Below are 60,948 nucleotides of genomic sequence, written 5' to 3'. Positions count from 1 at the left end.
CTACAGCAGAGCAAACCCAAAGCCAGACAATGACAGAAAGAAAGATACAAATAACCAAGAAAACCCTCATGGGAAAAATACACCACAGAGAGAAAACCATATAGAACACAGGAACAAAGTCTCCAGAAATTCACTATTACTAAACTCTACTGCAATAAATGGTACAAGAAGCCTTAGGTACGGACAAAAATAACTAAACAAGGTATTGAATAGAACCACAAAGCAATGACCCAAATGGCAGCAACAGACTTGCATGTATCAGTACTCCCCCTGACCGGGAATGGTCTAAACCAACACAAAGACGCCAAGTAGCACACTGGGCGAGAACACAGAATCCCACCCTCGGCTGCCCACAGCAATCACACCCAAGTTGCAAAAATAAACATAGCATGAAAGTAAAGGGTTGGAAAACAAGTCTTCCAGCCACTGGCAAGCAAAAGGTAGCAAGGGGCAGCCATATTTCTATCAGATAACATAGATTTCACGCTAAAAAAGGTGATGAGACACAGATGGATGCTGCAAAGTGATCAAGGGGACAATACACCAGGAAGGCAGAATCAGTATATACTCAACCAATGATGGAGCATCAAAATATATTCAACAACATCCATCACCTCTGAAAACAGACATTGGAGAAAATACACACCTGCTAGGAGACAGCAACACCCCACTCTCACCAGATCGATGAGACGGAAAATACACAAGGACACAACAGCTCTAAACAAAGATGTAGACACAGAGGCCACAGACATTGATAGGACATTGCACCCTCAAAAAATGAATACAGGGCCTCCCCCGGTGGCGCAGCGGTTGAGCGCTGGTTGCGAGCTGCCTGCAGCCTCCGCAGCACCAGTTCGATCCCCAGCCGCCAGGCAAGGGTCCCACTTGGCGCGCAGACCTCTCCTGCCGCCCGTTGCTCCCCTCAGCAGTGCATTTCGTCAGTCTGCCTGCTCTGCTCTCCCCTCTGGCTCTGGTGAATTCTCTCACCCTCCCACACTTCTGACTGTACCCAGTGCTTGTATAAATAAATAAATCTTTAAAAAAAAAAAAAAAAGGATACACAGGGCTTCGCTAGTGGTGCAAGGGGTTAAGACACACCCTATGAAGCTACCCGCAGCCACTGCAGCATGAGTTCAATCCCCGGACAGAGAGCTACCCACATGGCGCAGCAGACCTCTCCTGTCTCGTCTCCTGCTCCCCTCAGCAGTGTACTTCCATTCATCTGCCTGTTCTGTTCCCCACTGTCTCTGAATCCTCTTACTTCCACTCCCACAGACATATGCCTCTGGCCTGTACCCTAGCTCTTGGATGCATAAATAAATTGAAAAAAAAAAAATCCTCAAAATCTCAGCAAACCAAATTCAACAATGCATCAAAGGATTATACACCAAGACCAAGTGGGATTTATTCCAGGGGCACAAAGGACAGTTCAACACCCAAAAATCAATTAACATAATTAGCCAATCAACAAAAAGAAAATTAAAATCCGTATGATCCAGAAGAGATGCTGAGAAAGCATTTGATAAAAGTTCAACATCCACTTATGATGAAGACCCTTGAAACACCTGGGACAAAAGGAACACGTCTGAACATAATAAAAGCCATACATGACAAACCCACAGCGAACATCATTCTCAATGGTGACAACCGGAAAGCCTCCCCATTAAGATCTGGAACAAGACAGGATGTCCACGCTCACCACCACTTTTCTATATAACACTGGAAGTCCTGGCTAGAGTAATTAGACGAGTGAGATATAAAAGGAATACAAAATGGGAAAGACGTGAAACTATCATTATTGGCAGACGACATGAAGATAGATAACCCTAAAAAATGCACAGGAAAACTCAAACACTAAGCCCGTTCAGTAGAGTAGCAGGTTACAAACTTGAGATACAACACTGAGTAGCCTTCCTATATGTAACAATCAGGCTGAAGAGGAAGAAAATAAAATTATGACATTTACAATTTTACCAAAAAAAAAACCAAATACAACAAAGGAAGTAAAGACCTACACAAGGAAAACTGCAGAACATTGTTCAAAGAAATAGAAGATGACACAAGGAAATCAAAAGACATTCCCTGCCATGAGCTGGAAGAGGTATTATCAAAACGCCATCATACCAGGAGCAATGTTCGTATTCAGTGCGATTCCAAAAAAAAACTCACTGACATTCTTCAAAGAAATGGAAAAAATGCTGCAGAAATTGATATGAAATCACAAAAAACACCCCAAATTGGCAGACCCTCCTGACCGAAAAGGGGAAGAACGAACGTATGACACTCCCAGGCCTATACCTCAAAGACATTGCACAAAAAAAAGCCACACAGCATGGTGCTGGAGCAGACACAGAGACCCAGACTAACGCCTGGAGCGGGACGCCCAGCCACGGAGGCGCACGCCTGCGGCCCGCTAGCCTGAGACCACGCACGGGATGAACACTGGGGCCAGAAAGCCTCCTCAAGAAACGGTGCTGGGCAAACTGCACTGCCACATGCCGAACAGTGAAACCAGACTACTGTCTCACAGCGGATACAAAAATCTACTCAAATTACATAAAAGAGTTGATCTAAGACCTGGAGCCATAATATATTGGGTTGTCAGAAAAGTCATGACACATTTTTGCATAGAAAAATACGCCCTGCCTTTTCCAACAACCCAACATACAGAAGAAAACACAGGGAAAACAGTCCACGATAAACATCTTTGAGGACTCATCTCTGGAAGCAGTGAAAACACAGGAGCATATACACAGCTGTGGCTATAGCACTGTAAAACGCTCTATACAGCCAAAGAGACAGCAACCAAGATGAAGACACCCTACGGAAACAGAGAAAATACCCAGACGCCATACAACTGATAAAGGGCTGATAACAATCAATGAAAAGCTTCCACAACTCAACACAAAGGAAACAATCCAATGAAAAAAATGGCAGAAGAGCAAAAAAGACTACCAAAGAAATGCAAATGGCCAACAGGCATATGAAAAAACATGCAATATTTATTATGAGGGAAATGCAAAGCAAAACCCAATGAGATACCACCTCACACCTATGACAAGGCCCATATCTTAAAAAAAAAATTAGAAACAAGAAATGCTACTGGACCTCCCCTGGTGGCGCAGGCAGTTGAGTGTAGCACTGTGAAGCTGTCCACAGCCTCAGCGGGACAGGTTCAATCCCGGCAGGCTGGAAAGACACCCACATGGTGCAGAGGACCTCTCCTGTCGCGCCCACTGCTCCCCTCAGCAGTCTATTTCAGTCATTCTGCCTGTTCTGCTCCCCACTCTGTCTCTGGTGAATCCTTTCACCCTCCCGCACATCTGGTCTGTCCCCCGGTTCTTGTATGTATGAATAAATAAATCTTAAAAAAAAACAAACAAACAAAAAAAAAAACACCAGGGCCTTCACAGTGGCGATGGAATGCGAAAAATTTAGGTTTTTGATATTAATATTCGTATTTATAAACATAGGGGGAAAATATTAACTCTTTACATCCAAAAAGGGTTAATCACCAAAATTTACAAAGTTCTCACACAATCCAACAACGAACAACTGACCCCGCGTAAACATGGGCAGAGGTCCTCCACAGACGGTGTTCGGGAAAAAAGGCATTCGCATGGCTTCCATACATGTGAAAACATTTTCAACATCAATGGTAAGAGAAATGTAAATGAAAACCTGACACGCTAGCACACGGACACACTCCCTCACCCCTGTGAGAATGGCCCTTATGAAAAAGAAGAGAATCAACAAATACCGATGAGGTGGCGGGAAAAGGAACATCATGCACTGTCGCAGGGCATGCAAGCTGGCACAGCCCCCGGGGGAGACGCCATGGCCATCTCTCAAGACGACAAAATGCAAATCACATCTGACCCAGCAATAGCACTATTAGGTATTTATCCAAACAACACAAAAAAGCCAACAGGAAAAGATCTATCCTTAAACGCATAGCCGCACCATTCACAACTGCCAGAGCATGGCACCAACCCCGGTGCCCGTCAACCAATTAATGGAGAGACCCGTGGAGCATCTAGTCAACAGAGTATTACCCAGCTGTGAAGAAAGATGAGCCGGGGGCCTTTCAAACAAAATGGATGCGCCCTGAGGTGATTAAGCTGAGTGAAATCAGCCAAAAAGTCAAAGATTTTCGATGGTTTCACCCATTTGCTGAATATAAAATACGTAAAAAACAACTACACGGAAATGATAGAAGAAGTAAAAATCTGAAGTGGGGGAAAAATGATAATGGTTACCAGAGGGATAGAAGACAGGGCGGAGGGGGTTGGGGAGAGAGGCAGGTGGGGTGTGGGCTTGGCAGGGTTCAGTAGAGGGAAAAAAAGTATTTCATATTATGAACAAAAATAAATTCATTCATTTCATTAATGTTGACCTCCTGGAAACATACGGGAAGTTTTGGACCAGAGCTTCCCTGGGGGAAAAAAAAAAACCAAAAAACACATACGGGGGAAAATAGGTAGGAAGGGTATTACTCGCAGGTGGAAAGAGAAAAGTGCCTGCAAGTGGCAGACGTCATCACCCATCTTAACTGTCTGGCTTTGCAGTCACGGGGGAATTAGGAGATGAGTCATTTTCTCTTTTCCGTCTTTAACTTGATTGTCTCCGGATCTGAACTCACTGACTCGTGTCTGACCAGGGGCTGAGTGGATGGCACACGGCAGGAAGCCAGCAAGGTACAGTGGAGACAAGTGCCCACTGCTCGCCCAGGCCGCTGGGCAGTTCACAGCCACCTCCGGGGGAGGGGCCGAGGCACAGCCCGGCTTGCCTGCCCGCAGCACTCACCAGCAAGGTCTGAGTGCTCACCGGGGCTTTCAAAGCCCAGGAGGCCGCATCCGCACCACCATCCAACTCCCATGCCAGCGTCTGCACAGAAAGGGCCTGTGCCCACGCTGAGGTCCCCATATACTGGGGCTACTCCTCCTCGTAGCCTGGCCCCAGACGGAGGCCCGGCCCTTGTACTCTGCACAAGAGGGGCTATTCTCCCCTTGGCCGCTCCCCTGCGACTGCGGCTCTCGGGAGGGGCGCTGTCAGTGATCACCTGGGGTGCAGAGTGCCAGAGGCCCCACAGGGCTGGCAAGGCGGCCCCCAGATGGGATGCTCTGACCTTCAGGGCGCCCAGCATGTAGGCATTGCTCTAAACCACTCTCCCAACAAAAGACAACCACCAGCACACAGGAGACCCCCAAGAGCAACCAGAGGCGGAAGTGGCAAGAATGCTACCTGGCCCGAAAACCAACGCCGTGTCAGCTGCAGCTGCTGCGCCGAGACAGCGCCCGGGGTGGGGGGGGCTGCGGCTGAGGCCTCAGGCCAGGCTGCCAGTGGGTGGGTTTCTGCCTTCTACAGGGCCTTCAGGGTGCAGTTCTCTGCCACGGCCCCTCTCTGGCACCCCACTCGCGCCTGATGGGCCTGCAGCAACCCTGGAAGCAGCGTGCACCAGGGGACTGCAGTCGGGAGGGTTGGAGGCCAGCACAGCCGAGGGACACGAGGGTGGCTGCCCCATCCTCACCCTCCCCTGCAGCTGTGACACCGAGCCTCCGAGCACCCACCCGGAATCCCCTTCCCACAGAGCAAAGGCCCAAATCTGCAAAGCTCTCAGAGGCGTTTGGGCTCCACGCCCAGAAGCAGATGCCTTGGGCCAGGGTCTGAGCGCCCAGCACTGGGGTTGGGCCGTCTGTCTCCTGTCCTAGAAACCTGGTACTTCAGAGTCCAGTGACTGCTGAGAATGAAGCAGCAGCAGCGTTCTCATACCCGCTGGCCTACCCGCAGGCTGGCTTCCCCGGGGGGCATGCCCTTCACTGGCCTCAGAAGTGGCTCGACCCCTGCAGACACTGCGCCTCCAGTGCCTTCAGTGCCCAGAGGGCCCAGAGGCCACAGTTACCGAGTCTAAGGAGAACCCCAGGGATGTCCCCGCTACCCACTTGCTTTGCTGCAGGGGCTTTCGGCCCTCCTGTGTAGTGCCCGCAAAAAGACGGTGACTTACCTGAGGACCAGCTCAGCAGCTCCCCGAAACATGGTCGTCGGTCTGTCCTGCTCGGCTCTGGATGCCAGCTTGCAAGGGTGTCGCCCCTCTGGGCAAGCGCTGTGGGTGGAGGGGGCTGGCGCTGGCCCCACCAGCCAGCCCGCCTCTCTCAGGCAGTTCCCAGTGCTAGGCCCACTCCCCACAGGTGGGGAACATGCCGGCCTGGGTAGGCCTCCAGGCAGCCGGAGCTGTGAAGTCCAACATGGGCCACAGCATGGAGATGGGTCATGACTGACCTGTTATGCTGGGCAGGGCGCTCAGCACATCGTCTGGTGCCCAACAATCCCAGCATTTGCCCACCCACCAGGCACGGCCAGAAGACCAGCACCCGCAGGCTTCCAGGAGGGCGGGGAGCTGAGCGCGTGAGCCCGGCCGCGTTCGTCTCAGGCCCGGGTTTTTGTCATTTCCACTGATTAGGGCTGCAGTAGCCACAGAGGCTGCAAGCAGAACCCTGGCTAGACCTTAATTCAGTGATGGCTTTTTCTGCCCCTCGGAGGGAGGCTTCGTTCTGCCAGAAACCAGAATTTCACCTTAGAACTGACACAGCCACATGGGTTGAAAGTACAGTGGTGCATCCGCTGCAAAAGCGCTTGGGGGTTACTATTCACGCAGCATAGGGGCCACTTGACACAGAACTCAGTCCTGCCAAATCTGCCACACCTGGCACTTTTGGTCGATTTAATTAGTTGGTTACTTCCATTGAAAGGTCAAAGGGACCGGAATCCAGGCGGGACAAGACAAACTCTTGTTCCAGGGTGTGAGAAATCTAACTCGCCAACCAAGACAGAAGACGCCTCATCCTCCTGTGCTGTTGCTTAAGCCGTGCGCGTCAGTTCCCACCGAACTCCTGCAGTGGACACTAGTATGTTGGTGAACATCCTAGAGACACAAGCCGCTGTGGGACCGTCCGGTACCAGCATTCTTCACCCCAGCTGCTCAGTTTCTCTTCGTTCGGCACCACATCAGGCCCCTGTAATGCAACCATCCCATCTGCTGGTTCAAGCAGCCGAGCTGGCGTTTTAGCTGTTTTCATGTTCGCCGCCGCACTCCACTGTACTCCACACCACGCCACATCACACCGCCCTCTGCCGTCCTGGCTTTATATGCCCGGTCTCTTGGCGCAGGTGCGCCCACCTAGGCACGCCCACGCCCTACACCAGGTGTCCGCCATCAGGCAGGCATTTAATCTAATGGTGGGAGGGCAGAAATACCTGACACCTTTCACTGACCCTACACCCCCCAACGAAACAAAAGCTCCAAGGAAAGGCAGAGCAGCTAGCCCGCCATTTCCCTTAGATTATGTTAGTAACAGTGATTCTTGTGAACGCGAAAGGCCAGTTTGTTTTTCACAGACACCTCTGTGAGCACAGAAGAGGCCCCGAGCTGCTCAGCATGACCGAAGAGCAGGAGGTGGCGAGGCCCTACAGCAAGCCTGTCTTCGCCATCAATTGCATGATTTTCTTTTGATCCTCCAAATTTGTAGTTCTACTATGGGAATAAAAATACCACTAAGAGTTGGGAAGTCAGGACGGCCTCAAAGCTAGCAGTTACTTTTGAAAAGGCTCTGGCTGCTGTCTAGAGGAGCAGACAGCAGCTCTGGGGAGGTGGAAAGCCGCATCTGAGAGGCCAGGACACCCTCCAGTCCTGTCCTTCCCCGGAAGCAGAGGACTTTCTGAGGAGGCCCCTGCTCACCAGAATGCAGACATGGGTCCAGGCCCACAGGTAAGAGGGTGTTCAAAGTTCCCTCCTGGTGCCAGTGATAGATGGGAAAGTGTTTCTGGAAATTATGAAAGAATGTTCAGATGTCCGCATTGACACTTTGGTGGGCTCAATGTGCTTGAAAAGCCTCGGCCAAAAGCCTGACCCCACAGGATCCTGGCAGCCCCACGGTGACATGGCTGAGTTCTTCCTCTTTCCTGCAAGTCGATGGCCAAAGGAGACCCATGCCATTTCCAAGATAAAGGTTTCTCTTCTCTGGGGGGTTCTGGCCAGAACGGAATGAAATGAAGTTGCCGCTAACCCCAGGACTCGTGTTAAAGGTCAAGAGCTAGCCGGAGTGAACAGGGACCTTTAGCAACGGAACCACAGTGCCCTCACAGAGCATCCTCTTCATTACACTGTTTTATAAGGTGAATCTAGAAGTTCCCTAAATCAGGCTAACGTGTGGCAGAAATATGCACACATTATTTTCTCACTGTGCTATAGTCAGTCAAGTAAAAAACATTAATCACAATAAAATCATCAATCATGAATAGAGAGGGAAAAAGATCTACCACTCAGAGGGTGACCCAGAATGCCTATTTTGCAGACAGTCCTGTTTAGAGGCTTGAAGCTGACATTTTCAAATTTGCTATTGTATATTTAATCTTATCATCAAGACCCAGCTCTACTCCCAGCTCCGCTACAAAATTCCTGGCGACTGTGGGCTCATCCCGTCAGCTGTTACTGTGGTCGCTGGACCGCGGGGTTTCTGATGTCTTTCCAGCTTCAAAATTCTGTCTGGGGAGATAACTTTTCTCAAGCCAATGATTAAAAGAAGTTTATATTACACTATTTCTCTTTGTTGGCAAAGAAGAAACAGATGTGCCTTAAAAGCTGTTTTCTGTGCCCTGAGTATCGCTTTCCTGGTAAGAAACGTGGAGAGACAGAGACGACTGGGCCAGAACACACACGTGCTGGCTCCCACAGGCCCTGCCCACCAGGCCACGGGCCACACCCACTGCCAAGGACACCAGGAGACCTGCTCCTTGGCAAGCATCTGAGCACACGATGGTTTAAAATTTGTTTATTGCATTTGTTTATTTCAATTCAAATTTTCACAGATTGAAAGACTACATGTCATTAGAGTCAACTCTTGTAGGCAGTTCACAGCAAAGATTTCTCATGAAGACGAGAGACAGTGATCATTCAGACTGCAGACTCGACTGTGCCCTGCACACCAGGCCCACACAGACTCTGCCCCCAGGTGGCAGGGTGTCCAGATGAGTAAACACATGACACCTGACCTCGGCCCAGGCTGTCAGCGAGGCCTGAAGCTGCAGGGAGATGGCGCTCCTCGGGCAGAGGTAGGGGAGAGCCGCAGCCCCCAGGCGTGAGTGGACGGCTGTGGCACGCGTGGCGCTGAGGACATGGCTCACTCCCGGAGGAGGGGCGTTCCCCTTCACCAGGGAATGCACCCGAGCCATTCTTTAAGGAAATGACTCGGTTCAAACGTTTGCTCCAAGGCACCCAGGGTGTAAAGCCTTTTAGAAAATACACAGAAACAAGTAGACTTAAAAAAGGGAGTTAGTTCTCAATGGAGGAGTCTGCTACTACTGTACCTAGTGTAGATAATTCGCATAGATTACAAAAGCATGTGGAAGGGCTGCAGTGTGAGCACTGGCGTCCGGCACTTGGGGGAGCTGGTGGTACCTCCTGGCAGGCTCTGCCCGGCCCGCTGCTGCGTCACTTGTACTTATAGAAGCCTTCTCCACTTTTCTTGCCCAACTTCTTCTCTGCTACCAGCTTATTCAAGGATGGGCTGGGCTGAAACAAGGGGTTCTTGGAATCCATTTCATGCCAACCTGTGGAGAGCAGGGAGAGTGCTAATGGGGGGTGCAGGGTGTGCTGGGAGGCAAGGCTGTGGACAGAGCATGGGAGCGAGAGGCCTTCGGGAGTGACCACAAGGACGGGGCAGCTGTGGTGGCACCACCAACCCACTGTTCATCAAGCCCTTCCGGGCAATGGCGGATGCCAAGCTCCAAGGGCTCAAACAGAACCCAGTCATCGGCTGGGTAAACAACTTGCAGAACGTGTGAAAACTCTGATTTCACTACCACAGGGTTTTGCATCTTTCAACCAGAAACCTTGCTCCTTCCAGATACAAAAGCGTTCTCTGTGGGCCATCAGGGCATACTCTACATTCAGCCGGTCATCCAGGCTTAGCGATCACTCTGACCCTGTCTCTGCAGGCACTGCAGCCAAGTGGATACCATCTCTCTACTTGGTAGTGTGTCCTGACTGTGGTGGAGGCTACACAAATCAGCCTAAGATAACACGACAGTAGACCAGTGTCAACTGCTGCTTTTGACACTGGGCTGTGGTCACGGTACACAGAACGATCGATGCACATGCTGACTTTGTTCTTTCCCAGGACTCTACTCACTTCAACATGTAAAGTTAAAAAAAAAAGGTTACCCTTGAAGAGACATGAGATGGGCATGTGTTCCCTTCTGTCACCTATTAGTGCGAAGCTTTCGCTGGTGGGGTAGGCCTGGGCATGGCCCCCCGAAATCCCTGCTCATTTCTGCTTACAAAGGCATTGCACTTGGTAAGTGAGAGAGACGGCCTCCACTCCATTAAAGGCAGAAGACAGAGAATTCCAATCCTACCGTCCATGATGAACTTGGTGGTGTCCAGTCCAACGTAGTCAATAAGTTCAAAGGGGCCAATGGGGTAGCTGGCTCCCAGCTTCATGGCAGTGTCAATGTCCTCCTTGGACGCGTCACCTGTGGAGAATGGGCAGCGCTGGGTCACCACTTAATTTCCCTAAATTCTCCTTGTCATGCGGCCAGTCCCAGAATTACTGGATTTTCACAAGTTGGCACAATCAGAACGCATCTGGAGCCATACTACTTCCCACACGGGCGAGCTCGCATCTGAGAGGGACCTGGTGCCGGACAGGCCACACAATGTTAGGACCTGTCCCACCAAGCTACTCTGTGCGTGAGTCTGCTCTTTGCTCCTGGATGCATCACTGACCTTATAGCAGGCTGGGGCCTCCCAACTGGAGGAAGTTACTAGAACAGCATGTAAAACTACAGCTTACTTTTTAATAAACATGGGGGTTTTCTGATTGTTTTTAATAAAAGAACAAAGCTTTATGTTTTTGTATATGCTGCAGGTATTACATGTACATTCTTCCTTTCTGGTTTTCTTGATTTTATAACAATGAATATTCCCAGCAAATCACATTCATGTGAACCTTTCAGACCAGATGCTTAAAGAAAAGCTAAACCCTGATTTCAGAACTGTAGTGCGAATCTGAAAGTGTCTCAGGTGGATGAAGACAAGAGCTGATTTTCTTTTTCCTTCGAATTTTACCCTTAACACATTGTTGCAGGCCCAGGAAAGTTCTTAACAGACAGCAGCCTGTTCCTATTCTCAGAACTGGGACATTCTGTATTAAGGGGCTCTCTGTAGAATTTTGTTCTAAAATATAAAGAAAAGGTAACTCATGCAAAGCTACATAAAAGGAGAAAATGTTAAGATACTGAGAGAATTTCATACCTAAACATTTAAGATTTTAGGCATGTATGACATTAACCACTTGAATGTTTTTTACAAAAAAAAAACCAAAAAAACAAAAAACAAACACATGCGGTACCAGAGACAGGCCCAAGGACTTCAAGGCGATCCAGGCATTAAAATCCCAACTGGTTTTTCCAGCTGACGTTACTGGTGCTTCACCGACTGCTCACCCAGAAGACCTGGCAGCAGAGTTTCAAGCAGCAGGAAACCAAAGAGCAAAAATGACCTAGACCTGGACTGTCCAGGCAGCCTAACTCTTCCACTCACTTTTGTTTTCATCTGACACTGCGAACACCAGAGACTGGAAGGAGGCAAGGACAAGCGGGACCAGCACACGAGCACTGCGGTGACAGGAGGGCATCTGAACAGCCAGGACTGCCCGCAGAGCCAGCGCGGCAGGCCCAGGAAGACCCCAGCACCACCAGGGAGAGGACAGCTTGGCAGCTGATGAGTGGCGTCTATGCTCAGACAGACTCAGGACTCAAGGTCAGGAGCAGTCCGTTCCCTCCAGTGGTGTTCACAGTCTCACATATCCATGGCTTCCTCTGCTAAGGGACGCAGCACAATGGCTCCCGCTCGCCTCAGCTCCTCTAGCCACAGACGGCCAAGGACAGACAGTGGCCTTAGAGGCAAGGCTGTAACTGCAGATTCAGAGCGCCCTTGAGGACCCCTGGGTTTCAAAAATTAGTATGAAGAAATAATATGAAAAAAATGTAAATACTTCCATAGTCTACACAACTAAAATTTCTGTTGAGTCATTCAGAGCTGAAGAAGCAACGGGAGAGAGAAAACAGAGGCCAGTGTCCAAATGGGGGTCACTGGGGTGGCATCTCACCCATATCATCCCTACCCTTCTTTAGGGGAACACATCCTTGAGGAGCCAACACCCTCTCCAGAGAGGAGGGCACATGCACGGAACCCCACTTTGGCCTGGGAGTAAAAGCCCCATTGGCTAGACATGAAGGAAAGCTTCTTGGCCTGACCTGCTGCTCCCTGCTCCCCAGCACCCTCCTGTCTGTCTCTGTGGGACGTACCCCAGCTGCACCAGGCAGCCTGTAGCCCCAGCATGGCCTAACCCCCTGTGCTGTACCAGTACTCTGGTGGGGTGGGGTGAGATAGCCACAGACACAGAGAACAGAAGAAACTGGCTCTGTGCCAAGTGCCAGGAGCACCCAAGTCCAGAGAACGAGCCCCAGCTCTGCGCAGGCCCGAGGAGGGAGAAGGGGAGACACGGGTCAGAGCGCAGCGCGCCTGCGGGGCCACAGCCCTGGGTGCCTGCTGAGCGCAGTGAGGGACCCTGGTCATGGGGGAGCAAGCGCAAAGCGCCCTCAGCTCACGGTCAGATACAGGGCATGTGGGAAAACAGAGCCAAGCGGCTGATTCGGGGGAAGAGCGATCACCTCGTGCTCTGTCCCGAACATCACACCAAAACAACCTGCCTTTCAAGGTCGGGGAGACACTTCCCCTCCTGGGAGGTGTAACTAGGCATATTTGTTGACAGATAAACACAGAAGTGCCGGTTTGCTCTTGGAGCCACAGTAAGGCCAATGCCTCCATAGACCACAGAGACGCTTTCATATTTAAAGCAGATTGTGAGAAGGCAAATGTGCTTTCATCTCCGGGGAGGAGCGGGGAGAAACGTGCTGTTTCTAAAACAACAGCATCGGGAGCGAGCACTTGAGCAAGGAGTAACTGGAACAAGCAGGCCAGGTGCTCACCCTGTCCTCGGGAGGCCCATGCGCCTGTGGGGTGGCCCATGGCGACCCTCACAGAACAGGGGCCGGGAAGGCAGACGGAAAGGCAGACCCACCTTTTTCATGACCCAAGGTCTCGTTGCAGGTGCTGGGTCGTATGTTTCCACAAAAGGGGAAAGCACTTTGTTGACCAACAAATATTGAGGAGAACATTCTAGACCATTCTTACGGTGAAAAACATGGCACCTCCTTGTTACCCAGTAAGGCCGAAAGGGGTGTGAGGAAGGTCTTGCTCACACGTCACACAACCCTAAGGAACTTTAAAGGTTCCTTAGCCCATGATTTCTCCATTACTGTTATTGTAATGGGACCCACGATATAAATTGATGCCCATGCCATCGCTCTGGCTGGCCTGTGGGAAGTGGGTTCCCAGGGTCCGGGCCCGGAGGCCTCACGGGACCCAGGACATACCCTCTCTGAGCTGCAACGCTGTTCCTGAGCTGGGTGAAGCTGTGGGCCAAGCTTGGGCTCCTACCTCGCTCGTACAGCCTGATGGCCTCCATGAGGTACGGCACCAGCAGACGGTTCACGATAAACCCAGGAGTATCCTGTTTGAGAGAGAAACACAGAAGCAGGCCAAGTTTCACTGAATTTCTCCTGTCTGCACTACATGACAAGGCTATGCTACTCTCTGTCATCAAGCGATGCATTTTCAAAATTTGTTTAGAGTTCCTGCACAGCCTCATCGCCCTCCTGCACGGCGATGCTGGCTCATCCAGCAATTATAGGACTTCAACAAAAAAATCAAACTCAGTGTCCTCAGGGCGGCATCCTGAATTAAAGACATATCAAGGTAGTGGTGTCACGGGAAGGGATTGGCCTCGGGGTGGCACAGTGGGCCCCATTCCAGTACCTTCTGGCTGCTACATGGAGCCCAGGCTCCTCACCCAGTCCCCAGCAGGAGCCCATTCTCCTCATTCCTCCCACCTCCCTTTCAGGAACCAACAACCCTCAAGAGAGCGCAACCTCCCCGGTTTGCTGCGACCCTTCTCATGCTCCTCAGGATTTCCTCACTCCCAGGACAGGGTAGGTACGGGTTGGGAAGGGGAGCAGGACCAACGGGCCAGCAGCCAGGGACCCTGATGGACGCTGGCCTTGCACAGACACCACCCAGAGAGTGGATCCTCGTGGAGGGCCTAGTATGGGATCTGGACTCCATCTCCCCTTCTATTTGGGGGTGGGGTTGGGGGTGCTGTGGAGTTATCCAAGTTGGCCATTTTGGGGGTGGCAGTCATGTAACATCATTCCACTCAGGAACTAGGGGCCTCTCATCAATAGACTGTAACCTGCTGCAGGCTGAACCCCCACGCTAGCTAGCCCTGGGCCCCGTGCTCCTGCCTTGTACAGACAGGTGCTGCATCCCTCATACCTGCATCACTGCCATCATCAGAGGTCAGAGAGCTGACCCTCACGGGCTTTGACCTGGCCCCCTGAACTCTGGACAAGCTGAAATGCCCCTCCCCTGCCTCCATAGGACAGACACACACAAGAGCTGCTTCAGTTTGACCAAGACTATGCTAAGGAAACAATGCTGATTTTATAGTGAGGGCGAAAGAGCTTCTCAGCTTCAAAGGAGTTTCTCACAGGAACAAAGGACAAGGTGCCCAAGTTCACAGGAGCAGCGCATGTGGTACAGGGGTGAGACACAGCGTGTAGGCAGAGAATATCAGCTCCCATAAAAAGCTTGGAATGAGGAAAACAGTGTGAAACTCAGCAAACACTTGATATTCACTGGCACTGAAAGAATAATCATTAGAACGACAGCATTTTGCCAATGACAGTACTGATGCAGGTTTTTCCCCATTATAAGAACACTCAGTACTGTTAGGGATGCAGAGACAGAGGCTCCCATAATACTGGTGGATATGAACAGACTCCGTCCTTTGCTAAAGCCATGTAATTTTTTGTGTAATTTTTTGCCTTACCTTTTTCAAACTTAATATTAACTCCACTTTACTTACCATGTGCCAGGTACTGTTCTAGAACTTTAGAAATAGCTTACTTCTTCCTAGCCAGAGCAATAAAACAAGAGAAAGACATGCAAGGAATCCAAATAGGGAAGGAAGAAGTTAAACTATCACTATTTGCAGATGATATGATAATATACATAGAGAACCCCAAAAACTCCACAGAAAAACTAATCCAACTAACCAATCAGTTTAGTAAAGTAGCAGGATACAAAATCAACACACAAAAATCAGTAGCCTTCCTATACACAAACAATAAATCTGAAAAAGAAGAAATCAAGAAAACCATCCCTTTTATTACTGAAAAAAAAACTTGGGAATAAACCTAACAAAAGAAGTAAAGAACCAATACAAAGAAAACTATAAAACACTGTTAAAAGAAATAGAAGACGCAAAGAAATGGAAAGACATCCCCTGCTCATGGATTGGAAGAATAAACATTACCAAAATGGCCATCCTACCAAAAGCAATCTACAGATTCAATGCCATTCCAATAAAAATTTCAATGACAGTCTTCAAAGAAAAAGAACAAATATAGGGGCGGAGCAACATGGCGGCGAGGAGACGCTGCGAGTAAGATCTCCCATTAAAAAAAGTTAATAGGGAGGAAAAGCGGCAGGTCCCAGTGAGAACTGGGACACGGAAGATAAACGGACGACTCCAGCAAACTGCCCGAAGAAGAAAGTGGCCATAAAAGAGGACGAGAAGGGAGGGAAGCGCAGAACCCTGCTCCCCTCCCCCGCCCACAGAGGCGGCACTCTCCGACCGGCAGAGACGAGGGAAACAACAAACCAAAACGCCCAACAAGAAAAACGGACGCAGCAAGCGGGACTGTGAGTGGAAAGGAACTATTTCAGCCACCACACCCCGTGAACGGGAGCTGAGGCGAACCCTGCAGGATCCGCCGCGGAGGTGAGCTCCAGGCGCCATTAAAGAGAGCCCCGCCCCCCAGGAGGAGACCAGCACCAGCACACAGCCCCCGCCGCCCGGTAAGCTTGCGCGAAAGCGGCGCTCGGATTGCAGCTGCCCAGGCCCCTGCGCCTGCGACCTAGGCTTGCGGGGAGACGTCGGAGGCCCTCCCTGAGTGAACAGGAACAAGGTGCCCAGGCAGGGGAGCGGGATTCAAAAGGCGCCATTCCCGCGCCCCTGATCTGGGCTACAGCCCGCGTCCTGGAACTGAGGGCTTTGGAACTGAGACCCGGGCGGAGGCCCTCCCTCAGTGAGCAGGAACAAGGCGCCCAGGCAGGGGAGCGGGATTCAAAAGGCGCCATTCCCGCGCCACTGATCGGGGCTACAGCCCGCGTCCTGGAACTGAGGGCTTTGGAACTGAGACCCGGGGCACGAAATTAGGGGCGTGGGTTCCCCACGACGGTGGGGCACAAGGCAGACACAGCACCCCAAAGCCGTTGAGGTGTACCCTACCATCCCCGCTCTGCTCCCTGTCCCGCGGGGTGGAAAATCAGCTCCCCAAGGGCTCTAGGAGAGATCTCTGGTGCCACCTAGCGACTTGACCCCAGCACAGGCTACTGAAGGAGCTAGTGGCCAGCTGGGGAGTTAGCCCACACCGGGCCCCTTCTGAACAAGTAGTCTGAGCCCACAGGGAGAGCGAGCACCCACAGCCGGGGCAGACCAGGTGCGCAGAAGAGTGTGCCTGAGACCAGAAGCGCAGGGAGTGTGTCCCACATCACCATTTTAGAACAGGGACATTTCTTCAGTAAAGACTACCGGCAGAAGGCTTCCTCAGGAGCCAGAGGTGAGCGGGGGAAGTTCGCCCACGCCAGACCCCCTCTGGCCTGCAGTCCAAGCCCAGAGGGGAGCAGGAACCCACCGCCGGGGCAGACCAGGCGCACAGGGGAGTGTGTCCCCACATCGGCATTTTAGAACAGGGACCTTTCTCCAGTAAAGGCTGCTTAAAACTGACAGATGACTCCTGGAAGAACCAGAGGGGAACAGAGAAGCCCACCCAAGATGCCGGCAAGTCCCAACAACACAGTGTCCCAACGCATACGGCAAATTAGAAAACAGACAGTAGGGAGGAGAAGAACCACACGCAACCTAGCAACTCTCCAGAGTAAAAGCACACCACAAAAAGAAAGCCAGCCCCCAGATTGCAACGACAATAACTTGGAAGAATTTCTGAGCCTTCCAGAAAGAGAATTTAAAATTGCCGTGATTAAAAAACTGACAGAAGTCATAAAGGAAAACAATGATAAGGGAAAAATAATCAACGATCAGAAGAATGCAATTGAGTCCCTAGAGAGGGAAAACAACGGTCAGAAGAAAGAAATTGAGTCCCTAAAGAGGGAAGTAAAAGAAATGCAGGAGATCAAAGAATTAATGGAAGAACTAAAGAATTCTGGGAAAAGCAATGAAAGCAGAATAGATGAAATGGAAGAACGAATAAGTAATCTTGAAGACACAGAAATAAAAAGAACCAAAACAGAAAAGGAAAGAGAAGTACGAAGGAAAAAGAACGAAGAAAGACTTCGGGAACTATCTGACTCCATGAGGAAAGGAAATATAAGAGTTATAGGAATACCAGAAGGAGAGGAGAGAGATGTAGGAACAGAGAAAATATTCAAAGAGATAATTGAAGAGAACTTCCCAAATGTGAAGAAGGAGCTGAAAATTGATATACAAGAAGCAAGAAGAACACCAAACTTCCACGACGAAAGGAAAAATACAGCAAGACACATAATAGTAAAGCTCCCAAGAATCCAGGACAAGGAAAAAATAATGAAGCTGGCAAGAGGGAAGAAACAGATAACATTCAAAGGAAAACCAATCAGGCTGACATCAGACTTCTCCGAAGAAACACTACGGGCAAGGAGAGAGTGGAGGGACATAGTCAACAGACTCCAAGAAAACAGATGCCAACCAAGAATACTCTATCCCGCAAAGCTCTCCTTCCTCTTTGAAGAAAGAATATGGACCTTCCCAGACAAACAGAAACTCCGGAATTTCATTGCAACTAAACCCCCACTCCAAAAAATACTACAAGGAGTCCTAAAGCCAGAACCTCAGAGCGACGAATAACAATGAAAGAAGGCCAAAAAAAAAAAAAGTTATTAAAAGAATAAATAAATAAAATCAAAGGAAAGACAAACACAATGGCAAATACAGATGTTAACATATCAATATTAACTCTAAATGTAAATGGACTAAACTCTTCAATAAAAAGACACAGAGTTGCAGCCTGGATTAAGAAACAAAACCCAACCTTTTGCTGTCTCCAGGAAACACATTTAGCTACAAAAGATAAAAATAGGCTCAAAGTTAAAGGATGGAAAACAATCCTACAAGCAAATGGACCAAAAAAGAAAGCAGGAACAGCTATACTTATATCAGATAAAACAGATTTCAAACTCAAAAAGATAAAAAGAGACCCCAATGGTCACTACATTATGATCAAGGGGACAATACTTCAAGAAGAAATAACACTCATTAACATATACTCACCAAACGAAGGAGCACCAAAATATATCAGACAACTGTTGTCCTCTCTGAAAACAGACATCAGAGAAAACACATACGTAGTGGGAGACTTCAACACACCACTATCAACAATGGATAGATCAACAAGACAAAAAATAAGTAAAGAAACCAAAGCTCTAAATAAAGACCTAGAGCAATTGGGCTTAACAGACATCTATAGAACACTAAACCCCAAAAAAACGGAGTACACATTTTTCTCAAGCGCACACGGATCATTCTCCAGGATCGATCACATACTGGGGCACAAGACAAACATCAACAGATACACCAAGATTGAAATCATATCAACCATCTTTTCTGACCATGAAGGCATCAAACTAGAAATAAACCATAAAAAGAAGGCAAGGAACTTTCCTACCTCATGGAGATTAAAAACCACACTACTGGAAGACCATTGGACTAATGAGGAGATCAAAGAAGAAATTAAAAAATTTTTTGAATTGAACGACAAGGAGGACACCAATATCCTAAATGTATGGGATGCAGCAAAAGCAGTAATAAGAGGAAAATATATAGCAATAGAAGCTCACATCAAGAAACAAGAAAGAACGCAAAGAAACAACCTAATCTCGAAGCTCAAAGATCTAGAAAAAGAACAACAAAAAAACCCCAAAACCAGTAGAAGAAAAGAAATAATAAAAACCTAAGCAGAAATAAATGAAATTGAAACTAAAAAAACAATCCAAAAGATCAATGAAACCAAGAGCTGGTTCTTTGAAAAAATCAATAAAATAGACAAACCCCTAGCCAGGCTCACAAAGGAAAAAAGGGAGAAAGCACAAATAAACAGGATCATCAATGAAAGAGGAGAAATCACAACGGACACAGCAGAAATCAAAAGAATAATCAGTAACTACTATGAACAGTTATATGGAAACAAGTTTAACAATCTAGAGGAGATGGACAAATTCCTACAACTCTACAATCACCCAAAGCTAGATAAAGAAGAAATAGAACACCTAAACAGACCAATTACAATTAGCGAAATTGAAATGGTAATCAAAAACCTCCCCAAAAACAAAAGCCCAGGACCTGATGGATTTACAAATGAATTCTACCAAACATTCAGAGACGAATTAGTGCCTATCCTTCACAAACTCTTCCAAAAAATTGAGAAGGAAGGGACAATACCAAACACGTTCTATGAAGCCAACATTACACTAATACCAAAACCGAACAAGGACAACACAAAAAAGGAAAACTACAGGCCAATCTCCCTAATGAACACTGATGCAAAAATCCTCAATAAAATTTTAGCCATCAGAATCCAACAATGTATCCATAAGATAATTCACCACGACCAAGTTGGATTCATTCCAGGGGCACAAGGATGGTTTAACATCCGAAAATCAATCAACGTTATCCAACACATCAACAAAAAGAAATATAAAAACCATATGATAATATCAATAGATGCTGAGAAAGCTTTCGACAAAGTGCAACACCCATTCATGATAAAAGCCCTTGAAATTCTTGGGATACAAGGAACATACCTCAACATCATAAAGGCCATCTATGACAAGCCAACAGCCAGTATCATTCTCAATGGTGAAAAGCTGAAAGCAATTCCATTAAGATCTGGAACAAGACAAGGATGTCCACTCTCACCATTGCTTTTCAATATAATACTGGAAGTCCTAGCCAGGGCAATAAGACAAGAGAAAGACATCCAAGGAATCCAAATAGGAAAAGAAGAAGTCAAACTATCACTATTTGCAGACGATATGATATTATACATAGAGAACCCCAAAAACTCCACAGAAAAGCTAATTCAACTCATCAATCAGTTCAGTAAAGTGGCAGGATACAAAATCAACACGCAAAAGTCAGTAGCCTTCCTATACACAAACAATAAATCTGAAGAAGAAGAAATCAAAAAGACCATCCCTTTTGTTATTGAAACAAAAAAAATCAAATATTTGGGAATAAATCTAACAAAAGAAGTAAAGGACCTATACAAAGAAAACTATAAAACACTGTTAAAAGAAATAGAAGAAGACACAAAGAAATGGAGAGACATCCCCTGCTCATGGATTGGAAGAATAAACATTATTAAAATGGCCATCCTTCCAAAAGCAATATACAGATTCAATGCTATTCCAATCAAAATTTCAATGTCATTCTTCAAAGAAATAGAACAATTATTGATGAAATTCATATGGAATCACAAAAAACCCCGAATAGCCAAAGCTCTCCTGAAAAAAAAAGAAGGGAATGGAGGAATCACACTCCCAGACTTCAAACTATACTACAAAGCCATAATCATCATAACTGCATGGTATTGGAACAAGAACAGACATACAGACCAATGGAATCGAATAGAAAATCCAGAAATAAACCCACAGATTTATGGTCAACTAATCTTTGACAAAGGAGCAAAGACTATGCATTGGAGCAAAGAAAGTTTGTTCAATAAATGGTGCTGGGAAAACTGGGTCGCTACATGCAAAAGAATGAAGCTTGACCACCACCTCACACCATACACAAAAATCAACTCAAAATGGATTAAAGAACTAGACATAAGACCTGAAACCATAAAATATATAGAAGGAAATATAGGCGAAACACTACGTGATTTGCACATCAAAGACATCTTTACAGACACATCACCCAAAGCAGTGATAGTGAAGGCAAAGATAAACAGCTGGGACTATATCAAATTAAAGAGCTTTTGCACAGCAAAAGAGACAATAACAAAAACAAAGAGAAACCCCACCAACTGGGAGAACATTTTTGCACCCAACACTAATGATAAAGGACTGATCACAAAAATCTGCAAAGAGCTGATGAGACTCAACAACAACAAAGAAAATAATCCAGTCAAAAAATGGGCAGAAGAGCTTAAAAGAAACTTCTCTGAAGAGGAAATGCAAATGGCCAACAGGCATATGAAAAAATGTTCAACATCACTTGTCATCAGGGAAATGCAAATCAAAACTACCATGAGATACCATCTCACACCAGTGAGAATGGCACATATTAAAAAAACTAGCAACAACAAATGTTGGCGAGGGTGTGGAGAAAAAGGAACTCTTCTGCACTGTTGGTGGGAGTGCAAACTGGTCCAACCACTGTGGAAAGCTGTGTGGAGATTTCTGGACCTACTAAACATAGAGCTTCCATATGACCCAGCAATTCCACTCCTAGGTATTTACCCAAAGGACACAGAAACATCAATTCCAAAGAACACCTGCACCCCTATGTTTATAGCAGCACTGTTTACAATAGCTAAGCTTTGGAAACAACCCAAATGCCCAAAAATAGATGACTGGATCAAGAAGATGTGGTACATATATACCATGGAATATTACTCAGCATTCAAAAAAGATAAACACATGCAATTTGCTGCAACATGGATGGCGCTGGAAGGGATCATGCTCAGCGAAATAAGCCAAAAAGAAAAAGAAAAATACCGGATGGTCTCACTCATAGCAGGAATCTAGAAAACTTAAATAAGGGACCAGGAAAATGAATAACTATAAGAAAGTGAAAATCAAAATCAACAAAAAACTATGAACCAGAGACACTTTTAGGGGGGCGGGGGCGGGAGGGGAGGGATTGGGGTCAGAATGGGGGGCTGCAATTGTATGGGGAATATAACAATAAAATTTATAAAAAAAAAAAAATAAAAGTAATCGTTAAAAAAAAAAAAAAAAAAAAAGAAAAAGAACAAATATTTATAAAATTCACATGGAGCCACTAAAACCCCTGAATAGCCAAAGCTCTCCTAAAAAAAAAAGAAGGGAATGGAGGTTTCACACTCCCAGACCTCAAACTATACTACAAAGCCAAAATAACCTAAATTGCATGGTATTGGTATAAGAACAGACAAACGGACCAATGGAACTGAATAGAAAATCCAGAAATAAACGCACAGATTTATGGTCAACTAATCTTTGACAAAGGAGCAAAGAATATGCAATGGAACAAAGACAGTTTGTTCAATAAATGGTGCTGGGAAAACTGGGTCGCTACACGCAAAAGAATGAAGCTTGACCACTACCTCACACCATGCACAAAAACCAACTCAAAATGGATTAAGGAACTAGACATAAGACCTGAAACCATAAAATATGTAGAAGGAAATATAGGCGAAACACTATGTGACAAGCACCTCAAAAACATCTTTAAAGACACATCACCCAAAGCAGCGATAGCAAAGGCAAAGATAAACAGGGACTACATCAAATTAAAGAGTTTCTGCACAGCAAAAGAGACAGGAACCAAAACGAAGAGACACCCCACTGACTAGGAGAACAATTTTGCATGTAACACTAATGATAAAGGACTGATCACAAAAATCTACAAAGAGCTGATGAGACTCAACAAAAACAAAGTAAATAATCCAGTCAAAAAATGGGCAGAAGAGCTAAAAAGAAACTTCTCCAAAGAGGAAATGCAAATGGCCAACAGGCATATGAAAATATGTTCAACATCACTTGTCATCAGGGAAATGCAAATCAAAACTACCATGAGATACCATCTTACACCAGTGAGAATGGCACATATTAAAAAAACGAGCAACAACAAATGTTGGCGAGGGTGTGGAGAAAAAGGAACTCTCCTGCACTGCTGGTGGGAGTGCAAACTGGTCCAACCACTATGGAGGGCTGTGTGGAGATTCCTCAACCTGCTAAAGATGGAACTGGCATATGATCCAGCAATCCCTCTCCTGGGTTATTTACCCAAGGGACACAGAAACATTAATTCAAAAGAGCACCTGCACCCCTATGTCTATAGCAGCACTATTTACAATAGCTAAGCTTTGGAAACAACCTACATGCCCCAAAATAGATGATGGATCAAGAAGATGTGGTACATATACACCATGGAATATTACTCAGCAATCAAAAAAGATAAACATGCAATTTGCAGCAATGTGGATGGACCTGGAAGGGATCATGCTCAGTGAAATAAGCCAGAAAGAAAAAGAAAAATACCAGATGGTCTCACTCATAGCAAGAGTTTAGAAAACCTAAATAAGGGACCAGGAAAAAGACTATAATAGAGTAAAAATCAAAATCAACAAGCAACTATAAACCAGAGACACACTATGGTGGGGGGCAAGGGGGAGTAAGATGAAAACAAGAGGGGTGGGAATTATATGGGGACTATAACCATGATGAAAATGCATACATTGTGTAAAAATGCAAAATGACGTAAAAAATATGTAAAATTAAAAAGAAATAAAAAAGAAATAGCTCACCTCTTGTTGAACCCCGTGACACAGGTACTACCACTACCTCCATGTGAGGTAGAAGACGTGGGCACAGGGAGGCTGAGTAACTTGCCCAAGGTTACCCAGCTCATAAGTGCCAGAGCTAGAGGGCAGCTTTCCCATGACAGCACCAGTGAGTGGCCACCCCACGGACCAGGGGCCCTGAGGCACACACTCCAGGTATGTTCTAGGTGTGGCTGTAACCGTCTGCATGCCACATTAAGAGCCAGTGTAACTGACCAAGAAAGGCCCCTGGAAGCCCCAGGGGGCCCCCTAGAGGATACAGGTTCCCTACCTGCCTGTGCCAAGGTCACGCTGCGGCAGCAAGGACTCTCCTGTGAGCTAGTGCTTGTGCACCAGCCCTGTGTTCCAAACATGACGCCCCCGCGTTCTCTTTGGGACACAGTGTCTACTAGGCTGTTCCACATACAGGGGTCCCCGGGGCCCCACAGAAGCTGTAGCTGAAGTGGTCACAAGCCATTTATGACCAATAGCCATGACGGTCAAGAGCCAGGACCCAGACAAAGTGGGACCTCTTCTCAGAAGAGGTCCAGGCTCCATCCTGACGTCAGGGAGTGCCAGGGCCATGGGCTGGCTTTCGAGCACCGGGAAGGAAGCCCATCTTGCCCCTCATGGCACCCCTGACATGAGCAGGACACCCCAGAAGTGGCCTGGTCCTGAATCAGCCCTCCACAGCCTCCCAAGCGCAACCTTGCAAGACACAGGATGCTTTCCCAGGGCCTTGGTGAAGTCCATCACAGACTCAAATGTCTTCTGGCTGGTCATGGGGGTCTTGATGACCTGCAAACGCAAAGCAGAGCAGGTCAGAACCAGAGAGCAGTGACTGCACAATGTGAGAATAGCACATGAGGACAGCACAATGAAGCACGCACAGAGGCCACAGCACAGGCGGCATGGCCCAGCTCGTCGGGACAGAGGAAGGCTCTCAGCCAAGTGTGCACTTTAGGACAGTACATATGACAGATGCCCCAGGACAGTACATATGACAGATGCCCCAAATCAGGGCTGGCAGCATATACCCATGCATCTGAGGGGGCATTAAGGCTCTGTCCCTGACAGAGACAGAGTCTGAGTCCCCGTCACACCATTCACTGGCTCTCTGGCCTGGACAGTATCGTCACATTCACGTGACACTAAATCACTCTATCCACAACTGGCAAATGCCAGGATCTCTGGTGTGTCCCCGATGCTGTGACGTCATCAGGAAGGTGAGGCAGTATGCGGGGTGTGAACACCACCTGAGGGTGCGCAGGTCAGCCCACTCCCCTGGCTACAGAGAAGCACCCAGGAAAGTTAATGGCTCTCCCTGAGTCACAAGGTCTCAGGTTCTGAGCTGAGTCTCCCCATCCAGCCCCCACGCTCTCCTCACTGGCACCCCAAAGCCAGCAGCCCTCACTTCAGGACAGGCTTGGGCTACAGTGGCAGCTTTCCTTTCCAGCAACAGGAGACCACCCCGGCAAGACTGTGGCTACCCCTGGGGTTCCTGGGGGTGTCAGTGTAGAGTGGGCTTGCTGTCCCAGCTCCAAGCACCCCAGTTGGCAGTCAGCCCTCAGCCAACACTGGGGGCATTCACCAGTCAGGAATTAGATTTTGGAAATTAAGAGACCAGGCGGACACAAACTTAAATTATATATAAATATATGTAATTTAAATGCCCCTTAGGATCTTCGACAAGAGTCAACGCAAACAGGCTTGGCTTCTACATCACACCCTTTATATGCGCTAAGGCAAGTCATATCAGCCTCCACGCCTCATCCGTCTTCTGTGAAATGGGGCTAATGAACGCTGACAGCGCCCCCCACCCCCGTAAGAGGGCTGAGGGCTTAATGAGCGCTGTCTGCGCAGGGATGAAAGGTGCCCTCTAAATGGAGAGAATTACCATCATGCGGGCCTTAATGGGATCCCAGCGAGGGGGTGGGGCATGTAAGGACACTCGACACTCGGGAAGGAGGGCAGACCGGGAAGCACCACGGAGATGGGGCTGAGGGCTTGAGAGGGGGCCGAGCTGCTCTGCAGGCACCAGGCAAACAGCTCGGCTGCTCAGAAGAGGAAACGCTTCAGGACCAGAGAGATGGAGCTGGGACAAAGGCTGCTAACCGTGGCATATGAAAAGTACTTTCTCAAAGGAGTTGATAGCCAAGGTTTTTTAATAGGAGGCATGCATACCTGTAAGCACACCTGTTCATTCATTCCACAGATGCCAATGAGATATTTACTTGCATATGTTGCTTCCCAACAGTCTGGAAAAAAAGCGCACACACACACACACACACACAAGTGCGCGTGCACACAGAAACCCAGTCCCAAGAGAACTGTTCACTTGTGAGACAACTCACTTTGGGGCTCACCATCAACACAAAGGCCTAAAGTTAAAGGAAAAAAAGTAAACAGAGAAGAACAAGTTCAAAGGACATTTTCTAGAAAATGCTAACAGTTGCTAAGCAGTAGCTGTAACAAACAATGCTACGTTACCAAAGACAAAGATGGACATTATCAGATAAAAGCAGTCAAAAATATTATTAGAATTTTTTTTAAGGCATGTTTTATTTATTTATTTATTTGTTTGTTTGTTTGTTTGTTTGTTTTTTATACATGCACTGGGTACAGTCAGAAGCGCGGGAGGGTGAGAGAATTCACCAGAGCCAGAGCGGGGAGCAGAGCAGGCAGAAGGACCGAAGGCCACTGCTGAGGGGAGCAGCGGGCGGCAGGAGAGGTCTGCGCACCATGTGGGACCCTCCTCCGGTGGCCGGGGAGCAGCCGGGGATCGAACCGGCACCGCGGAGGCCACGGGCAGCTTCGCAACCCAGCGCTCAACCGCTGCGCCACCGGGGAGGCCCTATTATTAGAATTTTAAGGCAATCTACACAGAATGTCTTTATCTCCAAAATACACATATGAATGATACAGTAACTATAAAAATTAATTAGTCCTTTGAGTACTGCAATGTGGAACGCTCCAGTCTACCTCTTTGCTCTTTCTGCATAAGAGTAAATGCCCGCAGCCTCTGCAGCGCCGGTTCGTTACCCAGCCGCCGGCGAGGGTCCCACAAAAAAACAAACAAACAAAAAAGAGTAAATGCTGTTTCTTCTACTCCCCAGGTACTGCCCTTCATTCCTCAACTTCCTCAGCAACACCTTTGGAGCTGGGGCAAGCTGAGCAGAACAGATACTCGCAAGATTCTTGTGTCAGGGCGTCACTTTGAGAAAACGGTAGAGAAATACTGTCATCCTTAAATTAGAAGCTAATGTTTGTGCCGGGGTAGGGTTGAGGGGTAACGAGGGAGAAGCCACAGCAAAAGCACAGCTCCCTTACACCTTCCCAGGCGGCCTGGTCCCGAGGACAGCCTGGCTCCACGTCCCCCACACTTCGCACGGCAATAACTCCTTAGCCTCACAACAAATGCTACTTTAATAGCGGCTGCTCCCCAGACCCTGTAATTAGCCCCCTGTAAAAGGCAAGTTGCCACAGTTCATGTGCAAATTGCCTACTTTGACTCCATCCCCCACTACCCAAGACTCCAAGCAAGCCAGCAGAAGCAGCCTGGACAGGAAGGCCCAGGCAGTGACCCTGGCCACGCCCCTCCACATGGTGGCTTTGTGGCCAGGAGGTCAAGGTTGTGGGGAGCTGCTTTAAAAGCTCTGATCTCACCACACAGGAGATGTGCCTCAGCTGGGGATGGTAGTTTGGCCCTGTTACACGTGGCAAAGTGGTACAGTCCTGCCAGAGTGTCTAATCACAGCCCTTTAATGCCTGAAGCAAACTGGCCTCTCCCACACAACATGTGGGGCTGTCCTCTCTGGGGTCCGCAAGGCAGTGATCTCCAGCGCTGCCCTCACCACCTTATGCCCGACAGCTACACAAACAAGTCAACAACAGCGTCCTGATTCTGGACATCACTGGTCAGCGCAGGGCCAGGGAGACTCACCGTACAGCCTTCCTAGCTCCCAGGTGCTCTTTTCCCTCGGGGCTGCAAGGACAGACTCTGAGCAGAGAAACGCAAGCGCCCAGGCGGGCCAGGCTGGGAAGAAGCAGATGGAGAGTGGGCAGAGCGAGCAGACAGTACATGCAGACGGGGACGGGCAGTGGGCACAGTAGATGCGCACACACCACAGACAAGCAGACAACGCATACAGCAGCTCTCCACAAGTGGACACACACGAGCAGACCCCCACTGACCTCGACCAGCTTCATCACGGGGACAGGGTTGAAGAAGTGGAGCCCAGCAAACCGGTCCTGCCTGGTGGTGGCGTTGGCGATGCTTGTGATCTGCAGGGAGGAAGTGTTGCTGGCGAAAATGGTGTGTCTGCAGAGAGAGGTGAGGCACGTCAGGACGAGCCCATCTTTGGACATGGCCAGAACCACTCTCGGGCAGAGGCAGGGCAAATGTCCCGGCCCACCTCCAGGGCCCCACCCCAGAAGACATTCCGGGAAGATGCACGGTCCTACCAGAGGCAGAAAGCAAGGGGCCTGGCTCATTTTAATTGTAAATTTTTAATTTAACTAATTTAAGTTACCTGTTTCAAAGACATACTGAATCTTTACCAAACTTAATTTTAGGGAACAACGTATCTCCTGTCCATTGTGTTAGTTAATACTCACGATGAATGAGCTACTTTTCAACAACCTCAGACAGAAAATAAGCCTCAGCGATCAGAGACTAACTAGTCCAGGAAAGGATGCCGGAAGGACCCCGGACACACAGCAAACAAGGAACTGCAAAGAAACACCTGAATCCTCAACAAGAAGCTTCTGGTAATACACAGGAACTAAGAGCCTTTCCTCTCAAGTGGAAAGCCTTATTTTTCCATTGAACTGGAATTAAAATGAAAACAAAAGAAAACGAAAATGGTTCAGAAGAGGTTGGAGGGTACACAGGCAGGTCCCGCGAAGAAGGGGCACATGTGTATCATGAATGTAGCTCAAGGCATTCTGCTCATAACATCTCAAAAAAGGCAGCACCATCTTCTTGTGTATATAAATACAAAATCAGTAATAATTACAACTCTATTCTGACTTAAGGCAAAATTACTTTTTAGGATCACAGTAAATAGCAGGGTCAAAGGCTGGGCCCACCAATTTTTCCACAGGCAGGACTTCTATGCTCTCCTGCAGCGCCACCTTGTGGAGAAACCTCGCAAAGCAGCCAAAGCTACTCAACCACAGGTGGGTCCTAGCATAGCCCAAGGGGTGGGCCTACGCTGATGAGGGTGGGGAGATCCCTGCTCAGCAACAAGATGACACTAGGGCACTGAGACGGGACAGGTGGAAGGAGAGCGAGTGGGCAGAGGAAGCCAGTCATTCGGAAAGAACGCAGAGAAGCATGAGGTGTAAAGACAGGCGGGGGGGGGGGGGGGGTGGCTCCAGGGCAGAAGGGAGGTCAGGGTGGCCACCACCACCTTCCTTGGGCAAATGCCAAGTGTGCCAACTTGATGGTGAGACGGAGGGACTTTTACTTTTTAAAAATATGAAAGTTTTCAAGTGTGAGAATTCTTTTTTTTTTTTAATAATTTTTTTTAAAGATTTATTTATTTATTTATTTATACAAGCACTGGGTACAGTCAGAAGCGCGGGAGGGTGAGAGGATTCACCAGAACCAGAGCGGGGAGCAGAGCAGGCAGAAGGACCGAAGTACACTGCTGAGGGGAGCAGCGGATGGCAGGAGAGGTCTGCGCGCCATGCGGGACCCTCCTCCGGTGGCCGGGGAGCAGCCGGGGATCGAACCGGCGCCGCAGAGGCTGCGGGCAGCTTCGCAACCCAGCGCTCAACCGCTGCGCCACCGGGGAGGCCCTCAAGTGTGAGAATTCTAGTTTTCTGGCTTTCTGGTCAGTGGTGGAAAATACGTAAATTATCACTATCCTCCATGAAACAAGTGTGGAACCGGAACTTCCCGCCCCAGGCCCCAGGGTCCTCTTACAAACAAAGGGTGATAGACTAGCGGAGAGTTACACTCGGAATGTGGAGCCTTCTCATGGGACATTAAGAACTACCCACAAAAAGGGGAAGCCAGGGGCACTGACCATCCCTATCCAGGCCCCCAGCTCTCCGGCACAGCCCCTCCCAGCCAACCAGGGATGGGGGGCTCCTCACAATACCACACCAGCACCATGAGCTGGCTGAGCCGGCGCACAGCTCACCCCCCAGCACAGACAAGTCCACCCTCCTCTCCTGGACACATCCGACTCTGGGCCATCTTGTGTTTCTCCCTGAAACGCAGGCAGCAAAGCCTCACCTCCTGCCTGTGGATCCAATGGCAGAATGCGGCAGGAGAGCCCTACGTGGCTGAGTGGCGGGGATACGTTAGGCCACTTTGTTCTGGATCACACAGACCGAGACGGTAACCAGCGCCGCACACCTGCGGTTACAGCCGGTGCGTCTGATGCTAAGGACACGCCGGGGAGCAACGTGTGACTGCTTCAAGGCATATGCCAAAAACCCTGGCTGTAATGGGCTGATCTAACATGAAACCTGGAACGTGCGGGAGGAGGGCGGCAGGCCGGAGAACCAGCCACCCACGGTGCAGCTGCCTGTCACAGGCCACCTGTTGCACTGAGGTTAGGGGAGAGCGCCGAGCGCGCACCTGACGCAGCAGGCACTCGGGACACATGCACAGGACGAGTCCTGAACCACCCTGTGTGCAGCTGCCACTGGCGAAACCAGATGTTATGTACCCCAATTCCTCAACTGCAGTTGTCCATGAGGAACATAAGGGCCAGAAAAGCCTCACACCTGTCCAAGGTCGGAGGGGACTTTCCCCACAGCCCTTCCTACTCGGGAACCCACAACCCACAGGAGGGCTCCTGCATCCCTCACAGTGTTTCCATAGCCCCTAAATGTAGGTGGAGCCCACGCACGTGGGGACCGAACCCAATATGAGGGTATCAGCCTGGTGACAGGTGACAGGAGGACGGGTCGCCCCCTCCTCAGGGGCAGGGTCTGTCCAGACAGAGGCTGGAAAGCTCTGCGAGTTCTGTGTAGCAGGCTGCCATGTGAGTGTCCCCCCACTAGTCACAGGTCACTGGTAGCTGCCTAAGGATTTCTTTGTCACAGGATCTTCTGACGCTCATGCCAACCGAGATGGGTGCAGCATGGCTAGGCCACAGGAAAAGCCGACTCCACTACGCCGCGACTGCTGAAAGCCAACAGCGAATGTGAGGAAAGGGGCTGAGAAGTACAGTGCACGAGAACACAGCGGCCCACTGCAGAGTCCCAGCGCAGGCCCCGCTGGGAGGCTGGAGAGCACCTTGCTGTCGCTACTGCAAGCACCAGGCTTAGACGATGCTCGGAACAGGCAGGGGCTGCCAGAGGGGCTTTCCTCCAATCACACCAAGGCTCCCAGGGGCACCAAGGACAGGCCCACCCACAGCTGCTGCCAGAGACGGCACTGCCCCCCACTGAGAGCGCCCCCCACACCGGGTGACCAGATCAGGTCAGGCCTCGGGAAGCACACTGGCACTGAGGACGGGGACCGAAGGGAGCAGTGGCAGATCTCCGGAGGCAGCTGTGGGGCATGGAAGATGAGTGCCCGGCATCAGACTCTTCCCGGGGAGGCCGCCCCAGCCTGACAAGGACGTCCAGGGGTCACATACTCAGCAGCAAACTTGTCCAGCCTCTTGAAGAGCTCATTCTTCAGCTTCAGGTTCTCCACAATGGCCTCCACCACCAGGTCCGTGCTGTGGACAACCGCCGCAGCGTCCGTGCTGGTGGAGATGCTGCCTAGGGTCTTCGCCACGAACTCATCACCAGCCTGGGGTGGGGGAGAGGGAGGGCACACTCACTGCGTGCACAGGGAGATGGGAAGAGGGTGCAGGGCCTGGCCTGCTACCTGAATGTACCTGAAGCCCTAAGAAACCAAGGTCTCTCCACTGCTGCTCAGGGCCAACTGCATGGAGCCCAGCGTCCAGACATCAGGCCTGGCCTGTCAACAGCCTGCTGTGGGCCACCCTCATGGTCGCATGGGGGCGGCCTGTCGGCTCTCGGCCTGCTGAGCATGCTGCTCCTTTGCCTGCCAGTCTGTCTCAGCCACACAGGCAGCTTCCATGAAGCCAACACCTTGTCCTTCCAGGACAGGGGAAGTCCAGCTCAGCCCCGCTGGTCCACGGACGCTTTGCTGACTCACGCCTGGCACAGGAGGCCCGGGAGCGCTGAGAGGGCAGGGCCAGGCAAGGCTGCTGAGCCCAGCAGCCATTCAGCAAATAAGCGCAGCCTGTACCAATGTGCTGACGGAGGCCTGCCCAGCAGCATGCAGAGGTGAAGGACACGAGGAGCAGCACCCCCTTCCCAAGCAAGGCCCAGAGCCTCTGCCCAAAGGGGACACTGGAGGAGCTGGCCAGCAAACGTGACAAATCAGGTTATCTGGGTGTAGACTCCAACTGCCAGCCCTGGGCTCTGAAAGCCACCTGCCGGGGCCCTGGTGACGCACCTGACATCGCGGCCCTGACCAGAGGAACATGGGAACAGCCGGGGGAGGCAGTAATCTGCGCGTGAGCTTCAATGTTGGCAGCAATGCCCTCTGAATTTTTCTAGATGGCTAGATACGGGGAAGGAACAGGCATTGGGAAAGAGGTGGAGAAAGTCAAGCCTCCACACACTGCTTGTAGAAATGTAAACCACTGCAGGCTTTGTAGAATACAGTTTGTGGTTCCCCAAAAAGTTCAAGGAATGCCATGGGCCCCAGCAATTCCACTCCTAGCACCGACTGGCGAGAAGTGAAACGACAGACTAGAGCAGAGAGCACAGCCATGTGCACATCACTCACAACAGTGCAAAGGCGGAAGCAACCCAGCAACCAACAGTGTGGTAAAAAGCACAAAAGGGCACGCCTCCATCATATAAGGAACGAGGTTCACACGCTGCATGGGGGGCGCTGGGATGGCGCCGCCCACCCGACCAGGCCCAGCTGGACGAGGGCCAGCGCGTAGGCCCTGCTTCGAGGAAGCCGCTAGGAAAGCAGTGTGGAGACGAAGAGCAGGCCAGAGGTGACCAGAGGTTGGGGGTGAGAGATAGTGCTTCAGGGGGACAGAATTGCTGCTTTGAAAAAGAAAGTTGCGCAGTCGTGTGAATATAATTAAAATTACTGAACTGTACCCTTAGAAATGGTAAAGATGGTAAAATGTTTGTTATATATAATTCAGCACAAGAGAAAAATGTTAAAAGGCAACGAGCAGGGCGCTGTGGAGACAAGGCAGAGAGCACAGCGGAGCCAGCTGCGGCGCCCTCTGCCTGAATAAACAGACACCACCAGGTCAGGCCCCGAGGACATCAGGCTGGAGCCACTGTGCTGGAGGACAAGGTTAAGCAAGGTGACCCGTGTTCACGACTAACCGCAAAGGCCCAGTGAGAAAGTGCCAGCAAGCCACAGCCTCAACCTTCCGGGAATTCAAGCTCTTGTGTCTCGCCTCCTGAGGCAAAGTGAGAAGTATTCACTGCCTATTTTCCTCTCCAGAGAGCACATTTAAAAACAGGCAAGATATTATCTAAACCATCAAAAACCCCTGTCCAAACAGTGTTGACTGTCAGCCTCTGCTAACAGGCAAGTGCAAAGCGGCTTCCTGCTTCTCGCTCTCCCAGCGCTGTGACAGACTTGTGCTCTCCACGCCCACGTTCCCAGCGAGCAGGCCGGTCGCTACCTGCAGGAACTTCCTCTCAACCTCAAACCCCAGCTACACGGCTCTCTGCATCTCCTCTCCTGTCAAGGACGCCAGAAAGATCAGGGGTGATGTTACCGCGTTGGTCACAGGTTGTGGGGAAATGAGTTTTACACAAACAAATCAAAACCAGCCAGTGACGCTGAGATGCTGCAGCTCGCCCTCCAACCCAGGTGCAGTGAGCAGGGGACGCGGAGGGCTGCAGGCTTCGGTGACGGGACATCACCTTCGGGTTTTCTGCGAACTTCTTCTTGGCCACTCTCCTCAGGCTTTCCTCAATGTTCTTTTTGGATTTCACCAGGATGTCCTCCGACTGGTCCACCAACATGACGGCGTGGCCAGTCGCTGCAGCAACCTGGAGCGCAAGACAGAGCGGAGAGGTCAAAGGTGAAGGAGGCGCGTATTCCACAGGCACTCCACCACCACTGCAGGCACAGCGAGATGAAGAAAACCCAAGGAGCCAACAGTCACTGAACAGACACCTCTTGCCAAGCCCTGTTCTCACCCGCCTCCAGGGTGAGCTGTGTGTCCTCGACAGCTTCCACGGCCCTGTAACCTCCTCAGGCCCTGAGCTGCCAGGTCACATGTGGCTACTGAAATGATGGGAATTTAAACTTCCATGCCTCAGCCTCACTGGCCACATTCCAGGAGCTGGGAGCCCCTGGGGGCGTGCATCCCCAGCCCCTGGGCTCGAGCTGCTGTCTGGTCAGCAACTGCTCAGGCGTGACACTCTGATAATGTGCAGACTGCCCTGCCCCCCAGGGCTACTGAGTGACAAGACCGCTGTGGTGAAAGCAGTTCCTTGGCGCTCAGACACTTTAGGAGGGCCACCCCCACACATGCGCCTCCGGAGCTGAGCGAAGCAGCTCCAGGCTGGCATGGACCCAGCTTCCTGAATGAGTGACTAGGTAATGTGGCCAAAGGTCACTGGTGGTGTTACAGGCAGGTGTTAAGAGGCGTTCGGATGCCCGCGGGTCTGAGACCCCCAGGGACGCAACAGAGGGCTGGTCAGCCGAATGAGGCAGCCCAGAGAAGTCACTATGAAGGGGCTCGAAACCACCACCACCATGTGCCATTCTTGAAACTTGCCACCTAAAACCCAAAGCTGGAAACGGAAGAAATGGGAGCGTGGAGGCAGAGAGGTTCAAATCCCAAGGCAAGGCTTCCCAGGGACACTTTTTAAAATGACACAACAGGTTTGGAAGGGAAGTTAATGCCAAGGGCGCCGCTGGCCACCCAGGGGAAGCTGTACACCTGCTGCGAGGCGGAGGTGGGGGTGGGCCCACCAGCCCAGAGCCTGCCTGGAGCCAAGAGCAGGGAAGGCGGGCACCCAGGCCCGACAGCCCCAGCAGGGCAATGGTGTGGCAAGGCGAGCGTGCCTGCCTGCAGGACGGAGGCCCGCAGAGATGCGCCTGTCAGCAGAAACGTGGACTGCAGCGGGCCGGTAGCGGGGCCACAAAAAACTGTGTCTCCAAAGTAAATGCCACCCACCCAAGACCAGTTTCCCTCGGGCCCACCTAGCCAGGACCTCAAATCCTGGGGTGCGCAATTCAAGACAGCAAGAAAAACAGTGAGGGTGAAGTCAGAAGCTGCAGGACAGAGCACCGGTAGCCTGACAGCACTGTCTCGGGAAAGGCCGGGGCTGGCCTCGGGACGCTCACATGCGGCGTGGGTTTCCCCACACCCAGCTAGGAGTGAGCGGCTCGGGGCTCCCTGCCTCCCGCGGGGCAGGACACGGGCTGTCCAGGCGACCAGCCCAATAAGCGGGCCAGGCACGGGCCCCCCCCCCACCGAGTCACGCGAGACAGCATGTTCCACGTGCGGGCCCAGATCCTGCGGCCGTGGGGGTGAGGCATACCCCAGGGGCCTTGGCAGGGCGGACGTGGATGTGGGAAGCCTGCCTCGTCTCCTCCTGACTGCTGGTCTGCTCTGGCACCCCTCTGCTCTGACGAGTGTGACCACAGGTCAGGTGCTGCAGGTAACCAAGACGGGCGGGGCGGGAGATCTGCTGACCCCCCCCCCCCAACACAGAAGCTCAGAAATAACCTCAGATTCCAAAGGGGATTAAATGAATGGCTTTGAGACAGGCACCCCCAGGGAGCAGCAGCTCAATGGGGGCCTGTTGGCCAAGGAGGGCAGGGCAGCTGGCAAGGCAGGGAAGCAGAGCACCTCCTTGGGGCCTCCTGCTTCTGTTCTGCCCCCTCGGTCTGAAGTGCACGTTCACATCACTGCTGACCTAGCCCTGCGGATCAGGCCAGACTCCAGTCCTCAGTCTCCTGCCAGCCAGGACCACGTCACCCTCAGATGTCACTCATGCCTCTTTGGGCCTCTTTGCTCCTCAAGGAGTTGGGGGAAGGGGTCGGCACAAGGTGGGGCGGAAAGAGATAAGGAAGGGATTGTCCTGTAGGTCAGAACCTTCGGCACCTCCGTAAGAAACCCTAAAAGGAAAACTGCCTAGCAGCTACTGTGTGAGGATCCACTGTGGGGGGAGAGCGGAGGACCTGACTTGCAGAGCTCCCACAGCCCCCTGGGAGCACCCCCAAGGGAGGCCGAGAGATCGGTCCCTGCGTTGCTTCACTCTGGCGTCAGAACGGGCACCTCAGAGACACCGGGCGAGAGCGGCATCAGGCGCGGGCTCCTGGGCGACACTGCCAGGGGCTAAGTGGCGCGGCTGGGCCTGCGAGCTGGGGTTCATTTTCAGTGTCGACCAGTGGGTCCCCGAGATGCGGAGAGAGGACATAGGCCTTCCTCGTGGCCCGGCACCCCATCAGGAGTGGCTGTTCCCCTGGGAACTCAGCTCCATGGTCCCCCCCCACCTCAAATGATTGCAGTATTTTCTCAATTTTGGATGCTGCAAGGTGCCTGAATTGCTCTCTTGGTTTAGTGCGAAGGCAAACACAGTACCCTGACGGGAGAGGTGCTTTGCGACCCCCGGTGGGAGCCAGGAAACAGCAGATGGCACCAAACCCTGTGACCGCTGCTTCTCTCCACACAGTCAGCCGAGACGCGGATTAACCGAGCGCGACGGAACCGGAGCGGAAGACGGAGCACGCGGACGCGGTCTCGCCAGCACCGCACCGCTGGCGCTGTTTCTGGTTGGTTGGCGAGCCCGGGGTGAGGGGGCTCATCCAGTGGTCATCCCTGGCTGGTGTGGCAAACGCTTTCTACAGCATCTTGTCTTGCCCTGGTTAGCTCACAGAGCTTGCGGGAATGTGAAGGAGACCGTATGGTGTAGTCACCCCGCAGACAGGGAGAGGAGGACCTTCCTGGTCAAACCCGAAGTGGGCCGAGTCAGGTCTTTGTGGAGAAACCACGGGCAAAAAAGAGAAATATGAATTCTCCCCACAGCATTTTCCACTTACGACAGAGCTCTTCAGTGAGGGTCACAATTTATTTCAAAGCAACAAACCACTATCACAGCACAACGTCGAGGGACGTCAGGCTACGCCCGCCTGCAGAGAGCACCCCAGCCCAGTGTGAAGTATCCTGTCACCATTTCTTTTTTTTTTTTTTTTTTAAAGATTTATTTATTTATTTATACAAGCACTGGGTACAGTCAGAAGCGCGGGAGGGTGAGAGAATTCACCAGAGCCAGAGTGGGGAGCAGAGCAGGCAGAAGGACCGAAGCACACTGCTGAGGGGAGCAGCAGGAGAGGTCTGTGCGCCAGGTGGGACCCTCACCGGCAGCCGGGGATCAAACCAGCGCTGCAGAAGCTGCGGGGCAGCTTCGCAGCCCAGTGCTCAACCGCTGTGCCACTGTGGAGGCCCTGTCACCATTTCTTACAAGCAGACTCTGGGACACGGTCACGGCATCCAAGGGACTTCTTGTTCAACTCACCTCTGCACCCCTCATGCTGGTCCATAGTGAGCACCACGTATAGCACTGAGTGAAGAAGCGAACAAAGAAAGCACTGTAGGTGCGACAGACCTCTCCTGCCTTGCCTGCTGCTCCCCTCAGCAGTGTATTTCGTCCGTCTGCCTGTTCTGCTCCCCGCTCTGTCTCTGGTGAATCCTCTCACCCTCCTGCGAATCTGGCCTGTACCCCGGTTCTTGTATAAATAAATCTTTAAAAAAAATAAAAACAAACGAACAAAAACAACAAAGAAAGCACTGTGGCCCCTGCCTAGGATGTATTAGATAATCAATAAAATGCACAGGATGAGTCCAGTGCTCTCTGAGCCTATGATTCCAGTCCTTTTCTGCAGGCGCGTGTCAGAGCTAGATTCAGGCGTGGCACAAACCACGTCAGACCCTCAGCCTAGACAAGCTCAGTCAGCTGAGGCAGCCACAGGCCACCTGAAGTCCTTCTGAAGGATCCATGTACTTGCTTGGTTCTCTGAGAGACCCCTGAGTGCTGGGAGAGCTTAGAGAGTGATGGTCATGTACCCACAAGTGACAGAGAGATCATTTAAAAAGAGGAAGGACAAAGGTAGCAAAATTAAGGGGAGCCACGGGCTGAGCACCTACTGTGTGCCAGGCACATGAGCTGTGTCCTCCAGGACTTTCTGATGGGCCTCACAGCCCTGCCGAAGCAGGAATCATCCTTGCTGTGCAAAAGAAAGGGACCCAGAGAGACCGAGTCAGTCGCCAAAGGCAGCTGGGATGTGGGGCTGTGAAGTCAGGGCTCGGATCCCAGGTCAGTCTGGTTGCAAAACTTGTTTCTTATAAACCAGTTAGGGGAGCACAGGAATGCTGCCAAGTGTGCCAAGACAACCAGCTTTCAGACTATCAAGATCTTGAAGTACCACCTCCCAGGAAATCCACGGGGAGATTTTGTAATCCCTCTCCCCTGTGCCTTACTGAACTATTTCACTTATTAATATCAACAAAAACTCCTAAGTGGAGATGTATCACTTCGTCGCTAAACCAAGGTCCTTCCAGAACTGGCTTCACTGGTTCACTTTACAGAAGAGAGAAGCTGAGCTGTCCAAGCCCCGCAGTAAGTGAGCCTTCAGGCCTACCAAATCGCAGGCATGCTCCCAGGCTGATCTGACAGCACCCAGAACACCTGTGGCTCCAGGACAGAGGTTCTCAAAGTCTGGGGTGCTGGGCCAGTGGCATCCTCATCACCTGTGGACTTGTCAGAAATGTAGGTTCCCAGATTCCACTCCAGACCCATGAACACAAAACCCTGTGGGGCGGTTCCCTCAGACGTCCTTAGCCCTGTCAGGCCAGCCTTCCCTTCGCCACCAAAGTCCCCCCATTACTAGGGGGCAGACTGGTGGGTGGTGCAACACAAGTTGTAGACCCACAGGACTAGGCCAAACCCTGCTTTGGCTAGTCCCTGCGTTCACCTGCAACAAGTTATTTACCCTCTCTGGCTATGGTTTGCTGGTCGTAAGAGTCAACAACAGTCCTGGTCTGACAGGATTGCTGTGAGAATTAAAGAAATGAACACCAATTCAAGTGCTTAAACCAATGCCAGGCACACAGATGATGCCTAACGCTTGCAGGCAGCTGCTCTAGCCCCTGCTTTCTCCACAAACAACATAATTCCTAAATCCTAGCAATATGGCCTCCTTCACTGCCACTGTGGTAGGAAATTACAGATAACTCCTCAAAGGCCTTCTAGTTGCTAAGCCAATGCCTACTCTTCGCCTTCATCTTCTGCTTTTCCACAGCCCTGCACGGTGCCAAGGAGGGCTTGCTTTCTGAAACACGCCCTTCAGCCCCTTATCTCTACTTCTTATCTCTGTTCTGTTTAGAGATATTAACTGACTTAGTCACCTCAGCTTCTAAACAAAGAGATCCTTCAAGGTTCTGCTTTCAACATCCTTTTCCTGCATTTGTATCCTCTCCTGGAATTTGTCTTTCTCATTATTCCCACTGTGCCTGAGCCCCATACATTCTGTTCTGAATCAGCTTCATCTCGTCCCTGAAACCACAGCAGATCAATGAAAAAGTGATCACAGGCTCTAGCATATTGTTAAACCTCACACACTTTAGAGCAGAGATCACGAACCATCCAACATGCAGAAGAAATTCCAGATGTGAAAGTTAAGTCAGACATGGAAAAGGCAGCCAGCGTTAACCTCTAAGGATGCACTCCAGCTAACACCCGGGACCTTTTCAAAAGAGCTGCCGCGTCACCCACTTCTGAGTCTTGGCTGCTGTCACCCCAAAGGCTAACACAGGAGGCGCTGGCTCACTGCTACCTGTGTAGCCCACCAAGGCCCAGAAGCCAGTCACCCCCACCAGTGTGCGGTGCAACCGCCACGAGGCCTTTCCTCACGCACGCTTTCTAATGCGCCTGTTTCCTCACCGTCACAAGTGTCCTGAACGTCACACCGTGGGGGTGAAAAGCCTGACCTCAGCCACACAATCAATCATCTGCATTGGGTCATGCCCAGACAGGACGGGGGGCCAGCTGTGCCCGTGACCGCCGTGCTCACACCTGCCGCTCCTGTGGGGCCTGCGCGAGGGCAGCGACCACACGTCCTCCCCATGCCCCACCACCAGCACGGCCGGGACACTGATCATTCCCAAAAAGAACAGGCTATTCTCGAAAGCCTCAAGTTAAATTATCTCAGGACTAAGTTCTCAAGAAATCACGATTCGTTTCGTTGCTACAAACAATGACAAATTTGATACAAAGTCATTGTAGAATTATGAAAAAACACATTATTTGTTTAGAAAAGACCAGGAAGAAAAGAGCTAATAAGCAGAGCGTAGTCAACCACCAGTGGGAAGACAGGCTCCGGGCCCCTCTCTGCCTTCAGAGAGCAGACTCGCCCCACCTCGCGTGGCGGCTGAGCCAGGCGCAGGAGCCCCCAAGACTTCAGCATGGACTTAGTCTTCACTTCCTCCAGATGTGACTGCAGCCTGTACCTTCTATCAAAGGGGCCATGGGCCAGGCCTACGGCACCAGACCCCGCGTCAGCGTCCTTCTGTGGGTATACGTGTGGAAGGGCCAAGGAAGGTCACAGACACGCTCCAACACAGGCTGCTTCTCTCACACACTGGGGAACGGGCACATGTGTTCCGCAAGCACTGCAAGGTCAAAGGTGGGCTACAGCACTTCCTGTTCAGGTTTACTAGCTACAGATAGTCAAGACTGGAATTTCAGGGCAGGAAGATACCCCAGAGACCACTCAGGGAGACGGCTTACAAACCATTTTGGTCATACACTCCCTCACAGGAAGACACACAGAAGGGCAGTAATAAAATGAAGGTCAAGGCCCGGGAAGAGGCCTTTGGGAACCACAAAGGACATGCGGGCAGCCTTGTCCATCAGAGCACAGTAAAAGAATCTCTCATCTATTCACATCCATTAGGATGGCTGTGATCAAAAGCCGAAAAAAAACCCCAAACAAACCCAAACCAGGACCTAAGTGTGGGTAAGGATATGGAGAAACTGGAACCGCCGTGCAGCTGAGGGGAATGTACCTGTTGCTTTGGCGACGGGAGACATGAAGGCAATTCCTTGAAAACCAGGAAAGAGACACGGAGCAGGGGTACTTATAGGTACGCAGCCCAAGGAAGGAAAGCAAGGACCGCGACAGGCCTCGCTGGCCCGCACGCACACGGCCGCCACATCCTAAACTCGGAAGCAAGCCGTGTGTGCAGACACACCAGGGGCACCTGCCATTAAAAACACTGTCCTTTGGAAAAGGAACACGACTGACACGGGCCTCAACGTGCTCGACCTTACACTGCCCGCCAGCTGCCGGCCATCCAGGAAGAGGCCTAGGAGGCCCGCACACGATGCAGCGAGGACAAATCCATGGAGACACAGGCAGCGGCGGCTGCCAGGGGCTGGGGAGCGCCGGGGAAGGCACCGCTTAGTAGGTGTGGATTTTCAGTTTTCCAAGAGGCAGGGTTCTGAGATGCTGACAGCCTACAGAGGTGCGGCGCGCTAAAAGGCCCCTGAAATACACCGTTAAAAATGGCTGAAATGGGGCCTCCCCGGTGGCGCAGCGGTTGAGCGCTGGGTTGTGAAGCTGCCCGCAGCCTCTGCAGCGCCGGTTCGATCCCCGGCTGCTCCCCGGCCACCGGAGGAGGGTCCCACATGGCGCGCAGACCTCTCCTGCCGCCCGCTGCTCCCCTCAGCAGTGTACTTCGGTCCTTCTGCCTGCTCTGCTCCCCGCTCTGGCTCTGGTGAATTCTCTCACCCTCCTGCGCTTCTGACTGTGCCCAGTGCTTGAATAAATAAATTAATTAATTAAAAAAAAACCTTGCAGTTCTTAAAAAAAATTGGCTGAAATGATCGATTTATGTTACATGTGTTTATTTTCTAACTTCAAGACGCCCTCAATCTAATGTAATACAAAAATGTTATTTTGCTCAGGAAGACACAGGAATGAAAGCAGAAAAGCAGATCACGCACAGGCACTGAGTCCCACCAGAGTCTTCGGTGGCTCCCCAGGGCCAGTGGGAAATGTCAGCGTCCCCACGGGCACGCGGTACCCTGGAGGAGGGGCACAGGGCTCGCGCCAGCGCCACTCGGCACTTGGCTCCCACCTGCTACGGCCTCTCAGCTCCAGGCCCTGGCAGTGTCCATGTCTTCTCCCCTGCTTCACCTCACGACCCACGCCGAGTACCGCCTTCAGCTCTCACACCCCAAGATGCTCTGGGCCCCAGGCCAAAAACCCGCTGCTCCCCTGCGCCGCACGCCTGTAACTCTCACTCCCACTACCGACCCGCGCGCACCAGCCTGGCGATCATCCGCTCAAGCGCCAGCCCCTCGCCCGCAGGCTCAGGCGTCTCTGCCGGCCCAGTGCCTCAACCCACCTGGCTGTGATGGGGCCTCAGGAGCTGCTGGCTGAACGAATAAGCCGGCTGAGAAGCCAAGGTGGCTAAGGTGTGGGGAAGGCCCAGGGGTCTTGGCACCACACGGCTGAGGAGCTTCGGGCCTCCACGTGAAGCAAAGGGAACGCCAGTCCTTGGGCTTCTGATCTCCGGTGTCTTGGATCTCACTTATTTTTTGCATTATTCCACGGTACCAGCCACAGTCCCCCAGCTCTCCGAAGGAGACGGCAGTGGCGGCATGGACCACCGAAAGAAGGAGGACGTTTTTTCCTTTCCCCACACGTCTGCCCTTAGCACAATAAACACGGGCTCTTCTTGGCTCTGTAACTCCAACAGCCAGAGTTTCCATCAGCCCATCGAGACCGCCGCTGATATTACAGTGACCCACGCACTGGCAGATGGTGAGGACAAGCCGTCTGCAATGGAAAAAATGACTTGTCCTCGGCTCTCTGTCTTCTGGGCCATGGTGGAAGGCAGGCTTTGCCAGAGAGAGGTATTTTTAGACAAGGGTGCCACAGAGCTGTAAAAATAGGCCCAGTGACCAGCACACTTGCCTGAATTCGCAGCACTCCAGCCACAGGGCCGCACAGACACCCAAGCAGCAGCACGCTGGCTCGTATGTTTTTGCAAACATATCACCAGATTTGCAGCAGCGTCTCTGAGGCAGAACCTGAATGGGGATTTGTAAGAATGGCCTAGTGAGGCATCCCGCCTGCCCGCAGAGCACTGTGGGAGGAGGGCTGAGTTCCACCAACATTACATAGCAAAGTCCTGCTGCTATCTGCACCCCAAGTTCTGCCTTCCCACCCCCAGAGGAGGTGCAAGAATCAGGCTCCCATGCGCTGCACCAAGGCCTGCCCTGGGGTTCTCAGGATTCGACCCAGGGAGGGAAGAAGCCACAGTTCAGCTGCACCCCTCCCAGGGGACCCTTCTGGGTATAAGATCGTCTCTGGGTGTGCTCTGCCATCAAGGATCAGAAAAAGGCCTTAGTGGGCCTCCCTGGTGGCACAAGTGGTTAAGAGTCAGCACTATGAAGCTATCCACAGCCACTGCAGCACGAGTTTGATCCCCAGCCAGGGAGCTACCCACATGGCACAGCAGACCTCTCCTGTCTCCCCACTGCTCCCCTCAGCAGTGTATTTCAGTGGATCTACCTGTTCTGCTCCCCACTCTGTCTCTGGTGAATCCTCTCACCCCCCATACCCCTGGCCTGTACCCCAGCTCTTGTGTGCATAAATAAATACTTAAAGAAGAAAAGAAAAAGGCCTTCACGAGGCTTTCAGTCACCACTGCTGCCATAACCAGCTGGCCCGGTTCATCTCTTGGCAGGCCTCTGTTTTTGGACTTAAACATTTCAAAAACTATTTCTAAAAAGTCCAGGAAAGGTGCCTTCTAAAATGAGAAGTCTGTTGAGTATGTTTGTGTGTGTGTGTGTGTGTGCTTTTTTTTAATTCCATAGGCATCTAGTTTGGTACTCTAAAGAAAACAATTCCCCGTTCCACCCCATCCTGGATTCTCCTTCCCTGTCTCCCACAAATCCTGGAAAGAAGAAGGGATAATTGGACAAGCAGATGGGGATCAACCAACTCTTTACTTATATTTAGGAGTCTCTGAAAGATGGTGCTTGATGGACACTTTCTAGGCAGAGGAGTTACAAATTCAAACTACTCTGTAGGGAGGTTAATATGGCACTTCTGGGCCTCCCTGGTGGCACAGGTGGATGAGCGCAGTGCTGTGAAGCTGTCCACAGCCTCTGCAGCGCGGGTTCCATCCTGGCCAGCCAGGGAGCTACCCCCATGGTGTGGCAGACCTCCTCTGTCTCGCCCGCTGCTCCCCTCAGCAAGGTATTTCAGTCAGTCTGCCTGTTCTGTTTCCCGCTCTGTCTCTGGTGAATCCTCTCACCCCTCACACCTCTGGCCTGTACCCCAGTTCTTGTATGCATAAAGAAATAAATCTGTAAAAAAAATTACAAAAAAAAATTGGCACATCTGCTAGGTGTGTGGGCTTTTCCTATTAGTTTTTGCTGCGAAGAACCAGTGAAAAGGCTGCCACAATTCAGGTACAGATGCCGGCTCCAGGAATGTCAGAGGAAGGAGCCCTCCCGGTGTGGGTGGAGGAATCTGACCACAAGCCTAACTTCAGAGCCACAGCCAGACATGGAAGCAGCCCCGGAAAGCCGGCAGCGTACAGGAACATGATGAATGAAGTCTAAGCAAGTGAGTCTGAACCTACTCTGGGGAGAAGTATGACCGGAGAATGTGAAGCTGGGGGTGACCAGCAGGTGCATCTGGCTGAGGCTGGAAAGCAGGAGAGGTCAAGCTGCTATCTGCTGATTCCAGGCACCCATGGAGGGCCTCCCTGCGCACGGAGGCCACACCTCTCCCCAGCAGAGCAGGGGCCAGAGGTGCAGGCAGAACTGCAGGCACCTCAGACTCAGGACTCTCCAGGCGGCACAGAGAACCCGACGAGGGGAGAACATGTGCCGGCCTCACTCAGACAGCGGCCACCACCGGCAGAAGTGCTTTTTCTCAACAAGTTATAACGCGACGACGTCCATGCCAGGGCATGAGGACCTGCGGTATAAACCCTGAAGCACCAGGCTCCACTGTAAATGCTCTAAGTATGATCTCATCGTGACACCCAAACCGAGTACACAGAGCACTAACGACCCACATAATATGACCTTAAAATCTTCAGAACTCGTTGATTCCACCTTCCCTGACCAAACATCTGCAGAGACAGCGCAGAGCACCCCTAAGAAGAGCAGTCACGCCGCATTCGGCCGGCGGGGTCTGCACAGCAGCCACGGCTCCCCAGCCAGCCCTGAGCCAGGAGGCAGACCCGGAGCGCCCACTTCGCACAGCACTGGGGGGCAAGGCAGAGAGAGGCAGAGGTGGGTGGCGGCCTCCATCCCTGGTTCCGACAGCCGGGGCAGGAAAGGCTGGGTCCCATCGGCAGAGACGGGCCGGCCTGCTCGCCTCCCTGTGTGAAGCCCGCAGGCAGCTGCAAGCAGCAGGGCATGAGGACGCAGGCGGATGGGGGGAGAGGGGCCACGGCAAACAGAAGCAACCCGGGAGACAGCATTCTCTGCCCGTGGCCCCGGGAGAGCGCGGCATGAGGGGTGTGCCCAGGCAGACGTGGGAACAGGGGAAAAGGGTGAGAGAGGAAATTAGGGCCAGGGCACAGCGAGGCTGCCTCCGGGACAAACGCCGAGGAAACCCCACACCAGAAGGAGACGCCGCCGTTTCTGCTCCACAAGGTCAAGAGCATCTCACGGCATTTTTGGCATTTTTCCTTGCCAGTCAGCCCCCGCTCTACCCTGCTCCAGCCGGGCTCAGGGCCAAGGACCCCCCCTGCTGACAGAGGCCGGTTTCATGGTCCCTGTAGTTCACGATGGCGGGACAGGGCCCAAGAAAGAAGAGAGCAGCCATGTGGGAAAGGAGGGAAGAGACTGCTGACGACCCCCCAAATCTGCCTTTAGGAAGACAGTAAACACCGAGACTAAGAATCCTTCCACCAAAAGGAACAGTCAGGAGAGCGGGCAGCAGACTGGGCCCGTCCCCTGGGGCCCCCGCACCCTTTCCTAGGCCGCCGCGCTGTTGGCAAGCAAGCTTCAATGGAGACCTGGCCTCGGCCACGGCAGCAACAGAAAAGAATGAAGCCAAACCACACAGAGCAACTCGGGGCTCTTCGTGCTAGCCTCGGGAATTCAGCACTGAAAGCGGGGAGACCAGGGGGAGCCATCAGCCGTGGGGAGACAAGCAGCTTTCAGATCTCCTGAGTGCTCACCAACAGGGCAGGGCAACACCAGCGGCAGGAAATGGTCATTGTGACCTTGCAATGTGCTCCCCCGGAACTTTGTTTTCACAGCCTCAGGAGCGCTCTCCAAAAGACATGTTGCACTTTTTGCTTTTTAGAGGGACACAAACACAAAAGCCTTCGGTGAAAAGGACCCAGTCCCAACCCCTTCTCAGCTCCAGGAAGAGGTGTAATGCAATCAAAAGGAGGGGTGTCTGAGAGCTCAAAGAAATCCCCCATTCCAAGGGAACCCCTGCAGCCCTCACCATTAACTGAACAAAAGCTGCCAACTCTCTGGGCTCCACAGGTACAAAAAAGGTACAGGACAAAGCGAAGTTTAGAAAAGACTCCCTCTATAAATTGAAAAAATGCAGTTAGCAGTTGTCATCCTTCACTGTCCCCTTTCTAGAAGCAAACAAAAACCAGCCTATCCTGTGATCCCCTCCCCAGCCTACCCCACAAGTTTCTCTGCTGTCCTTAAGTGTCTGCTTAGAGAGAAGCTAGCAAGCAAACCAAGTGAGGGGCAGGCAATGGGCAAACACACAAACAAGCTAGCCCGACTTAAATATTAACCTGCAGCCTAAGGGATTTTGTGGGTTTTTTTTTTTAATTTAAAGCAAACAAGAAATTACAGTCAAGGCAGATCCTCCTGGACAATACAAATGCACACACGGCCTGTGCTCTGCTCAGATGTCATTAGGCACAGACCTTACTTGTCTTCAGCTGTGGAACTGCCTGAGAAAGGTGTCCTGCTCCCACAAAAATCTAAGGTTTTCATCCTACTCACCATGAACTGGAACATATGACCAAACAATACATTTTTAAAAATTAAAATTGTAAACAGCAGCTTGATTAAAGTTCAACCGACTTCAAAAACAGTTCAAGATTTAGGGTAAATGTGTAACTTCTGGAGGTTTTACAATGCATTGGACGGGACAAAAAAAGGCCCTCCCTCTTCTCCAAGGTCCCCCTGGACAACCAAACTGCAGTATCAGTGCACATTTGCATCCAAAACCATGCAATAATCACACCCAACACTCCCCATTTAGTACTCCAGGCCCACCTCAGCCAAGAGGATCAGGACGGAAGTGGATGGGGGGGGGGGGGAAAGACGGGCCAACTGGAATGGGGACAGCACTCCCGCAGGCAGCTGACATTCTGTGAGCTTCTATTATGTGCCAAGCTGAGGGCTTGACAAGCAGACATTCCATCCTTCCATATTCCTACAAGGCTAGTACTAGCGTTGGTCCTGTTTTAGAGATGAGTAAACTGAGGCACAGAGAAGCAACTTCCCTGGCTAACACAGCCCAAGAGGCCAAGCCAGCATTCGGGCCATGCCATTCAATTCCCCTTACTGACCTGGAGCCAATCCACATTCAAAACACTTTAACTAGTCAGTAGCACTCAATAAGCAAGAAAGATTTACTCAGTACCAAAAGCTGCCGGTCAAGGAGCATAAAGAATGAGGCAATCCTGCCTAGAATTGCATGTTGCAGGGCAGAGTGCAAAGGCAGACCAGCTAAACCTCGGGTAACACCACGGGCACCAACGAGCAATGTCAGCACGCAAGGGTATGTTCTCCAGGAAAGCAGGGACCCCAGGATGAGGATTAGAGTGATGATGCAAAGTGCTGAGACGCTTTCAAACTTTGCTGTGTGTGGATGGAACTGCTTTTCTTCATGACCTTACACTATATGCACTTATGGTCTTTACGACTTTAAGAATGACAGCTCCATTATGTTTCTAAGCTGTGGGATAAATAATCCTCCTCCATCCCCGAGGTTTGAAGAGGCACCCCCTAGTCCAGCTCAAGGACCACAGACTGAATCCATAAGTGTATGTTCTATCCATGCCGAACATCCCTGCTCCCTCCTCAGATGGCAGCTCCAAGCCCACACCCATCACTATAGCGGCTACCAACGATGGCGCAGCATTCAAGACCTGAGCGATCAGTTTTGTACAAATTTGGGGTGATGTGCTCTACTTAGACATAAGTAGTTTTTTAATCCCCTTTCATTGATGTCTTCAGAAGGTCCACAAGAGTTTCTGGACCCATTTCCTATACTGCTGTTGGAGCCATAAGGCCCTAATATCTTGTCAATACGGCTGTTAAAATGTTTTAAAAACAAATAACATTGTCTTATGCCTGCCCACATCAAAGCTCACTCTCACAGTGGGGGGGGGGGTAGATTTCAGTACAGCAGGGGATTACTAGTGAGCTCAAGTGAAACTCTCCAAATCTCCTGTAACATAATGTGTAAAACTTTTAGATTACTGAGACTTCCTTCTACACACTTGCAACAAATTATGAGGGCGTCATAACTGGGCAGCCTGGGCACCCACACAATAAAAAGGGCAATGTACATCCAGAAACATTATCTCAGAAGAAAGAAAAGAGAGACTATGAAAAAGCAGAAGGTAAAAATCTCTAATGAAGTACACAGATCTCAGGATAAAATGCAACCTACGTGCAGCCTAAAATGTGGTGGCAGGAGACAATGAAGATATATAACAACGGTAAAAGATCTTTTTAAAAGCTAGCTGGGAATGGTGAACTTGGTGGGAAAGAACCATTTAAACACCATTTAAACACTCTCCTAAACCAGGCAACTACCTGCCCCCAACAACGCAAGCTGCAGAGGGCCAAATGCTAAGACTTTAATCTGCTAAGAGGAAAATCACCCATAGGAGCTGGGATGCAACTGCTACTAACACATTTTGAAAATGCAAGGACCACCACAGCAGCCTGGTAATGGACGGCACAGGTGACCCTTCCCCTCTGCTGGGCTGGAGGGGGGCACCGCCCAGCAGGTGCACAAAGACTCCCCCTCCCACTCGCCCCTGCGCCTTCGCCACGGGCATCTCTGCACACAGGGCACTAGGTCAAAGGTGCCAGGGCCTCACTAGATCCGATGAGATAAGCGTGCCAGGGTGCCATAAAACTCATGACTAGTCTTGGACGCCCAGCAAGCAAAGGAAGCGCGCCAGAGTCCAGAGGAGAACGCCGCGGCGCGCTGGGAACAGCTGACAAGAGGAGTAGCGCGACCACTGCGGCCGGAACGGCTCTGGAAGCCAAGTCGGGCAGAGGAAACTCGTTCCTCCCACCCCGGCGCGGCGGCGCCCGGCCCGCTCCGCACGCCCGCCTGCAAGGCGCACCCCCCGCCCTCCCGGGGCGCCCCCGGGCCCGGGGGCTGGAACGCGACCCCGAGGGCACGGAGCCCCGGCCGGGCGGGGGGCGGGGGGCGGCCCAGGCCCCGACTCGCGGCGTCTCAGAGCCGGGCCGGGGCGCGAGGGGAGCCCCGCGGGACCCTCAGCCCCTCAGGGCCCGCCCCGCCCGGCCGGCCGCCGCCCCCGGCCCGGGCAGGACCAGCCCCGCCGGCGCACGAGCCCGCCCCGGGCCCCCCGCCCGGGCCCACCTGCGCGATGCCGGCGCCCATCAGGCCGCCGCCGATGACCGTGACGTGCTTGACCATGATCTTCTTCGCCGAGGCCGACGCGGTGGACGACGAGGACACGCGGCGCACGAACTGCCGGGTCACGAAAGCCATGACGGAGGCGGAGGCGCCGGCGGCGACGGCGACGAGACCCGCGCGCAAGGCACCCGCGGCGCTGGGCGAGCGGCGAGCTCGGGGGCGGGCCCGGCGCGCCCCGGGACGTCACGTGCGGCGGGGGCGGGGCCTCCTCCCGTCCGCGCCGCTCATTGGCCCGGCCGCGGGGCGCGCGCTCGGCGAGGACGCGGCCTCCGCGCTCAAGGGGGCCGGCGCGGCCACGCCCCCGGCGCGGGCCCTGGCGGGGAACGGCGGGCGCCTGCTGGGCCGCGACGCCCGGGAGTCGCCCCGCTTCTCTGTCAGCGCGGCGGCGGGGCCACAGCGCCTTGCTAGCGGCCTCATCGTAGAGAGCCCACCTGTCGCCTGGGCACAGTCTCGCTTGTGACGCAGTGCTGTTTGGTGCTGCTGAGAGGGGACCCCAAATGATAAGGGGCCCCCAGGATAAGGGGCCCCAAGGATAAGGGACCCCAAAGGATAAGGGACCCCAAAGGATAAGGGGCCCCAAAGGATAAGGTGCCCCAAAGGATAAGGTGCCCCAAAGGATAAGGGACCCCAAAGGATAAGGGACCCCAAAGGATAAGGGGCCCCAAAGGATAAGGGACCCCAAAGGATAAGGGGCCCCAAAGGATAAGGTGCCCCAAAGGATAAGGGACCCCAAAGGTTAAGGGACCCCAAAGGATAAGGGGCCCCAAAGGATAATGGACCCCAAAGGATAAGGTGCCTCAAAGGATAAGGGACCCCAAAGGATAAGCGGCCCCAAAGGATAAGGGGCCCCAAAGGGTAAGGGGCCAAAGGGTAAGGGGCCCCAAATGAAAAGGGGCCCTGGATTCATCGAGTAACCCCCTCTTGGGTTGGTGGGTGCTGATTGTTTCTGCTAAAACAGAAAGAAATTGCTCACCCCCAAAACTACTGTCTAGGAACCCCGGGCCCCGCCAGGAAGGAGCAGGGGAGTCCAGGTTTCGTCACCACTGCAGCCCTGCACGTCAGCCCACGCGGGGCAGGTCTGGCCAGACTTCCAGTGATGTTAATTCCGCCAGGCGCCGAGCTTATTAAAGCGGATACAGTGAAAATTGTAGGCTGTGATGATTAAAATCCTGGCTCCCATAGGACCGAATAAATAGTGAAAACATGGCTTTTTTTACACCATTTTCTGTTATTATTCATCATTTTTGGAGAGAAATATAGGAGAGCCTTTTATTTTTGTAGACATGACTACTGTGTGCTATAGTGTCAGAGAATTCAGTAGCAGAAGCCTGTAACTGCATAAGGTCTGATATATCTGTATCAGCATGAAGAAACGCAGTTTTTTTTTTTTTTAATAAATCACATGTTGCTTTCCTAAGGACATTCCATAATAAATTCATTAAAAAAAAAAACAAAAAACAAAAATCAAAGATGGTTCCCCAGGTCGTTTCAGCCTAAGGAGGCTCTGGACACAGCCATCCTGTGAGGAACACTGACTCCTTTCAAAGGGATCCTAATCCAGATCAAGGTCTGGGAACCACTGCACTAAGAAGCTGTGCGCAGCACTGTGTGCAGGTTGCATTTGTCCTCTGTTACTGAAACTTAGTGAGCGGGGAAAAAACGGTCTTGTAGTTTCTGTGGGTCAGGGGATCAGCAGCAGTTGGGTTGGGTGGTTGCTGTTGAGGTGGTAGCCCAGGAGTTCTTCAAGGCTGGGGTGTCTAGTGGCTTCACCCCAAGGGGAGTCTTGTCCCAGTAGGGCGCCCTCATGTGGCTGTTAGCAGCCTAGGCAGGACTCTTCTGACTTCGCTGGAAGTGCCGCAAGGTCCTCTCCAGAGGTTGCTGAGTGTTCTTGCAAGTGGCAGATTCTGATTTTACTGGTCTGGGAGGCACCTGGCCATCCATATTTTTCTCATTTCTAGGTGAATCTAAGATTGTGCCAGAGTTGAGAGGCACTCATCTAGTTCAACTCTGTTCTGTCACAACAGGGGAAATCAATTCCCACCAAAGAAGTTACGTGCTCCCCAGAAGCTACTCCTCAGTCAGTGCCCTCTGCATCAGCTGAATTTATTCCTGGATACACCACTGTAGAGAAGTCGCCGGAAAGCAGGGGGAGAGGCCCAGATGTCCCAACTTCCCATCTGGAAGTTGCTGAGCGGCAAGGGGATGTTAGGTTATTAGTTCTCGGATGCAGTCAAGATGCTATAAGGCTGGAAAGGAAGCTAGGCTGTGACCTGAGAGATCGCCTCTCCAGAGCCCTGACAAATGAGGAAACTGAGGCCCAGCAGCCATCCAGCACTCCTGGCAGGACAGGAGTGGTTGTGGAATCGCTCCTGAGCCTGCTCTGCCTGAGCTTTGACCCAGATGCCCTGGCCTGAGGCAGCAGCCCACACCTCCAGCCTGAGTGCTGCTCCCAGGGGTGTTTCTGTCTACAGCTTCCCTCTACATGCCCAGGGTGTGGTTCAGGACTGAATGCTTCCAGACAATTACAGGTCCTGTTATGACAACAGAAAGAAGGAACGCACCAAACTATCGGTCATACAGCTACATGGACTCCTAGAGAAGAAATCTTTCACTTCCAATGTGACTCCTGCCCTTAAGATTTTGAATAAGAAGCTCTTCACTCTCAGAATCAAGCAGCAAAATGCTTTTCAATATACAGTTTACAGTGCTAAGGATCTGATGTTTTGTGGGGTTTTTTTAAGTTTACAGGGAAATGTCTACAAACATAGCTTTTCATTTAGGTGAAATTCTTCATCTTATAGCTTTTAACAGAGCTTGGGATATACAAGTCACTGAAAAATTTTAAGATAAATAAGTGAATTGCTTAAAGTGAAGAATACATAAAACAACATGATTTAACTTAAAAAATGAGCATCTTGCTTGCGATTCCCTTTGACCGTCTGGCAGAACCAGACCAGGCATGAGAAAAGGTCCTGGTTCTGGATCCTGGGGCCCGTGGGTGGGTTACTTCTGACACTCCCCTCTCCTCATCTGGTAGGAGGCTAAGTTAGAGCATCTCTAAACTTCTGTTTAGCTTTAAAAATCTAGACCTTGAAAACCCTGCCCTATTGTCATTTTAGATTAAAGAAATGCCCCATCATAAATGCGCAGCATGCTTTATTAAGAGCTACAGAAGTTCTCCTATTTCAGACGAATGGATATTAGAGGCCTTGAAGCAAACAGGGTCCGTGCTGCCAGCTACCACCCCCATTACTCAGTGGCCTGTGGCTGGGTGTTCATAATCTGGTCAACATTATTCCTTTATTTTTAATGGAAAAAAGATATTTGCTATAGAAAAGTTGAAAACCATAGAAAAGAGTTAAGGGGGAAACAAAAGTTAATGATGATTTCACACTCCAAAGTCCAGTCGCTAGTTGTTTAAAGAGACGTAGTATATTTAGATTTAGGTCTTCCTTTTCAAGCTATATTGTAATATTCTGAGCATTTTTTTATGCCATTAAATATCAACAGTAATATGAGGTAGACAATATTCTATTATTCTATCCTTGTCCCAATGATGACCATCACAACTTGATACAAAATGACACTTGATACAAAAAAAAAAACAAAACACTCAAAATGGGTCAGAGGCCTAAACACAAAACCTAGTTATAAACTCCCAGAAAAAAAATACAAGGGAAAGCTTCACAACATTGGATTTGGCAGTGATTTCCTGGATCCGACAGCAAAGGCACAGGTAACAAAAGAAAATACAGATAAATTGGATTGCATCAGAATTTAAAATTAAGCATCAAAGGGCTCATCGGGCCTAGCTGGTGAGGCAGGCTCCAGAGGAAATAAACTGGGTGGTGGGATTAGGGACTGTTTTAGTCCATTTGGGCTAATACAGCAAAAATGCTGTCAATACTATAGATACAAAAATACTATATAGCTACTATACCCAAGTATCTTATAAATAACAGAAAGATCTTCCCCACAGTTCTGGAGGCCAGAAGTCCAATGAGGTACAGGAGGACTCACTTCTGCTGAGAGCTGGATCCTGGCTCATGCCACATTCTCATGGCAGAAGGACAAGGAGGACCTGGGGCCCTGGTTCCTTTCACAAGAACCCGAGTCCCTGAGGGCTCCTCTCCTGATGTACTCACCTCCTGCTGCCACCTCCCAGTCCCACCCACTGGGGAGAAGTTTCAATGAGTTTGGGGCACACAAACACTCAATCCAAAGCAGGGAAAGGCCATTTAGAGAGTGTATCAGGGCCTCCCCGGTGGCGCAGCGGTTGAGCGCTGGGTTGCGAAACTGCCTGCGGCCTCTGCGGCGCTGGTTCGATCCCTGGCTGCTCCCCGGCCACTGGAGGAGGGTCCCACATAGTGCGCAGACCTCTCCTGCCGCCCGCTGCTCCCCTCAGCAGTGTACTTCGGTCCTTCTGCCTGCTCTGCTCCCCGCTCTGGCTCTGGTGAATTCTCTCACCCTCCGGCACTTCTGACTGTACCCAGTGCATGTATAAACAAAACAAGCAAACAAACAAATAAATAAATAAAACATGCCTCTATAAAATTAAAAAAAAAAAAAGAGAGAGTGTATCAGTGGGACCCCTCCATGAAGAAGGGGCACTGGGCTGTGACCTCGGAGAGGAAGGTAAGGCCATGGTAAAAACAGACGGGGGCTTATCCAGCAGTAAGCCCAAGGTTCAAGGGTTTACAAGGCACTTCTTACTGGGCTGTAATAGAGACAGGTACTCAGCGCCTTGCCACAGAGGTTGGTGTGGATCTACCCTTCTCTGCACTAATGCTGACTCTGGTGAGGGAAATCAGAAACTGGCTGTGCCCTTCCAGAGTGGATTTCCTAGGAATGGAGTGGAATGCTGGATCATATGATAGGTATATTTTTAATATTTTCCGAAACCTCCACTCTGTTTTCCATAGAGGCTGGAAAGTTCCACCAACAGTGTAAGAGAGTTCCATTCCCTCTACAGCCTCGCCAACATTTTTTTGTAAACAAGGTTTGAGGAAGTATCTGTACTCCTGTTTATTTACTGCAGCACTATTTACAATAGCCAAGTTAAGGAAACAACCTAAGTGTCCAGCCTCAGGGAGTGGATTCAGAAGCTATGGCACACATACACAATGGAATACTACTCAGCTGTGAAAAAGAAAGTTGAAATCTGATCAATTGCAACAAGATGGATGGAATTGGAGGGAATTATGCTAAGCAAAATAAGTCAGGTGGAATATAAAGAAACAAAGCCAAGGAACAGACAACCCTAAAGCAAAACGAGCCCTAGACAACTGACTGCAGAATTGAGGCTACCAGAGGAAGGAGAAGAGTAAAGGGAAGAGGTGGTCCAACAGACTGTGGTGGGGGGTTATTCGTGGTGGGTGTGGTGTGGTAACATATATCTGAAGAGGTGTGACTCTATAGCCCAGAACCATATAGAGTGTTGTAAACCAAATTTGCCTCAATAAAAAAAGGATACAATTTTTAAAAAGGAAAAAGGAAACGGACTATGCTAGCGCAGGGTGGTGAGTGCTCCCACAGGGCTTCTGAAAAGAATTGTACCTGAAGATCAGGCGAATTGGCCATTGAGGCCTCTCCCCAGGAAGGTCTATTCCTTCTTCTATTTCCTATCTTGACATCTGACAACAGAATGTCATGAATTTTGTTTACAATGAAGGTAAAACAAACCCAGCATAACACTGTCTTAGACAAAATCAAAAGTTTAATGAAAGCATCTGAAATTAGGCTAAAGGTGGGGACTAGACATCTCTTACTGGGCAGATTTATAAAACAAAGTGCTCTTGTTTTCACATTTCAAGTAAAAGTAGTAAAATATCGACAGATTCGAGGAAAACACAGACAGCCCTTTGGCAAAGATGTTTTTAAAGTGCTTCAGTGTAAGGCATTATATGTAATCATGTAATCGTTTATAAACACCTGATTTCAGCATTCCCTCAAGGAAGCTACCAACACAGGAATGCAGAAAAGGCAGGTATGCTTCAGGGAGGAAGAACTTGCTATTGCAAAGGCTTAGTGCAATTCAAAAGCACCCCCACAGCATATCTGGGGGTGTCCTGCTCGCAGTGTTGGCGGTAAGCAGGAATCATCTCGCCTGGAATCCAGAGCCACCCCCCAGTTTTGATGCTATCAGAAGAGACACGGAGCATCCTGGGAGGAAGAGGGAGCTAGAGAGAAGGCACATGTTAGGCCTCGCGCCTGACGGGGGATGACGGAGGCTGAGAGGCCAGGGGTCAGGTTCGCTGGCGGGAGGGAATTGGGACCCCCAGCTTCCCTATTTGGCGCACTGACCCCAGCATGAAGTCACGGGCAAGCAGCACCACAAGGGCAGGAGCCATGTGCTGAGACGCCTCCAATGAGAGCGCCCATGGCCTAGACACACTTTGCAGTTCCCCTCAAACCTGAGCCTGGCTTGGGTCCTCGGGGCGGCGATCTGCTGTCAAGGGCAGAAGGAGGAATCTGTTTGAAAGGTCATATACCGGCATTCTGTTCACCCCTCTGCTCGGAGATGCCCTTTATCTCTTCAAAATGATCAGGTTAAATGGATGTGGGGCCAAAGTGAGGCCGTATCTTCCAGTGAGGATGGGCTTCCCAGAATCCTCCGGCAACGCAAACCGGAAGCTCTGCATCAGACTCACAAACATCAGGAACAGCTCCATTTTTGCCAGCTGCTCTCCCATGCACACCCGCTTCCCTGAAAATGAGATCAGAAAAAGCAAAATTACAATACCATCCCTGCCCCTCTCCCAGGAAGGGCAAGCTGTGTGAACCATCTAGATTGAATGTTTCCAATACAGATAAAGCTTTAAAAGAAGGCAGCCCTGATGGTCTCCCACGATATACACTGATGAGAATTTCTGCACACCAACGCTCACGCATGGACTAATAAACGCTGACCTCATCCTAGACAGGAACTGGAGACAAGTTCCATGTCTCGTCCCTACCTTGCTCTTAGTTGGAAGATCAAGGGGAAAATGAGTGCAATAAGGATCTCCCGGGGCATCCCATTTCTACACCCCAATGTCGTAGTCTAGGAAGTTAAAGGAGAAACCTGTGAGATTGGAGGACCCCCCCCCCAACCCACCTCAAGAGAGTTCGCATTGCCTCCACTCCTACAGTCCCTGGGCAGCCCAGAAAGAAAGGCTGGCCCCGTACTGACAGGTGTACAACAAATTGCTTTCATTTCGTTTTTAACATCTGAAATGAGCAAAGCGGAGGTACATTAGAGAAGATTTATCTTCTCTTAGCTTGCCAATAAAAAGATTTTTTTAATCTTGAAATAATAAAATAATAATTTGAGTTCTCCTTTTTTAAATTATGCCATTAAAAAAATTAAACTTTAACTGACCTATCCCAAACGGAATAAAGGTTTCTTTTTTAATTAGTTGTCCTTGATCATCCAGAAATCGATTCGGATCAAAATCATTGGGCTTCTCCCAAATGGCTGGGTCTCTGTGTACTGACCACAAGTTGGGTAAGATCAGTGTGCCTTTAGGAATCCTATACCCTTGGAGCACTGAAATAAACAAAAGAACACGGTCATTCAGCACACTGTTACTAAAAAGTGTCTCTAAATCACGAGCTGAAAAACAAAAATCTAGTTATATACCTAGCATCTGAATAGGCTGAGTCTGAACATTCAGGTATTTGTGGGCAGGGAGAAAATCTAATCCCCCGGTGTCCCGTCCACATCACACCCTGCCTGAGACAGGGCACGGGAGCTGATGGATAGCGAGCTAGTTAATTAAATCAAGCCACAAAAACAGGACAATGAAAACAAAACCCCAAAACAGCCACAGTGGGGCACTCTGGGAAAACGGTCCCAAGAGGCAGAGATTCCTAGCCCTTGTAGAACGCTTTCCAACTCAGTCTTCTATTCCCTCACAACAGTCTGGCGAGGGCGGTAAACCTAGATCACTGGGTGTGTACAGGGAAGCTGACCCAGCTCCTCCCCTGGGGCACGTGACTGTGCTCTGACCAGTGCCTGAAGAGAGATGCCCGGTGGTGCTAGGACAGGGGCCGCAGGTGCGCCCAGCGGCCTGCAGCTGGCTCCTAACTTACAACCAGATGTGAGCCTGTGACACCACCGGCTGCCTCCAAGGGAGGACAATTCCTTGTTAGGAGGGACGTTTACAGGAGTTGGGTGTGACCAAATGGACAAAGGCACCATAGGTGAGGGGTTCAAACATGTGCCTTCGATTCGGTGGGCCCTTCTAATTCTCTCACACTGAGGCTTCGCTGTAGAACTGCCAACATGGAGGTGGGAGGATCCCCAGTTAAAATCCTCAATTCCATATTTAGATTCACTCTTCTGACCTCCATGGGAGGGGACCCTGCTAGTGCTGGAGTATTTTCTGCCAAGAAGGCCACCTGGTGGGAAATGGATAATGCCCCCGACATTCAGCTGTCCACAGCGTGATGCTGAACCCGCAGAAGGAGCAAGCTACGACAGTCCCCACTCTCTCACCCCAACACCTCCTCACTCAGGGAACTCATGGGCACCCAGGGAGGAAGCCTGGGCTTGCCTGTCTCCTCCGAGGTCATGTGGGGGATGGCGAGCGGCACCACCACCGTCAGCCGCTGCACCTCCATGATGGTGGCCTCCGTGAAGGGCATCTGGGCCTTGTCCGTGAGGGAGGGGGCGCGGTCAGGACCGATGACCCTTTCAATTTCTTCGTGAACCTTTGCTGTACAAATAGAGGGAAACAACCAGAAGATAAGTCAGGAGCATTGAGGCTGCCCTCGGATGCACACGAGCAGGGTCAGATCTTCGAGAGCCCCCAGCGCATCCTGTGACTTTCCAGGAGGTCAGCAGGACAATGGGGAGAAAAGCAGCCTCGTAAGCTGTGATGGGGATGTGGACTGGCCCAGCCCTTGTGGAAACAGTACGCAGGTTCCTCAAAGATGGAGCTAGCACATGACCCAGCAATTCCACCCGTAGATGTATCTCTCCGAAGAATGCAAACCACAGGTTCAAGGGGAGAGCTGCACGCCTATGCTCACTGCAGTCCTGTTTGCAATGCCCGGTGATGGAAAAGGCCTCAGCGCCCAAGGAAAAAGGAGTAGATCAGATAAATGTGGTGTGCACACATGCGCGCAACACACACACACATGCACACACAAATGGAATAGCCACCAGCAATAAAAAAGGATGAACTCCTGCCATCGTGGCAACATGGAAGAACTGGAAAGTGCTCAGCAAGTAAGTCAGGAGGAGAAAGACAAATGGACGGGCGGCATCACGTGCATGTGGAATATACAGAAACACAACCGCCGATGAGTCCAAGCCGAACCAGTCACGAACTCTCAATATCTGACGGCACACCGGAGGCCACAGCAAAGGGGAGAGGGGCCAACGAAATAGGGTGGAGAGGCTGGTGGTGGGTAGTGAGTGAAAGTATGCACTGTCAGGGCTTGGACCCCTAACCCTCAGGACAGATACAAAGATGTCAGCCTGCCGTACTTCAGTAAATGTAATTTAAGAAAGATAGAATAAAAAATAAAGCTGTAAAAAAAGATGCCCTCTGCGCCCACGGGCCACTCTGCATCACCCCCACGTAGACACGAGGCTGGCACTCCCATTTTTTACGTGCAGCAACAGGTGGCACCCAACACAGCCCCCACTGCACCCTGCCTCTTGGGTTCACACCACGGTCTCCCCTCCCCCCCCACACACCAAGTTGGTCTGCGGCCAGCAGACATGGAGACGTGACGGCACGTCAGTTCTGAGCCCGTGTGAGCCACGCGCTGTCTCCTGGCTCACAGGCTGTGGCGGAGCAGCCGCGTTAGAGCCACGGGGCAGCCCAGTCACAGGAGGAGCCATGCTGCAGGCGGCTCCTTCAGGCCCAGTCAAGTCTGTGATGGCCAACTCCTTGGTGACAGCCTCACAGGAGACCCTCCGCCAGACCGCCTTGGAAGTGCTGCCTGGACTCCTGGTCCTTAGCAACTAGGTGGGGTGATGAATGCTGGGTGCGTTAAGCTAGCAGGGGTCAGTGCAGTTTGCCACCAGAGCTAACCAGCCAGGAAAGCAAGGAGGGAGCGCTGGCAGAAATGGTCCCTGCGGACATGCTGGGGAGATGACCTTGGGCATTCTAGTGCATCCATCTACGTACATGATTCTTAAATTGGAGGCCTTTTCCGGGTTGAGTTCAGAGTTGGAGGGAGCTGTGACTGTGGGGGAATGACGAGAGGCAGCAGCCCTGGCTTGGGAGAGGCGGCAAGAGCCTCAGAAAGGAATGCCGTCCTGCCAACACCCTGATTTTAGATACACCAGAGGCTGACAGTGCACGGGGCTTCACCACCATACATCTTTCGGTGTGGAGGAGCGAGCTGTGTGACCTTGTGAAAGTCACAGAACTTTCTCTGGGTTCTCTCTTTTTCTTTTTATTTCTTGCCTTTTTTTTTTCTCCCCTGCCCTTCTCTCTGTTCTCTAATCTTCAGAACAAGGTGGGTGGGCTCAGATCATCACAACTCCCCTCAGCTCTAAAATGCCACTGGCTCTAAAGTTCTTTCTGCATCACAGATTTCACACAAAGACAGACCCGCAGAGACTAAAGCTGGGGCAAGCAAGTCATGATGTCAGTCCCACAGCCCAGATACCTGGAGCATCACCACCCACAGTCCCTCGGAGGCACAAGTATTTCCAGCCCAAAGAGACCACTTAGAATTAAAACCATGGGGGTCTCCCTGGTGGCACAGGGGTTAAAGTCTCAGTTCTATCCCCTAGGGAGCTGACCCACAGGGCACAGCAGACCTCTCCTGTCTCCCTCTGCTCCCCTCAGCAGTGTATTTCAGTAGACCTGCCTGTTCTGTTCCTCATTCTGTCTCTGGTGAATCCTCTCACCCTCCACACCTCTGGTCTATACCCCAGTTCTTGTGTGCATAAATAAATAAATCTTCTTTAAAAAAAAAGGAAACCATGGGATCCCCAAGGGTGGGGTGCCGACCCTGATTTAAACAACCTGGTCATGCCACGAATAAAGGAAACAGCTACCAATCACCTTGCACGTCGGGGTTCAGTGCCATATAGAGAAGGCACCAGAGCAACGAGTTGGTTGTGGTGTCGGTCCCAGCAAAGAAGAGGTCCCCGATGATGTAAAACAAGTAGTCTTCGTCGAAGCTGCTGCCGCTGTTACTCCTGCGCTCCTCCTGCGCGTGGGCCAGGTACATGTCTATGAAGTCCCGCGGGTTCGCCACATCCAGAGACTCTCGGTGGTCTCTGATGATTTTTTTCAGGAAAATGGTTATATCCTTTTCTATCTGTCTTAATTCCCGGAAGAGCCCGAAGGGAAGGTAGTAGAGCCAGGGGCAGATGTTGACCAGCAGGAGCTGGCTGTTCAGACAGATCTCCAGCGACCGCGACATGAGATCGAGCATCCGCTTAAACTCGCAGTTACTGGACTCGAAGCGCTGGCCGAAACACAAAGAGCAAATGACGTTGGAGACGGCGCTGTTGATGACGGAGAAGGGGCTGAAGGGCCTGTCTC

General features: G+C 51.0%; 2 protein-coding genes across 3 annotated transcripts in view; both read right to left on the bottom strand.

Annotated features, from left to right (window-relative positions):
• Positions 1-9,487: 9,487 nt before the first annotated feature.
• On the bottom strand, positions 9,488-49,525 carry HADH (hydroxyacyl-CoA dehydrogenase; the record flags this gene model as incomplete). 2 transcript variants are annotated; one of them, XM_084252348.1, is made up of 8 exons in its annotated part: positions 9,488-9,606; positions 10,414-10,549; positions 13,515-13,634; positions 24,478-24,567; positions 27,964-28,090; positions 31,374-31,531; positions 33,658-33,786; positions 49,394-49,525. In XM_084252348.1, the coding sequence occupies 8 exons, from the start codon at positions 49,523-49,525 to the stop codon at positions 9,488-9,490; spliced, it is 1,011 nt and encodes a 336-aa protein (XP_084108474.1). The 2 variants fall into 2 exon arrangements, with proteins under 2 accessions (XP_084108474.1, XP_084108475.1); XM_084252349.1 differs by having other exon boundaries at positions 10,414-10,530; positions 13,562-13,634.
• A 6,452-nt stretch (positions 49,526-55,977) lies between these two features.
• CYP2U1 (cytochrome P450 family 2 subfamily U member 1) overlaps positions 55,978-60,948 on the bottom strand; it is a gene marked incomplete at both ends in the record, with an annotated part of 19,876 nt that continues 14,905 nt past the window's right edge. The window contains 4 exons of the mRNA XM_084251988.1: positions 55,978-56,156; positions 56,811-56,978; positions 57,988-58,149; positions 60,463-60,948. The exon at positions 60,463-60,948 is cut by the window's right edge and continues 150 nt beyond it. Of these exons, the coding sequence (XP_084108114.1) occupies positions 55,978-56,156; positions 56,811-56,978; positions 57,988-58,149; positions 60,463-60,948 (995 nt within the window). The remainder of the gene's footprint in view (positions 56,157-56,810; positions 56,979-57,987; positions 58,150-60,462) is intronic.

The sequence above is a fragment of the Talpa europaea genome (assembly GCF_964194135.1).
Source record: "Talpa europaea genome assembly, chromosome: 13".
NCBI classification, from domain to species: domain Eukaryota; kingdom Metazoa; phylum Chordata; class Mammalia; order Eulipotyphla; family Talpidae; genus Talpa; species Talpa europaea.
The sequence above is the reverse complement of the archived record's forward strand: the minus strand, read 5'-3'. Positions and strand labels throughout refer to the sequence as shown.